Source organism: Dipodomys spectabilis, unplaced genomic scaffold (genome assembly GCF_019054845.1).
Source record: "Dipodomys spectabilis isolate Male_0828 unplaced genomic scaffold, ASM1905484v1 ptg000333l, whole genome shotgun sequence".
NCBI classification, from domain to species: Eukaryota; Metazoa; Chordata; class Mammalia; order Rodentia; family Heteromyidae; genus Dipodomys; species Dipodomys spectabilis.
In genome coordinates, this window is record NW_024871010.1 from 2,236,636 (window position 1) to 2,308,724 (window position 72,089).

The following is a 72,089-nucleotide window of genomic DNA, read 5'->3' on the forward strand; positions in this document are numbered from 1 at the left end:
CCGGAACTCTCCTGTAAGGTGTTTTTCTTTTTAATCAAAACTAATTCTACTGGAAATAACATTTAAACTGAGATCTGAGAATCATGGTTTCATGGTTTCATAGCCTGAAGCCAGTCTGGTTAGGAATGTGTGTCAGACTGTTATTTTCACTAAACCAAAAAAGGCTGAAAGTGGAGCTATTCTCAAGTGGTAGAGGACTAGCCTTGAGAAAACTCTGGGTCAGTGCCCAGGCCTTGAGTTCATTTTCCAGGACTGGCATAAAAAATCCAGTTTGCTATCTTCTCACAGATCTAAGGAAGTCTCTCTACTTTTGGAAATTTCTGACAATGCAAAGCACTTTATTTTACATTTGAAAAATAACCCACAGTTTTCCAAGGCTAGCTATCTTTAGGAATGCACAAAACAGTTAATTTTTGCTGGATCATTATGGTAGGTTAAACAATGGTCTCCCAAGAAATAGTTACATTCTAATCCTTAGTAGCTGTGCATGTTTGTGGTAGAGACGGAGAAGATTTAATTAAGAATCTTGAGACTGTGTTTCTTTGGGCCTGGCTTACTTCACTTAATATAATTTTTTAAGTTTTTCCATTGCCTAAGAAATGGGGCGATGTCATTCTTTCTGATGGAGGCATAGAATTCCATTGTGTATATGTACCACATTTTCTTGATCCATTCATCTACTGAAGGGCATCTGGTGGATCATTCAAATAGATCCCTCATGGATACAATCATGACTGTCCTCAAACTAAACACAGAGAAATATAGTTTCAATATTTCCTTCATTTGTGGTAGCTACAATTTGCCTATAATTTTCTGGAGCATAAGCAGTGGGTGAGACATGGGTTACAAATGAATTAACTGAAGTTTATTAGACTCTATGATAGAGACTGCAAATAAAATAATTCTTAAAAAAAAACTCTAAAGGTTTTTAAAAAGTCAAAGTCCAACAAAATAAGTGCCTGGAAATGTATTCTTGTAAGAGGGGCAATTGTAGTCAAGTGGAGGAGTAAAAGAATGGAGAGGGAAGGGATAGAATACAGGCAAGTATTAATTGTATATACCACAGAATTGAGAATTGAAAAGGAAGGAGTGGGCCAAAGGTGTTGATGATGTTGAAGTGATGACACAGATTAAGATGCATTGTACACATAAACTGCTGGGTTAAATGCAAACAAATTTAGTACATAACGTAAAAATAAGATAAATGAGGGAAAAGGTGTGTTGGGAGTATTTTTACAAAAGAGTTTCCATTCACCAAAGCAAAGGTATATTTCATTCAAGAGGGGGTGATGTAATAAAAGCAGGTGATGTGATGAAAGCAGTTATGGTGATATGCTTTAGTGATAGAATATACCACAAAGAAAGAAATTTTAATAGTCACTAGAAGCTGGAAAAAATAAGCTAACAATTTTCATTCAGCCTCCAGAAAGAACCTGTTCGACGTTTTCTAGTTATTTTGGAGATGGAATCTCATAGACTTTTCTGCTCAGATTGGCTTCAAACTGCCATGCTGTAAATCCTGTATAGGAAGGATTACAAATATGAGCTACTGATACCTGGTTTACCAGGGTTTTTGTTTGGTTTTGTTCTGTTTTTACATCAAATTGCTACTTGGCCCATTATTTCGAGCCTCCTTCACTTTTTATCATTTTCCATCATTCTTGTTTTATATCACTGGTACGAGTTTATATGGCTCAATTTTAGAGAGCTCTTCAAGTAAAAGTTACTACTTTTCTAAGAAATTCGATAAGCTTCATTATACTGCTTTCTGTTGGAAAGCTTTAAATAATCCTTGCCCAATAAAATTTTTGTTATCCAGGACAATAGATTATTACATGCAAAATAAAAATTTTGGGATAGTACTCCAAAAATAGGGCATTTTATTTTGAAATAAATGATCTATTACATGCTCTCAGAGTGTATTGCAAGGACTAAAAGAAATCTCTAGGGAAGGAGTTAAACAGAGACCTTAGTAGTGTTTTGAGCAGCAGTATTATTTTGATTCTATTTTATTTTTTCTTTGAATATGGTCAGTTTCCAACTCTACAGCTTACCTAAGTATGGTCAATTTCCTGTGTTCAGTTTTTATTGTAGTTTACCCCTTAACTGAGTATACTGACTATTTCATTTTAGCACTCTTAAATACAGTTTATTTTTTTTATTCTTGACTTTGCATTATATTCACAAATAGCATTGTTGAAAGGGCAACTCCTTTGTACTACTAAAAGATTAAAATAAAATTTAAAATAAAATCCCAAAGTTCAATGAGTTTCTAAGTTGTTAAACCCTTGGTTGGCAGAAAAGTGGCACATCTGGAGAAAATATGGAATATCTGAATTCCTGAGTGATGTCCTATTATAATACTTAATGTAGGAGTAAACTTTTTCTGAGGATTGTGAACCATTCTAGAAAATGTTCTAACAATGAAGGGATGATGACTGACATCTGAAGGTGGACAACCTTCTAAGTTTCATCCCTTAAGTGGTTGGACTTGATGATTTACCAATGTGTATCAGATGACTGTATTACATATTTTTGAGAAAAATTCCCACAGATGTCCAAAAGAGTTAAGTTTGAGAATAAAATTGTCTTTTCCCTATAGTTGGGCAAAAAATGTAATGGGGAACAGTATTTAAGAAGCTAAGAGGAGTTGCAAATGTGAAGTCCAATGACCAGTAAATAGTTAACGCAAATCTGAACTTTTTGTGATTCCTAGTCCAATTTGCGTTCTTTTTAGATGGCTTTTTTCTAAGTTTCAGTAGCAGTTTCTGGATATAGTGAAATTTGTTGACCATATATAAGGTAAAGTTCCCAAAGTTCCTCCTTTTCTTCAAGGACCTGATCTGGAAACAGTAGAGGAGGAGATCATCTGTCCCAATTTAAGGTCTCCCCTTCCAAGGAAAATTCCCCAAATCTGAACACTTTTATTTGAGTGGGGTAGGGTCACAAGGTTACTCATTGGAGGCCATGTGAATCAAAATATCTACTATCCTGGTAGATATTGGTTTTTCAGTTAAATTAATTTTGCAGCAAGAAATGAACTTGACAAATGGTTAATTATTAAGGGTGATATGGGTTCTCAGATCCAAGTTGGAGAGTGGATATCATTGTTAAAAAAAATAGACAATTGGGTTTTCAGTATTCCTTTAGGGGAGCTCTGGATGTTTGGATCACCATACTTTTATTATCATTATTATTGTGAAAATATCGTACAGAGGGGTTACAATTTCTTATCCAGCATTATTGCCTCCTCCTTTGTTTTCCCATACCATCCCTTCCCCTCTCTACCCATCCACCCGCACAACCTGTACCACCCCCTCACCCCACACCCCACCCCACCAACATTGTAAAGTTTATTTTTCAACGTAACATCTTGTATATCTCATTGTAGTAATGGGTACACTTGTAACCCTATTTAAACAGTTTGTTTTTCCCTTTCCCCTCTACCAATTATATCAACATCAAACAGTGAAAGCAGGGATCATACCCTGGGGAAGGTATATAAAAAGCAACAAAGGAATCATCTTATAAGTATGTTGCAAACAATCACAATAAAGAAAAAAAATTTGAATCCTTATCTTGGGGTTCATTTAGCTTAACATCAACGTATCTGATAGTTTTTGTTTGTCTCAGACATATACTAGTTATTGCAAATAAGGGAAACCATGGGACGTATATTTATTTAGGCCTGGTTTACTTCACTTAATATGTTTTTTTCCAAGTCTTTCCATTTCCTAACAAATGGGGCAATGTCATTTTTCTTTCTGATGGAGGCATGGAATTACATTGTGTATATATAACACATTTTCTTGTGGATCACCATACTTCTTGATGACATCTGAAAACAGCTACCAAATGTGATGACAGGTCAGATTTATAGCTAAAAGCATTGGATATGTTGCAACTCGACAGGTTACAAGTGACAATTTCTGAAAGGGAATTTATGGTCTGGCTGGCATGGATTATGATGATGAGTCACTCTATGATTTCAAAATTATCATGATGACCTATAACCAAGAAGTGTAAGTATTTGTTGAAGCTAGTGGCATTTGTTGATGACATTGGTGAAGTTAAATTTCTCAGTGTTCACATTCTTCAGAAACACTGAAATACCAGAGAAGGGACACAAATGATCATCTTTTTGGCTTCCCTCTTTAAGCCCATCCTCCTCCTCGTGAAGACATCAGAGAACTACACAAATAGTTCCAGGGTCACCCCTTTGATGTTGGTGGAAGATGAGGAGGGGTTTTACATTGATGACAAGCTTCTCAGTCTCAGATATGATTGTGCCACCCATGGGCTCAAACTGGAACATATAGTCTATGTAGTTGTTCAGAAAGGTCACATTAATGACCATCGTATGCACTTTGTCAGAGTTAAGGCATGTCTGTTTACCAGGTACCCAATAATATCCCAATATATTTGCTTTGACCTTCACTGTTGCGTCTTGAAGACTTGGTAGAACTTTATGCAGAGGAGTAGAGGATCTACCAATTTTGAAATTCCATTAGGTATTAATTTCTTTGCACACAATGGGTCCTATTTGTTTATACAGAAATCCTATTACTTTGTGTCATTTCATTTGATAAAATATATCAAATGTCATCACTCTCTATGATTGTGAGCATGAGGAAATGAGTAAATCTACCTTGTTTGTAAAATGACTTGGATCTGTTCCCAGTTCATACAAATTTCTTCTTACCATCAACTTTTGAATATGATACTTCTGCTTTGTTGATCTCATTAAGCACCTTTGGAAACAAAGAACTTGATGGAGAGTACCTAGAAGGGTCATCACCACTCTTGAAACGTCAAAGGAATCTGGCAATGAAGGAGCAAGCATCACAGTTAACCAGTGTTCCCCATAAATTTATTTTGGTACATCATACAACATGAGGGAGGGAATGGTAGTTTTAGACTACTTTGTCATAACAATGATAATCTCCCCTTTATTAAAGGAAGGGAAGAATCAAGCTTGAATTTTTACTGGGAAACCTCATCTAGCTAGTTTTATTTTTTAAAAGATGCTCTGTTTTGTATATGAAATTGTAGCTTATTCCAATCCCCTGAATTACAAATAAGTGTTCAAAATAAAGACCTAGTCATGCTGTCTCCTCTACTAACCTCCCTAAAATGAAAGGCCCTTTCTCTTTGTTTTTGTTATCTCTAAAAATTTCTTTGGTGTCAACAGGCTGTTCTGATGAAATTCAGTTGACACCTGTTTTTATTGTATTCAGGCCACCGTTTCCGCAGGTGTCTTCATTTGGTTGTCAAAAGGCATTTCAACCATCCAACCTGTGTAAAAGTAAACTCAACTGAAATATACATGTTTATAACTGAGACAAGTTTATTGATGAAAAACATAAGTTTAAATGATTTTGTAGTAATAAGTTCTGCACATTTAACCTAGTTAAATCCAGATGATTTATTATCTAATATCTGTAGGTGCAATGGCTAGAGTTAAATGAGAATGTAGTCAGTTGATTGCATTAAGGTTTATTAAATGCCAATTATTTAACAGTCACTATGTTTAACATTGAAAAAGTCAAGTAAATTAAATATATTAATAGCTTTAATTTATGTAAACTTTTAATTCATGATACTAGTTTTACAATATCCATCTAAATTTTATCAATACATAAGGTTTCAAGAGTTAGGTAATATATTCAATGGCATAAAGAAGTCAGGCCCAGAGTTGAAATATACCCAAGACTAATCCTTGTGTTCTTCATGCTACCTTATTTTACCTCTCAGAATCTCAAAATCTAAACTTTTACAACTTTATCAAAGACATTCACTTAGTATTTGCAGTCTAAGTTGCTATTTTTATAACTTTACACATGGCCATGTTTCATAACTGAATGGAAGGTAAATAGTTTGGAGTAGTCACACTTCTTTGAATCCTATATTTTATCAATTGAATAAGAAGTAGGTTTCAAAGAAGTTTAGATGGTTTGGAAGATGCTCAAGGCAGGTAAATGCAGATGCACAAAAAAAGATGAGAAGAGAAAAACTAGGAAATGACAGACTCTTGATGATTAGATGAGGGTATATATTGTTTAGCAGAGGGAGAAGAAAAGAAAGATTAAAACTTTAAATGAAGTTGACTCACTAAAGATCTTAAATAGGAGGACTATGTCAAGAACTGTGTTTTAAAATCCATCTGACAAGAATGAACAGGATGAATCAAGAGGTAGAGGAATAGAAGAGTATGGAAACTATGTCTGAGCACATGTAAATAACTTCATGGTGGTGAAGGCATGGACTGAGAGACAGTCATGGAGTCAAAAAGAGAAGACACTTCCAACTACTTACTAACTGTCCTGAGATTATATATCTGCAGAGCTGCCAGGCACTCGTCTCCTCTCTAGAAAAAAGATGACAACAGAGTGTTGGAGAGATGAGCAGAAGACCTGCCCCAATGTGTGAACACCAAAGGAAATGTTCTAAAGTATCAGGGCAAGTGAGATACCAAAGTACATGATAGGAAACAGTTGTACCTCAAGGAACTACCAGTAGGGACAGAGAAAACAATCAGAATCAGATAAGCCCCTATAAGCCAAGATAGGCATGCTTCAGGAAAACAGCAATTATTCTGTTTTTTATTTCCTGGAGATCTTGATGAAATTACGACTATAGAAAAATATTTCACACCTTTGAAATACTACCTCTACAAGGTGAGGTGACATAAATCAGGGAAAGAGGGATGGGAACAAGCATCATGGAATTCAGAGGCACTTTATTAGTAATTCTATTACAAGCACAAAAGCTTTATCTTTAAGGCCTACCTTCTATTATAAGCTGCAGTATTAGTTAAAAGAAAAAGAATAAAGGAAAAGTGTAGATCTCTTCCTCTGACTTAGCCTGCTTGTCCAATATAAAGAGTGATCTGAAAATTGAACAACAATATCTTAAAGAGACTCATCCTGTTATAAGATGTTTCACATTATATTAGTAAAGTGAATGAGCATGGTTTATGTCTTGTCTTTAAATAGGGATACAGGTGGACCCATTGCAACAATGGGATTACAAGGTACTATGTCAAAAAACGAACTTTACAACTTTGGCGCGGGGGTGGGATGGGGTGGGTAGGTGTGGGAAGACATGGATGGTAAGGGGAAACAAAGGAGAAGGAAACAATGCTTGATTAGAAATATACTCATTTCCAGGCTGGGAAGGTGGCTCAGAGGTAGAGCGCTTGCGTTGCATGCATGAGGTCCTGGGTTCGATTCTTCAGCACCACATAAGCAAAAAGAAAAAGCTTGAAGTGGCACTGTGGCTCAAGTGGTAGCTCACTAGCCTTGAGGTGAAGAGCTGAGGGAGAGCGCCCAGACCCAGAGTTCAGGCCCCATGACCGAACCCCTCCCCCCCCAAAAAGAAATATACTCATTACCTTGCTCATAATAATTTTAACCCCTGTGTATGGTATTTTCACAATTAAAAAACAGAGACATCCTGGAAAAAACAAACACTTGAGAAAAATAACTTTTCTTGATAAGAACTTTACAACTTTGAACAGGGGTGGGAGGTGGGATGTGGATGTGGGAGGGAAGGGAGGAATATGGGAAGGGTTTGCAAGGGGAAACAAAGGAGGAAGCAACAATGCTTGATAAGAAATGTACTCATTATCTTTCCCAAGTAATTGTAACTCCTCTGTATGGTATTTTCATAATAAAAATACTTCTAAAAATTAAAAAAAAAAACGTGTTTAAAAGTTTTATTTATCTTATGGTAAACCTTGGACTATGTGGCAAAATTCATCTTTTTTTTTTTAATTGTGAAAATACTGTACAGAGGGGTTACAATTACATGGGCAAGATAATGAGTACATTTCTTATCAAGCATTGTAGCCTCCTCCTTTCTTTCCCCTTCCCATCCCTGCCCATCCTCTCCCTGCCCCCTCCACCCAATGCCCCTCAATTGATGAATGGATCAAGAAAATGTGGTATATATACACAATGGAATTCTATGCCTCCATCAGAAAGAATGGCACTGCCCCATTTGTTAGGAAATGGAAAGGCTTGGAAAAAATTATATTAAGTGAAGTAAGCCAGACCCAAAGAAATATAGGTACCATGGTTTCCCTTATTTGCAATATCTGGTATATGCCTGAGTCAACAGAAAAGGTCAGATAAGTTGATGTTAGGGAAATGAACCCTAAGATAGGTATTCATCCTTTCTTTTAAGGGCTTACCAGACATCAATGACGAAAATTGAACAAATAGTTCAGTCTAGAAGCCTCTCAGCCTAATTGATGAAAGTGTACCTTATGTGATTAACTCTGTTCTCAGATTTGGTACATTTGATCACTCTCAACCTCCCTTTGAGCACAGGTATGCTGAATGCTTTAACATCATGAAGTGTTTATGGTCAGATATTCCCATACACATGTCTGTGTTGCGCACTATCTTTTCATCTTTGCTTCACTCTGCTTCACTAATAAACGTTCTTGGCCTTTATTTTGTATCCTCAAATTCTTTTCCGAGACAACATAAGGAACTCAGTATGCAGGCAGATGAGTCTTCCCTTTTGGAGACCTCCTCTCTGGGACATCAGGGATCAGGAATCCTGTAACAGTGGTATTATCTTCATTGTGCTCTTGCTGTGGGTTGCTTGCTAGAAAATTACTGTGCCATTTGAAAATGGCTGCCTAAGCAGGGTTAGGTGTCTCAGACTTGAATTCCTAGCTACTCAGGTGGCTGAGATCTAAGGATTGCAGTTTGTAACCAGTCTGAAGAAGCAAACACTGTGAGATTCTTATCTCCAATTAACCACTAAACCCCCCAGAACTGGACCTGTGATTCAAATGTTAGAATGCTAACCTTGAGTAAAAAAATTTCAGGACACAGTCCAGGACCTGAATTCAAGCCTTAGAACAGGCACAGAAAAAGGCTCCGTTTCTACATTCTAATTTACAGTCATACATATTTTCTATTTTCCTTATTTGACTCTCCATTTATGAAATATAATTAGGATCTAGTAAGGTATAAAAAAAGGTAGAGGTATACTTGTAGATTCTTTCATGTGACGGATTACACTTGGCACAAACTGTACAGTTGCATGAGTTTCTTAAATAAAAGGTGCATAATGATCTTTCCATCTGTCATATTTGCATAAATAAAGGCATCAGTAGTGCATAGAATAAGCACTTCATTTTTTTTCGGCAGGTTAGGACAGTATCCATCATCAGTTTGACAGATGGAATTGTATTTTGTTTCTTTTTTTGTTCTTCAATTTGTTCTCAATTCTACAGCTACACAGTCCCTTTTCAGGGCACCATGGAAGATAAAAAGTCATGAGCCCAGGATAATTGTCTGTAGGCATTCACGGTTACCTTGCTTCATTATTTGTCACCAGAAACTCTTAACTATGTGCCATTAAAGACCAATCTGCCAAGTCTGATCTAGGAAAGAACTATTAACGAGCACAGAAGGATACTTTGCATTCTCTAGCTGCAAATATAAAAGATGACATCTTTGTTTGGTGGAAAAATTTTTCTGAGAATCTCTATGTACTTAGTTCTAGGTGTTACTACAAGAATTATAGATGGTTTGTGCTTGCATCTGTACATTTTAGCTTTAGTTATCCTTTTAATCATAATTACTAGAGGTGTTGACATGTCACAGGCTCTGTCCTCTCATGTTAAAGCTGAAAAAACTTGAGAGCTAAAATCACATGCTTAGTAACAGAATCATAGTATATAGAACAACCTATATAAGTAGATACATGTAGCTTAGTAGTAGGCAAAATATTTTATTTTGTTTTCAGATATGTAAGAAATTCCATAAGGAAGATAGAGCAGAAAAATAATCAACCGTAGATTGAAGTATAGGCAATATTCAAATCAGAGGGAGAGTTCTAAAACTATGTGCTATTAGACATTTATCCATGGAATGGTATGAAAATATGGCCATTTTGGGTCGGTTGTGGGGCCTGAATTCTGGGCCTGGGCATGGCATGTCAGCTCTTCAGCTCAAGGATAGTGTTCTATGAACCCTAGGAGTCCTAAGAGTCCTGCAAGTCTTAACACTGTACTTCCCTAGTGATGTATAGTATTTCCAGCCTTCTTGGACTAGTATTGTTTTCTACATCATTTTCTAGCACCTGGCCAAAATTATGATACATAGTTACAGAATGAAAATGTAATGCCATCTTAAGAAATTCTTTTAGGGCTCTGGGAATGTGGCTTCATGGTACACTGATTGCCTAGCATGCACGAAACCCTGGGTTCAATTCCTCAGTACCACATAAACAGAAAAAGAAACACTGGAAGTGGTTCTGTGCCTCAAGTGGTAAAGCATTAGTCTTGAGAAAAAATATGCCCAGGAATAATTCCTTAGTCCTGAGTTTAAGCCCCAGGACTCACAAAAAATATTAGTGAATGCACAATAAAGAACCCATACTTAGAACATATAATTGCTCCTTCCATACTGATACCTGACAATAGTCTCTAATACATGTACTTTACCTATATTAGGATACTGTGTTGAAAAAAAAACGTTTTGTTCATTAGGTCACGGAAATTAATGCCAGGAATGTGCTTAGATATCAGGTGAAGATTAATACTGGAAATTCAAAGATTCCATGCATTTGAATGGTCATTGCTAATCACAAGAGAAGTGCAGTCCAAGTAAGATTTGGAATTTGTTTTGCTCAGTCGTGGCACCAAAAAGGCAGAGGCTAATTAACAGTTGTGGCAGAAGAGAAGGAATAACTCCAGATGGAAGGAATAAATTATAGTAACTAAGAAGTTGCAGAGCATCTGCATGGCAAAGGATAGCTAGCAAGATCAATAGAAAGCCCACGGAATGGGAGAAGATCTTCACTAGCCATACAACGGACAAGGGTCTCATATCTAAAATATACTTGGAACTCAATAAATTAAATCCCCCAACAACAAATCCTCAAAGAAACAACTGCCCAATAAATAAGTGGGCTAAAGACTTGAAGAGAAACTTCTCTGAAGAAGAAAGAAGGATGGCCAATAGACACATGAAGAAATGCTCAACCTCCCTAGCTATAAAAGAAATGCAAATCAAAACAACATTGAGATACCACCTCACCCCAGGTAGAATGGCAAAAATCAAGAACTCTAATAACAACAGATGCTGGAGGGGATGTTGACAGATGGGAACCTTACTTCATTGTTGGTGGGAGTGTAAACTTTTTCAGCCACTTTGGAAAGCAGTAAGGAGGTTCCTGAAAAGACTTCATATAGAACTCCCCTATGACCCAGCAATCCCACTTTTGGGCCTTTACCCAAATGTTTACAAACAAGGCCACACTAAAGCTACCAGCACAACTATGTTTATTGCAGCATTATTTACCATAGCTAAGATCTGAAACCAACCCAGATGTCCCTCAGTAGATGAATGAATCAAGAAATTGTGGTATATATACACAATGGAATTCTATGCCTCCATCAGAAAGAATGACATTGCCCCATTTGTTAGGAAATGGAAAGGCTTTGAAAAAATTATATTAAGTGAAGTAAGCCAAGCCCAAAGAAACATAGGTCAAATGGTTTCCCTTATTTGCAATATCTAGTATATGTATGAGTCAAGCAAAAAAGGTCAGATAATGTGATGTTAGGAAAATGAACCCTTAGATATGTATTTCAATTTTTTTATTTCATGCGTTTGTTTCTAACGCATTTATAAGATTATCTCTTTGTTGCTTTGTATGTCCTCCCCCACAGTATCACCCCTGCTTTCAGTATATTTGATGTCGGTATAATTTGTGGAAGGGAAGGGGAAAAACAAGTTGTTTAAGGATACAGATGGACCCGTTGCAACAATGAGAAGTACAAGTTGTCATGTCTAAAATGAATTTAACAACTTTGTTCGTGGTGGGGAGAATTGGGTGGAGGGGCGGGGTGAGGCTGGAAAGGGATGTGAAGGTTAAACAAAGAAGGAGGCTGCAATGCTTGATAAGAAATGTACTCATTATCTTCTCCATGTAATTGTAACCCCTCTGTACAGTATGTTCACAATTTAAAAAAAAGTTGTTTGAAAAGCTATAAAAGATAAGTCCTTACCTAATTTGACTAAAAGGAAAGAAAAATCCAAATAAATAAAAGTAGTGATAAAAACATACACAACACAAAAATACCAATGAAATTAATACAATCATGAAGGAATTCTTTGAAAAATCGATATTCAAGCAAATTGGAAAACCTAAAATATGGGTACATTTCTAGATACATTGACCTACCAAAATTGAGCCAATAGGAAGTAACCACTTAAATAGACTTAAAACAAATGATTAATTTAAAGCCTTAATAAGCAGTCTAACAAAGAAAAGCCCAAGAACTGATGGATTTACTGCCAAAATCTACCAGACTTCTAAAGAATTACCATTAGTACTCCTGTACCTACTGGTGAAATAGATGAAAAAAGAAAAACTACCAAACTCATTCTATGGAACCCATATTATACTAATTCCAAAGCCAGATAGGGTGACTAGAAGAAATAAACTTATAGACCACTTTCTGTACTGAAGCTAGGTCCAAATATTCTAAACAAATACTTACAAACAGAACTCATCAACATATTAATAGATCAGTTGAGTATCAGGAGCTCACAGTTATAATTCTGCCACTCAGGAAGCTGAGATCTAAGGATCATAGTTTAAAGCTAGGCAGAAGAGTAAGATTTTACCTCCAATTAACCAGCAACCAAGCTGAACTAGCAGTGTGAGTCCAGTGGTGGAAGGTCATCCAGGAACGAAAAAGCTGAGTGAGAGCAAAAGGCGAGTTCAAGTTCCAGTCCTGGAAAAATAAAAAACAAAAACAAAACGCAAACAAAAAATATACAAAAACAAAAATTCTCTCACTTTTGGATCAAGTTGGCTTCATTCCAGGAGTGCAAGCATGGTTTGAATTGTAATTTATCATATGTAATTTTAATTGTAATTTACCATCTAAACAGAATCAAAACTCAAATCCTATGATCATTTCAGTTGTTACAGAAAAAAAAAAAAGCCTTTGACAAAATTTAGTGTACTCTTATGATTAAAAAAAGCTCTGAAGAATGTAGGAATACAATCTTTAGGATATCTATGACTTCATACATTGATCCTATTTTTGGTGGTGAGAACATTCTTTCTTGTGGAGGTTGCTAAATATTCAATAAAGAGTTTCCTCTGTTTTCAGTTTAAAAAAAAAAGAAAATTCCTTTATTGCCAATAAAATTCAGGATAGTTAAAGAAATACGAAAATTTCCTAAGGTAAAGCAAATTGCTATATGTTTGCTGGGATAAAATGTCCAGCAGCAAACTTAAGGGGAAAAAAAATCAAATAACAATGGTGAATTCAAACACCACCTTCTGTTATTCAAATCACTTAGTAGACAAAGAACCATTTAACATAATATATATTGAATATTCTTTCATCTCTCAATACATTACCACCTTCATGAAATAGAGCATTCCCAGTTTAACTACTTTGATGACTGAGTTGAAATTAGATGAAAGGGGTGGGGCTGTAATTGACAGATGATTCTGGTTTAGGGGCTGAAAGATGCTCTGGAAATTATTCCCACTTGTCCAACCATTCTTTGATTTGTTGTGGTTCCGGGTCTCTATTAAGAATATTTCGACCTGCGCCAAGGAGACCTAGGGTTTCTCCTATTCCAGCCTGTAATGTTTTCAGAGTGTCTGCTTTGACTCTGAGGTCTTTGATCCATTTGGAGTTGATTGTGGTGCAGGGTGACATATAAGGGTCTAGCTTTAGTTTTCTACATGTAGTTAACCAATTTTTCCAGCATCATTTACTGAAGAGGCTGTCTTTCTTCCATTCTATATTTTTAGCTCCCTTATCAAAGATTAGATGGCTATAGGTCAGTAGGTTCATTTCTGGGTTTTCAATTTATTCCATTGGTCCTGAGGTCTGTTCTTGTGCCGGTACCAAGCTGTTTTGATTACTATGGCTTTATAGTAGAGTTTGAAATTTGGTATTGATATTCCTCCCGCAGAGTTCTTTCCGTTAAGGAGTGTTTTTGCTATTCGGGGTCTTTTATTGTTCCATATGAAGTTTGGATTGCCTCTTCTTTTTCCTTGAAGAATGAGGTTGGAATTTTGATAGGTATCACATTGAATTTGTAGATAGCCTTGGGAAGTATTGCCATTTTCACGATGTTAATCTTTCCAATCCAGGAGCATGGGAGGTTTTGCCATTTTCTAAGTTCTGTTTGTTTTCCTTTTTCAAGTTTTAATAGTTTTCATCATAGAAGTCCTTCATTTCTTTGGTTAAGCTAATTCGTAGGTATTTTATTTTTTTGTTTTGTTTTGTTTTTTTTGTCAGTCAAGGTATTTTATTTTTTGTGGGGCTATTACAAATGGAGTTGCTCTCCTAATTTCAGCCACACTTTTCTCATTGTTGGCATACAGAAAAGCCATTGATTTTGGGGGTTAATTTTATACCCTGCTAATTTGCCAAAGTTTTGAATCAGCTTGAGAAATTTGGGAGTAAAGTCTATGGGATCCTTTAAATACAAGATCATGCCATCTGCAAAGAGGGAGAATTTTATTTCTTCTTTCCCTATTTGGATCTCCTTTTTATTTGCATCTTGTCTTATTGCTGTAGCTAGGCATCCTAATACTAGATTGAAGAGAAGTGGAGAGAGTGGACATCCTTGTCTTGTTCCTGAGTTAAGAGGAAATGGCTTTAGTTTATCACCATTAAGTATAATGCCGGCTGTACGTTTTTAATATACAGACTTTATTGTATTGAGGAATGTTCTATGGATTGCTAATTTTTCCAAAACATTCATCATAAAGGGGTGTTGGATCTTGTTGAATGCTTTTTGTGCATCTATTGAGATAACCATGTGGTTCTTATCCTTGCTCCTCTTGATGTGATGAATAATATTCATTGATTTGCGTATATTGAACCAGCTTTGCATCCCCTATGATCACCCCTGTTTGATCATGGTGTATGATTTTTTGGATGAATTGTTGAAGTCGATTGGCCAAATTTCGTGGAGAAGTTTTGCATCAACGTTCATCAAAGAAATAGGTCTATAGTTCTCTTTCTTTGATGAGTCTCTGCCTGGTTTTGGGATGAGGGTTATGATGGCTTCATAGAATGTTTTCGGTAGTGATCTTTCTCTTGTGATTTCATTGAAGAGTTGGAGAAGTATTGGCGTGAGATCTGCTTTGAAGGCCCTGTAGAATTCCGCTGTAAAACAATCTGGTCCTGGACTTTTCTTAGATGGAAGGGCTCTTATTGCTGTTTCTATTTCAATGCTTGATATGGGCCTGTTAAGATGGTTTAACTCATCTTAGTTTAGTTTTGGCATGTCAATATTTGCTAGAAAAAGGTCCAATTCTGCCAAGTTCTCAAACTTATTAGCATAAAGTTTTGAGAAGTATTCCCTTATAATGTTCTGAATCTTGGTTGTTTCCGTGGTGATGTTTCCCTTCTCATATCTGAGTTTATTTATTTGTGTGTGTTCTCTTCTTTTTCTGATGAGATTTGCTAAGGGTCTGTCAATTTTGTTAAGTTTTTCGAAGAACCAACTCTTTGTTTTGTTGATTCTTTCTATAGTTTTTTGGAATGTAATTCATTTAATTCTGATTTAATTGTAATTATTTCTTTCCGTCTACTGGATTGGGGTTTATTTTGCTGCTCTTTTTCAAGGAGGTTTAGATGTGTCATTAAATTGTTGGTTTCAAATCTCTCCAATTTGTTGATGTAGGAGCTCAGAGCTATAAACTTGCCTCTGAGTACTGCCTTTGCTGTGTCCCAGAGGAGCTAGTAATTTGTGTGTTCATTTTTGTTGAATAGCATGAACATTTGAATTTCCTTTCTAATCTCTTCCATGACCCATTCGTGATTCAGCAGTGTGTTGTTCAGCCTCCATATGTTACCGGAATTTCCTTGGTGGCTTTTGGTGTTGAGATCTAATTTTATTCCCTTGTGGTCAGAGGGAATGCAAGGTATAACTTCAATGTTTCTGTATTTGGAAAAGCTTGCTTTGTGGCCTGAAATGTGGTCTATTTTAGAAAATGTTGCATGTGCTGCTGAGAAGTACGTGTATTCTGATGCTATTGGGTCAAATGTTTGGTAGATGTTTGTTAAATCTAGTTGATCTATGCAGCTGTTTAGATCTGCGGTTTCTCTGTTGAGTTTTTGCCGTGTTGATTTATCAGGTGGGAGAGTGTTGTGTTAAAATCCCCAACAATTCATGTCTTTGGGTGTGTGAGGGATTTGAGGGAAAGTAGTGTTTCTTGGATAAATTTGTGTGCTCCGTTGTTTGCCGAATGGATATTTAGAATTGTAATATCCTCCTGAAGGAGAGAGCCCTTAATTAGTATGTAGAGACCTTCTTTATCTCTTCTCACAAATTTTAATTTGAAGTCAATTTTATGTGATATTAAGATTGCAACTCCCGCCTGTTTATGGGGGCCGTTTGCTTCGTAGATTTTGTTCCAGCCTTTCACCTTGAAAATGTGTTTGTTTTACGGCAAGATGTGACTCCTGAAAGCAGCAGATAGAAGGATTTTTTTTTAATCCAACTAGACAGTCTATGTCACTTAATTGGAGAGTTAAGTCCGTTAATGTTAACAGATGGGGCTGAGAGGTATTTGTGAGTTCCTGCCATGTTATACACCTTCTTGGTGGCTGTGATAACTGGGTTCTTCCTATGGTTCTTGGATTCACAGTTTGAGTGCAGTTTCTTGGCCTTTATTGTGGTCTTCTTGGTTTTCTATGTGTAGGACATCTTTAAGTATCTTTTGTAGGGCTGGTTTGGTGGAGATGTACTTTTTCAATTTTTCTTTGCTATGGAAGGTTTTTATTTGGCCTCCAGTTATGAAGGAGAGTTTAGCTGGTTACAGTATTCTTGGTTGATAGTTGTTTGTTTTTAAGGCATGGCATACATCATTCCAGGCTCTTCTTGTTTGATTGTCTCTGCTGAGAAATCTGAGGTGATTCTAATTGTTTTCCCTTTATAGGTGATTAATCTTTTCTCCTTGACAGCTTTAAGGATCTTTTCCTTGGTCTTAGTTGTCTCTGTGTGGATTTTAATGTGATGGTGGGATGTCCTGTTCGGGTCTGGTCTATCTGGAGTTCTAAAAGCTTCTTGTATGTGAATAGGCCTATCTTTTTGCATATTTGGGACGTTTTCTGATAGGATGCTGTTAAACAAATTGTCTAGCCCATTAACTTCTGTTTCTAAGTCCTCCTCTACACGATTATCCGTAGATTAGGCCTTCTGAGACTTCCAAGTTTTGGATAGATCTATCATATTAATTGGACTAGTCTTGGATGGTTGTATGTTCTTTCTCTATAATATCGAGAGTGTCTTCAATTCCCGAGATTCGTTCTTCTGCATGGATTAACCTGCTGTCAAGACTCTCTACTTTGTTTTTTGTTCTTTTCCTTCTAATTTGTCAGCTTTGATGGCTTCAAATAATTTGTTGAAGCTTTGTTTTAGATCTTGTATGAACTTCTTTACTTCCTTAATTTGGTGCTCAGTGTTTATTCTCAAATCACTTAGTTGATTGGTTATGTTTTCCTTGGACTCCCATTCCTTCTGTTGGGTTCCATTCAGCATTCCCTTTGTGGTCTCCCTGACTTCCTTCAGCTCTTTGTTAATGGATCCCATGAATGCCTTTAGTGATATTTGTGCATTCTCATCCTGCTCTCTCAATTCCTGTATTTCTCTTTGCTTAGCTTCCTCCCATTCATGCCATTCCTGTAGTTTTCTTTGAGTGTTTTCAGCATGTTCATGTATTCCTGCCTTTCTCTTTGAGTATTCTCAAGCTGCTCACACAAGTCCTGTATCAGTTTTTGAGTAGTTTCCTCACACTCATGATATTCCTGTATAAACCTGTGGATTTCCCCTTCTCTCTCCCTCTCATGCTCATACAGAGTCCTATGTAGGTTTTCAATCTTTTCCTGCATTGACCTTTTGTTTGCCTCATCTCTCTCCCTATCACAATCATACAGAGTCCTTTGTATGTTTTCAATCTTTTTATTTATCATGTTTTCCAACAGTGTTTGTAGAGTTTTTGGGAACTCTTCTCTGGATTATTCATTATGTGTTCTGTCCCCTGATAATCATGAGTGGGAATTGTGATACCCGGAGTTGCCATTTTTCTTGTGTTTTCACGGCTTACTCTGCCCATTTGGGATGAAAATAACACCAGTTTTGTGCTAGAACACTAACTTAAGGCAAGCATCAACCAAAATCTGAATTTGCACAATCAATAATCTGCAGATACAGTCTAGTTCAACAGATACATCTATTCAACATCAAACAACTATATATTAATGGGCTCCGAACCTCAAAGAAGAATTTGGAAAACCAGAAATTATTAGGGTTAGGGAGAGATGTGGGTAAAAAATAGGAAGAGAATGCTGTCGGAAGGCACAGGGAGAATTAACTAAGTCCTAATCTCAAAGCAGGAAATAGGTTGGATAGGATGAAAGCAGAGAGAGAGAAAAGAAGAAGAAAGAGAAAGGGAAAAAAATAGAGACCAGAAAAAATAGAAAGGTAAAAATTAAAAATATTATGCAGAAAAGAAAACAAACTATGCAGAGAAGAATGTGAATATAATGAGAGAAGGGAGGGGGATATAAAGAGATTTGAAAAATTTAAAAATAAAAATACTTAAAATATTATATCAGTATAAGGAGGTAGTGCTGCTATTAAGAAATTTTAGTCTCAGAGGATTTGAATTGAGTAATAAATTTATGGATTAAGTGTATACACCCTGGTGGATAGGGTCTAATAGTCAACTATGTGTTTATCTGAGGATGTGCGGAACAAAAATTAAGTCACATAAAGAAGAATGCAAGAGAAGAAAAGGTGAAAAGGGTAAGAAAGAAAGAAAAAAAGATCAGAAGTTAAGTAGAGCTTAACAAAAAACCAAAAGAATTTTTTTAAAAAAAAGAAAGAAAAAAAAGGAAAGAAAAACGCACACACATACGTACCCCTAAAATAACAATTATAAGAAGAAAAAAAAAAGTTGCTAGAAAATATTTTTTTTCAAAAATGGTAAAAATTTAAAATTAAAAAAAGTTTTAGAAAAGAAAAAAAATTTTTTATAAAAGGTACAAAAAAAAAAGAAGAAGAAAAATTCTTTGATTTTTAAGGGAGCGTTCAGAAAAGTCCTGTATCTCCCTTGTGGCCGTCAACAGCCTCTTGTTGGAGTCTCTGGTCTGCTTATGGTCCTGTGGCTTGGTTGGTTTCTTAAGTCAGTTTGTTCGAACAGGCAGAAAACATGCTCTGCTTTACCCAGGATTTTGCTATCCTCCTCCCAGGTTAGTTCAATGGGAGGTAGATCTGTTTTGAGTAACATAATAGAGGGAGATGGCTTTTTCCTCAAGTTTGGAGATGCTGTGATGAGATTAGGTTCTGGGTAGAATTGAAGCCTTTCAGCAAACAGTAGCTTTTCCCAGGGGCTAGTTTGTGAGAAACTCACAGAGTCAAGCCTGGAGCCATTCTCAGGGTTTCTGTTTACTGAATTTCAATTGATTGTCAAGGCTGCTAAAGGGAGGGGCAGCCTCTGGCTCTGATTACCCAGTGAAGAAAGCCAGTCCTAGGGCTGGTGCCCGAGCTGGTTGAGATTTTCCTGGGTGGAGCTGAGTCTGGCAGGTCAGTTTAGGTTCTTGTGACCTGCTAAATGACTCTAGTTTACTTCCAAGGCCTGAGTTGGAGCTAGCAGCTCCGCTGAGCTTTGTCAGTATCCAAGATGGAGATCTCCGGTACTGGGGGTGGAGGGGTGGCCTTCTCTCCTCTGCTCCCTGAGAAAGAGTGAGGACGTCAGGCTTCTACTCCCACAGAGTCTTGGTTCCTGGGTCGTCTCTGGTCTGTGAATTGCAGGATGAAGATGTCTACTCCTTGTCGGTTCTTGCTTGTATAGAGTGGAATCTGCTCGCCCTCTGTATCTAACTCCTTCGTCCGGGACTCTGTGTGATTCAGGTATGGCGGGTTCGGCCACCACTGCCACTGCTGCCTCTGGGTGGCAGCGGCTTCTGGCAAGAGCTCAGATCTGTCTCCTTGCCTGGATTTTCCCTCTCTGGCCTAACTCTCTGTCCTGTGATGGCACACTTGGTGTGATTCTCTGGCTTAGGACTGTTCACTGGAACTCTAAAACTGCTTTCTATGTGAGAGCTTCTTTAGCCTCCAGCTTCTCCTCTGCCATCTTGACCTCAAATCCAATAAAGCAATTTTCAAAAAAGGAGCAAGGTGGAACTATCATATTAATCAGTTTTCTAATTCTCCAGGTTCATTTCCTATTCTGACCTATAAAAGACAATTGATGTTTTCCTATTGATATTGATATTACATGAGCAAGGTAATGAGAGTATATTCTTGTCAAGCATTGTTGCCTCCTCCTTTGTTGCCCCTTAAAATTCCTGCCCTCCCATTCCCCCCAAAATTGTAAAGTACATTTTTTATAACGTCTCGTACATCTCATTGAGTGCTCATTTTAAACAGTAATCAATAAATATTTATTAACAAATATTTATTGAGGTGCTGCTATATGTTAACTTTGGTCTTAAGATCTAGATGACAATCAAGAGAAGCCATAAATTCTATGTTAAGAAGCTTACATTCTAAGATGGAGAAAGGCAGTAAGATGTAAAAATACAGAGAAGGAGGTAATTGTGGGAAATTAAAACTTTGAACTATGGCTGGGCACTTGTGGCTAATGCCTGTAATCCTAGCTATTCAAAAGGCTGAGATCTGAGGATCATGGTTTGAAGCCAACCTAGGCAAGAAAGTCCATGGAACGCCTATCTCCAATTGAACACCAAAAAACTGGAAGTGGCACTGTAGCTCAAGTGGTAGCAAGGTAGTTTGGAGTACAAATGCTCCCAGGCCATGAGTTCTAATCCAAAGACCCATAAAAAATAAGATAAACTACTGTAAATTCACAGCTTGGTGAAGACCCAGAGAAAGAGTGGTCCAAGCAGGAAAACTACAATTGCAAAGACTGAGGGTTTTGTTTGTTGGTAGTATGTCACAGAGGTGAATATGACCAAAACAAGGTGAGGGAATGGACAGGTGAAACAATAAGGTTAGACAAGTCAATAGAGAGCACAGAAAGATAACATAGAAAGGCCTAGTTGTAAGCATGTTGCTCACCTTTTGTTCTCAGCTCCACCCAGACCTGAGCTCCTCCCAGCCCTGGAGTTCCCGCCATACAGCTGGCCCCTCCCTCTCTCTCTCTTCCAGGACCCACCTGATCTCCCACCTACCTCACTTCCTGCCCCAGAACCTCCTGCTACCTGCATTTGGACAGGTGCCATGTGTTCCCTCTTGGAGGAAATATGGCTCATCTAATGAACTTTGTAATAACCTTTCTGCTGTGCCTGCTTGCCTCCACGTGGTCCTCTGAGGCAGATGTGAAGATCTTTCATTGGTGGCCTTTCAATAGTGAGACTAATAAATGCTTTGGCACCTTAAAAGTCAAGAGGAACAAAGTCTAGGTGGACAGATGAGGAGTGGTGTTAAAAGCCACTCGGAATCAAGGTATATTTGAAGGTAGAAGTTAAAGGGTAGAGGTTAAAATGTGAAATCTAGGGCAACTCCAAGCAGCTAGAGTAGTATGGTATCATTTGCTGTATTAGAAATGATTTGATGATATTTATTCATTCAAACATTTATTTAGTGATTATTTTGTATCAGATACTATAACCCTCCAAAGCATTCTAATCTAAGCAAGGCATTCTGAGGGCTGGCATTAGGCAGAAAAAGAAGGATGTAGAGGAAATGACAATTTTAAGAAGTATGTGGGAGTCGGAGTTGGTAGGATGTGGTGCCTCATGTTGAAAGTGAGAACGATTCTGGGAGCATTTTAAACTTTCTGATGCAAGTGATAGATGGAATTGCTATTAACAAAGACATGGAATGTGTAAGAGGAAATTAGTTTGTGGTGAGATATTAGTATAGACCTGTAGATTTGGGTGATGTCAGTGCCATCATTTTACCAACTTTAAAGTTTCCTCATAAACCTCTCTCTTAATGGCATATGCAAATCTCAAAGATGGTGACCAGAGACATTATTTCATTTGGGATTAATAAATGGTGAGTTTCTAATTTTTAAAAAGTAAGAAAAGAAATTGGTTTGTGTCATCAACATTGACAGATCCTGAGTGAGTATTTTCTGCTTTCAGTGTAATAGGCACTCCTCTTACTGCTTAACATAAACAACCTCATTTCATAATTAAAACATTTATGTTGATGGCATTGTTATTGTTCCTGTTCTTGCGTGAGCATTGCCTGGAACTTGGAGAAGTAATTTATTCAATGTCAACATAGTCAGGGATTAGGAGTGCTAGGACTTGGATATTTTCCTTATGCCAATGTTTGTAGCAGTTGGGTTTCAGAAGTTTTGTAAATTTGGACTCTGAAGCTGAGATACAAGCTGGAGACAAATAGTTGAAAATCATCAGCATCAGCCCTGACCGCATACCCTCAATGGCTGCCTTCTTCATATCTCACTGTTGTGCCACTCCTGTTGTATGACCCAGGATCATTTTCCATTTAAGCTATTTGCATTTGAATCCATGTCCCAGAGTCTGCTTCTGAGGAGCCAGACAGCAGATAGAAACTGATGAAGAGGTAATAGAGGACAAGGAATAAAGGACACTAAATCTTCTCTTAGGGACTTAGTTAAGAAAGTAGGGAAATAAACAAGAAAGTAATATCCCAAGAGAATTCAGGACAACTTTTTAAGAAGGGAAAGAATTAACAGAAAGGGAAACACAGAAGAGGTCCTGGAAAAGAATTTTCTCAATAGTTAAGCAAACCAAAAGCAGCAGAAGAAAACAAAAATAGCACTAACATAGAGGAGGAAAATCTAAGAGTACAGGAAAGGAAAATAGTGACCAGAAAGGCATGAACAGGTTAGACAGTCTTAATTCCTCTAAGGTTTTGCTGACCTGATCAAAGATCACTTGAATAAGATTAGACTTCTTAACTATCTCTGCTTTACCTTTTCAAATTCTCTACACTTAATTTGATCCACCACTACTTTAATCTTGAGACTTCACCAATAACCTTTTTATATTCCTTTTCATTAAAATTAAGGAAATTGTGGAGTTCCTCACTTGAAGAATCTTTACAAGTAGAAATGTTTTTTATACAAAGAAACTGAATCCCTGATAAGATGTCAGTTTTCATGTTTGTGAAATCAAGTGGTAGGAAACCAAAAGATGGTCTTTTCTACTACTTTAGGAACAAGAAAAAGCAAAGAAGTTATGTGTGAAAAGAAAGCGTGTGGAGTTTTCCAGTAAGCAATTTGCATTTCTAATATCATGTAGGTCTGAATTCTTCTCTGCTGATTACATCCTTGTAACCTAGCTCTTCAGGAGGCTGAGATCTGAGGATCATGACTCAAAGCCAGCATAGGTAGGAAAGTCCATGAGATTGGTATCTACAGTTAACCACCAAAGAGTCACAAATGGAGTTGTGTATTGCACGGCAAAGCATTATTCTTGAACAAAAACACTAAAGGGCAGTGTTCAGGAACTAAGTTCAAACCCCAGTACTGGTACAAAAAATAAAGATTAAAGGGCAGAAAAGTGCTTGAAGCAGATAGAACATAAGAAAAACCGAGAAGAGACTCCTATGAGCTGGGATTTTCTTTTATTGGGTCCTCCACTGGGATCATGAGTGGGAATGGGTCCTTCCATGACCATGGATGGGGAGACAAGTGCTTCACTCCAGCACATGTCAGGGGAGTGCGCTAAGTCATCTGAGCCCAGTTACTGATGGAACAGGAGGGACATTCTGCACAGTATCATAGTTCTTGTCGTGTTGCCATTCATTCCAGCTGCCTTTTTATGTCCCTAACTACCTAGCCAGGGCAATTAGCTATCCCTTATTACTTTTGTCTTCCTTTTTGCAAAGTATTTTATTTTCATGTTTTCCTATTTTGCTTTCCATCAGCAACCAAGTATAATGATCTAACCTTCTCTTGGGACCATAATCTCCTTGTCTTTCAAAGAATGTCCTTCCCTCAGTTTCAACAAGAAGAGAGGAGGTGGATGAGATCATGGGGTTCAGATGAAGAGTGTGGCCTCCACAACAGGAGGACTCCTGCCTGTCCCTCAAGGAAGCACCTCTGCATCCAGCTCTTCCCCAAAAGAGGCAGAAATAAAGAGGTCCACTAGGCCAATTAACTATGATCTCTCCCTTTGGCCATAAAATTCATTAATCATGGAGGCTCCACATGGTCACTGATCTTTTAATGATGATGATAATTTGCACACTAAGCAAACAGTCTCAAGAATGTTGTTTTTAGTAGAATTTGAGAGCCATGCTTAGGCAGGTTATTCCAAAGTAAATTACATTTTAATACTTTGTTTGATAAGTTGCTCTTTTCATCTTGACAACTTTATTCTATGAATATCATTATTTGGGGTGTTATTTTCTTTTTTTTGGGGGGGGGGTCCGGTCGTGGGGCCTGAACTCTGGGCCTAGGCACTGTCCCTCAGCTCTTCAACTCAAGGCTACCACTCTACCACTAGAGACACAGCGCCACTTCCAGCATTTTTCTTTTTGCTAATGAGGTGCTGAGGAATCGAACCCAGGGCCTCGAGCATGCAAGGCAAGCGCTCTACCACTGAGCCACCTTCCCAGCCCCTGGGGTGTTATTTTCATGGTGCTGGGGAAGTTAATCACAGCCAAGTATTTAGTAACTTAATAAAAGAAAAAAAACCCTAGGAAACACACTTTTAAAGTAATTGCTGGGTATTAGTCGCTCCCACCTGTAATCCTAACTACTCAAGAGGCTGAGCTCTTATGAATACATTACAAAGCAAGCCCAGACAGAAAAGTCTGTGAGACTCTGATCTGCAGTTAACCACTAAAAAGCAAGAAGTGGAGCTAAGGCCCAAGTTGTAGGGGCCAGTGCCTAGGCCTTGAGTTAAAGACCTAGAATCAGCATACAGAACAATTATAATAATTTAAAATAGTCTAGATTTTAAAACTAGAATGAATCTTAAATCTTTAAATAATATTTATTCTGAGTGATTCGCAAATAAAATTAAACCCAAAGACATTATGTGACTTTCCAGCAGTCATAAATATCAGAAGTTGTTGAGCTGGATCAAAAGTCTGGTATTTTCCCCTCATCTTATTTATGAAATTAAATACATTAATGTAACATAGCATTCCAAAAATGAAGTTCTTCCATAATCAATTAAATCATACATAGTTGAATGTTCCTGCATTCCAAATTATACAGATTGCCTCACAAGTGTTCCTGCTGTCAAAAGTTATGTCATGTTTAGATAATTTTCTTAATTTAAAAAGCAAAATCCTTTTACTTGTTTTTCTTAAAGTAATAATACTTTTCATGAGGTGATATGGCCACCAAAAACTGGAATCATGATAAAAAAAACAATTAATTACATGCAGAATGATGTTTAATGAAACAGTCAAATCTCCATGATGTTAGAGGATAACATATAGGAAATAAAGAGTCTGTCTTCATAATAAAAGGCAAGACATTACAAGTGATTAAACTTTCCCATGTGATTTCACATTTGCCTTCATATAATCCTTATTCAGTGATTGTCACTGTCTGGACTCTGTTATTCAGTGCTGAAATCAAGTTCGAGGTCTCAGACAAGATAAGTCAGTGCTCGGCCCCTGAACTACAACCCAAGCTCTTTTACTGTCTTTGATTACTTTAGATAGAGGGTTGATATAAGAGTTATAGTACTAGTGTTAAGCAGGAATCATTCCTCACCTCTCCATCTCTTAGCTGTAAATTCTGGATTTCTTCCACATGACATGTTTGTTATGGAGCATGGGTGATATGGTCATTCTGTGCTAGTATTAAATTTTTAAATGGCTGGCTGCTCAAGTGGTGAGAGTAGAGGAGAGCCTAAACTAGGACTGGGTCAGGATGAATTGTCTTCTTCTCATGGATCCTCTGCAGTGTGCATGCACCCTGTGCAGACTCTGGTTTACTCAACCTCCTTGCCTGCCTGCCACAGGACCACATCCAGTAGACAATACGACATCATCTTTAAAAGTGTCCTTCCTTCACCTACTGGATAACATTTTCATAGTTGAGAACATGGGTGCTTAAGAGGTGTGGAAGGAGGAATAAATCATTCTGAAAATAGCTACCTAACATTAAAAGATGAGAGAGGGAAAGGAACCACAAAGATGTGCAGACCATGAAAGCCCCAACTTGAGAATTTCTTGAATAAGGAAGGAGTGAAGCAAGGCAAGGGTTTACACTCCAGTAGTGGCACAGGCCTGTGGCTTGGGACATTCCCCATCACACTCCTGTATATCACAGCAGGCAACGTCTTCAACATCTGCTCGGATTCTCCATCCCAAGCACTCAGGAGAAGGGAGCTTACTTCAAATCTTTGATGCTCTGGTCAACTGAGGCTAATTCTAACTCTCTCAAACTGTGCCACCTACCCTGTAGATCTCTACTCTCTCTATATACTAAAAAATTCTCTAACATAACCTTTTCACTAAAAGGGCTGCTTCTGTTATAGCTAAACCAAATCAGCTAATTCAATTAGGGTAATCTTTGCAATATTGAGCTCTATTTTTGAGGAGTTTGCTTCCTCTCAGCCATATACTTCATTGTTTTCCCTTACAATTATCAGGAAAATCCTCTCTCACCTTCACAGTGTTTCTCTTTGAAACAACAAAATTGTGTGGTTATACTTCGTAAAGTATATTTGCAATGTATGGAGATCTTCCTACCTATAAAAAATATCGTAGAAACTATAAGGTCTGTTAAAGTAAAAAAAAATCTCATTTCAATTTTGTCAGAATGAAAATAAACAGTGAAAAGAATAAATATATGGCACATAGAAATATCACTTATAAGAGAAATTTCAATACTGTGCTGTGGTACATGAGGAAGAGAGATAATCTGGGAAGTTTTAATGAAGGCTAAGATTTGAGCAAGCATTACAATTAATAAGAGAAAATAATAACTGTGACAATAAAATTGGAAGCCAGATGTTGCTGGTGGCTTAAACCTGTAATTCTAGCTACTCAGGAGGTTGAGATCTAAGACTCACAGATTGAAGCCAGTCCAGGCAGACAAGTCTATGAGATGCTTATCTCCAATTAACCAACAAAAAGCTGAAGTGGAGCTCTGGTATAAGTGGTAAAGCACAGCCTTAAGCAAAAACCAATGGGACATTTCTGTGGCACTGATTTCAAAGCCCAGAACACACACACACACACACACACACACACACACACACACACACATATACACACACACACACACACACACACACACACACACACACAGAGGCACACATACATCTAGTAGAATGCAGAGTGCATTAATGAATCTTTCAGAAACTACACAAGATGCTTTCAATTCATATACCTAACAAATTTAATTGAATTTATATTTGTATTAAGTCAGCTAGATGACTGATGTTAGAATCAAGAAAAGCATATATCTGAAAAGATTTTAAGGTATCTTACTATGAAGATCCAGGAAATGTAGGTAAGTGGTTAAGATTAAGATTTCAATCTTCAGGCAAAAAAAAATAAAAAGACTTTAAGCTAAGGATAGATGATAACAAGGAGATAGGGACCTGTTCAGTGGCTATTGTAATGGTCCAGCTAAAACAAGGAATTGAAGCAAAGAAGAAATGTGAGACCAATAAAGTGCCCAATCAAATTAACCTAACCTATCCATTTGGTAATAGACGCCATTCTGTCTGACAGGAAAGCTGTTTGTTTTGTAGAAAGTGTCCTGAAAACAAGCAGAGCCCTAAATGCTCTAGAGGAGGTCTCATCAGAGGAAATGTGCTGACAGAGAAATACTGAAGCCCAGATGAAATGTAGTGATGATCAAGTGCATGAAATAGGACAGATAAGATGCAAATATAAGAATCCCCCTCTCAAGCTGTTCCCCATGTCCAAAATTTGAACATGGTCCAAGAAAGAGCCAGCCAGTCAATAGGAATACAAATAAGGAGCTAGCCATTCAAAGATAACCTAGCCAAAAATACAAACTTCACTTGCAAGATTTATAAAATTTGATTTCAAACTATTGTCTATGTTTAAGAGCTGAAGTTTATGTAAAATTTGTGAAGTTTAGAATCAGAAGCCAACAAGATGCAAATATTTGCCTTTCAACAGTTTGTAAGGACAAACCGTGGAAAATATATATACCCTCCTCCTCTACAACCCCAAACATTGCTCACTTTCCTATGAACAAACAAAAAGTATGATTTCAATTTTATATTTATTATAATCTCCAGCCAATTTATTGAATTCTTAACATATAATAGGGTTGCAATGTATATTTTATGTAAGTTATTTCATTTTTTCTCACTATAGGCATTTTATTTTCCAAATTTATTGACTTGCTAAAGTAAGAAAAGTTTGTTCATTAAAGGAACTTTTTATACATTTCTTCACCCAAAAAACTTAGAATATGAGCTGGGTGCAGGTAGCTCACACCTAGCTACTTAGAAGGCTGGGATCTGGTTCAAGGTCAACCCACGCAGGAAAGTCCTTGAGACTCTTATCTCTAATTAATCACCAAAAAGCAGAAGTGGAGCTTTGGCTCAAGTGATAGAGCACTATCCTTGAGCAAAACAGCTCAGAGACAACTTCTAAGCCCTTAGTTCAAGCCCTGAGTCTGAACACAAAACCTGGTAAGATGGTAAGTGCCTTAGGTCAGGCCTAAGCAAAGTCAAAGACAATGGAAAGGGAAAAGGTGGTGTTGTGATTCACTTTTAGGCAAACCTGTGAAGAAAATGTTTCTTCTTTACCAGAGAAGACGGGTGACCAACCTGATAGAACAGCTTGAGTACTTGAATTATTTTTGTAAAAGGCTGCACTCCAGCCAGGAACACATACAACGGATGAGTATATAATATTTCATAAACTACTAAGCTTTCAAATTTTGGAATTTATTTGTTAAAGTGCTAGAGTTACCTAACTAGGTATTCATTTGGAAACAAAAATTAGGAAAAATAATCGTGCAAACCACACCCAATGAATTTCTTAAATCTGTGAAAGTACCTAAGAAAAATAATTTGATTCAAAACTTAGTGCCTTTTTGGTTTGATCTCAAGTTCTTAAGTTTGCTAAGACTAGCACTTTACCACTTGAGCCGCAACTTCAGTTCTCAAAGTTATGTGTCTATTGATCAGTAAGAATGTTACCTCTGCACAGATCTTACTGTTTGTGAAAGATAATGGTAGACAGGGCATGAATATGTTTTTTATTTATTTATTTATTTTTTATTGTGAGAATACTGTACAGAGGAGCTACAATTTCATGGGCAAGATAATGAGTACATTTCTTATCAAGCATTGTTGTCTCCTCTGTTTCCCCTTCCCATCGCTTCCCATACTCCTCCCTCCCCCCACCCGATCCTCCCCTCCACCAAAGTTGTAAAGTTCATTTTTTGACATAACGACTTGTATGTCTCATTGTTTCAATGGGTCCACCAGTAGTTTTTGTCAAAAAGTATTTGCTGTACATCTTTAGGGACATAGATTCTAATTTTAACTTTTAAAAGGCTTGTATTTTAGTCTGATCTCAAGTATCAAGTGCAGATTATTTATTATTTTGATACATGCTAATTAACATACACTATTATGGTGCTGAAATAGTTTTAATTATTTATTTTCCCATCAAGAGTAATTCATTTTTATATTATTTTCTTGCTAGGAAAACTTCAGGACTCTATTGTGAAGCTATGATGTATTACAAAAATCTTCCATGGTGCTTCTTCAAAGACCCAATCACATCCACGTGACAGATGCACAGATACACAGAGACATGATAAATTATACAGGACTGTAGGCATTCACACAGAGACCAAAGACAGATATTCAAAGGCACAGTAGCTGTGTTGGGGTGTTTTTATACATTTCCATAGCTTGTGGCACTCCTCAGCATTAGTCTTTTCTTCTGTTTCTCATACACTCTTTGGTCTGTGAGGTAAGGGATCCCGTATTATTATTTATTGAGATTATTAATTATTAAGGGATCTCCTTCTACAGAAATACCAAATGCGTACTCTAAGCCATATTTTAAATATACAATACTCAAAATGCATTTATTGATTGACAAATGATAACGTGAAAGGAATTCTGGAAAAATACATTTTACAGGCATTTTTTTCTCCCTGAAGTTGTGGGGTTTGAACACAGGGCCTGGGTGCTGTCCCTGAGCATTTTTGCTCAAGGCTAGTGCTTTGAGTGCTTTGAGCCATAGCTCCATTTCTGTGTTGTTAAGTGGTTACTTAGAGATAAGAGATTCACTGGAACTTTCCTAAAAGGGCTGGCTTTGAACCACAACCCTCAAATGTCAGCCTCCTGAGAAGCTAGGATTATAAGTGTGAGCCATGAACCGTTCCTAGGTAAATGTGTGTGTGTGTGTGTGTGTGTGTGTGTGTGTGGTCTTAGGGTTTGAACTCAGGGACTGGGCACTGTCCATGAGCATTTTTGCTCGGGAATAGTTTTCTACCATTTTTGCCACAGCTCCAGTTCTGACATTTTTGGTAGTTAATTGTAGATAAGTAAGTTTCGTAGGTCTGGGCTCTGATGGCTTAAACCTGTTATCCTAGCTATTCAGGAGGCTGAGATCTGAGAATTGTGATTCAAAGCCAGCCAGGAGAGGAAAGGCCATTAGACTTGTATCTCCATTTAACTACCTGAAAATGACAAATGGAACTAAGTCTCAAAGTGGTAGAGCACTAGCCTTGTGCAAAAAAGCTCAGGGACAGCTCCCAGGTCCTGAATTCCAGACTTATAATCTACAAAAAATGTCTCATAGGCTTTCCTGTCTAGGCTGGCTTCAAATTGTGATCCTCAGATCTAAGACTCCTGAGTTGCTTGGATTAAAGGTATAATCCACTAACATCTGGTGAATTTTAAATTCTTTGTAAATGATTTTATTTTTAACGATTTCAAATATCCTCCTTAACATTCTACCCAAACTTCTCTGAAAACACCCTAATAGAAAAGTGACTGAGTTTTATTTTACCATTTTTAGTAGATGAAAGCACATTAAATTCTTTTCCACTAATTTCAAATTTTGTGAAAATTTAGACAAGGACTGAACTCGATTGGCAAATATGTCTTCAAAATTATTACAATTTAACTTTTAGATAACTATGTTTAAATTATTCAGGGACTAATAATCTCAGTAAAATTATATAGTAATTATCATTCAACTTAATATATACATTAATTTATAAACATAAATAGATAAAATAGATAGAATAAAGCCTTCTGTTAATACTTTTTTCAGTTCTTTTTTTTTTAATTTTATTTTATTTTATTTGAGAACATACTGTACAGAGGGGTTACAATTACATGGTCAGGATAATGCATACATTTCTTACCAAGCATTGCAGCCTCCTCCTTTGTTTACCCTTCACCTCCCTTCCCAGCCTCCCCCCTCTCCCCCACCCAATCATACCCCCCCTCACCCCCCTCCGACATTGTAAAGCTGGTTTTGAAATGACATTTTGTACTTCTCATTGTTGCAACAGGTCCACCTGAATCCTTAAACGACTTGTTTGTCCCCATCTCCTCCACATGTTATACTGACATCAAATATAGTGAAAGCAGGGGTTACACTGTGGGGAAGGGACATACAAAGCAACCAAGAAATAATCTTATAAATGCGGTAGAAACACATGCATGAAAGAAACAAAAACATTAAAATACATATTTGAGGGTTCGTTTTCCTAACATCACATTCTCTGACATTTTCCGCTTGACTCATACCTATACTAGATATTGCAAATAAGGGAAACCATGGGACCTATGTTTCTTTGGGCCTGGCTTACTTCACTTAATATAATTTTTTCCAAGCCTTTCCATTTCCTAACAAATGGGGCAATGTCATTCTTTCTGATGGAGGCATAGAATTCCATTGTGTATATATACCAAATTTTCTTGATCCATTCATCTATTGAGGGGCATCTGGGTTGGTTCCATATCTTAGCTATGGTAAATAATGCTGCAATAAACATAGTTGTGCTGGTAGCTTTAGTGTGGCCTTGTTTGTAAACATTAGGGTAAATGCCCAAAAGTGGGATTGCTGGGTCATAGGGGAGTTCTATGTGAAGTCTTTTGAGGAACCTCCATACTGCTTTCCAAAGTGGTAGAACAAGTTTACATTCCCACCAACAATGAAGTAAGGTTCCTTTCTGTCCACATCCCCTCCAGCATCTGTTGTTGTTAGAGTTCTTGATTTTTGCTGTTCTAACTGGAGTGAGGTGATATCTCAATGTTGTTTTGATTTGCATTTCTTTTATGGCTAGGGATGTTGAACATTTCTTCATGTGTCTATTGGCCATCCTTCGTTCTTCTTCAGAGAAGCTTCTCTTTAAGTCTTTCGCCCACTTACTTATTGGGCAGTTGTTTCTTTGAGGATTTGTTGTTGGGTGGTTTAATTTTTTGAGTTCCAAGTATATTTTAGATATCAGACCCTTGTCCGTTGTATGGCTAGTAAAAATCTTCTCCCAGTCCATGGGCTTTCTATTGATCTTGCTAGCTATGTCATTTGCCCTGAGAAGCTCTGCAACCTTATACAATCCCATTTGTCCAACCTTTCTTTGATTTGTTGTGTTTCCGGGTCTCTATTCAGAAAATTTCGGCCTGAGCCAAGGAGACCCAGGGTTTCTCCTATTCCATCCTGTAATGTTTTCACAGTGTCTGCTTTGAGTTCAAGGTATTTGATCCATTTGGAGTTGATTCTGGTGCAGGGTGATATATAAGGATCTAGCTTTAGTTTTCTACATGTAGTTAACCAGTTTTGCCAGCACCATTTACTGAAGAGGCTGTCTGTCTTCCATTCTATTGTTTTAGCTCCCTTATCGAAGATTAGATGGCTATAGGTCTGTAGGTTCATTTCTGGGTTTTCAATTCTATATCCATTGGTCCTGAGGTCTGTTCTTATGCCAATACCAAGCTGTTTTGATTACTATGGCTTTTAGTAGAGTTTGAAATTTGGTATTGATATTCCTCCAGCCGTGTTCTTTCCGTTGAGGAGCGTTTTTGCTATTTGGGGTCTTTTATTGTTCCATATGAATTTTTGGATTGCCTCTTCTATTTCCTTGAAGAATGAGGGTGGAATTTTGATAGGTATTGCGTTGAATTTGTAGATAGCCTTGGGAAGTATTGCCATTTTCAAGATGTTCATCTTTCCAATCCAGGAGCATGGGAGGTTTTGCCATTTTTTAAGTTCTGTGTTGATTTCCTTTTTCAAGATTTTAAAGTTTTCATCATAGAGGTCCTCCACTTCTTTGGTTAAGTTAATTCCTAGGTATTTTAATTTTTGTGGGGCTATTACAAATGGAGTTGCTTTCTTAATTTCAGCCACACTTTTCTCATTGTTGGCATACAGAAAAGTCATTGATTTTTGGGGGTTAATTTTATAACCTGCTACTTTGCCAAAGTTTTGAATCAGCTTGAGTAATTTGGGAGTGGAGTCTATGGGATTCTTTAAATACAAGATCATGTCATCTGCAAAGAGGGAGAGTTTTATTTCTTCTTTCCCTATTTGGATCCCCTTTATGTCTGCATCTTGTCTTATTGCTGTAGCTAGGCATTCTAATAATAGATTGAAGAGAAGTGGAGAGAGTGGGCATCCTTGTCTTGTTCCTGAGTTAAGAGGAAATGGCTTTAGTTTTTCACCATTGAGTATAATGCTGGCTGTAGGTTTGTCATATACAGCCTTTATTGTATTGAGGAATGTTCCATGGATTCCTAATTTTTCCAACACCTTCATCATAAAGGGGTGTTGGATCTTGTCGAATGCTTTTTCTGCGTCTATTGAGATAACCATGTGGTTCTTATTCTTGCTCCTGTTGATGTGATGAATAATATTAATTGATTTGCGTATATTGAACCAGCTTTGCATCCCTGAAATGAATCCTGTTTGATCGTGGTGTATGATTTTTTGGATGAATTGTTGAAGTCGATTGGCCAAAATTTTGTTGAGAAGTTTTGCATCAATGTTCATCAAAGAAATGGGTCTATAGTTCTCTTTCTTTGATGAGTCCCTGCCTGGTTTTGGGATGAGGGTTATGATGGCTTCATAGAATGAGTTCGGTAGTGAGCTTTCTCTTCCAAATTCATTGAAGAGTTGGAGGAGAATTGGTGTGAGCTCTGCTTTGAAGGCCTTGTAAAATTCCGCTGTAAAACCATCTGGTCCTGGACTTTTCTTAGCTGGGAGGTCTCTTATTGCTGTTTCTAGTTCAATGCGTGATATGGGCCTGTTAAAATAGTTTAACTCATCTTGGTTTAGTTTTGGCATGTCAATATTTGCTAGGAAGAGGTCCATTTCTGTCAAGTTCTCAAACGTATTAGCATAAAGTTTTGAGAAGTATTCCCTTATATTGTTCTGAATCTTGGTTGTTTCCGTGGTGATGTTTCCATTCTCATCTCTGAGTTTATTAATTTGGGTGTGTTCTCTTCTTTTTCTGATAAGATTTGATAAGGGTCTGTCAATTTTGTTAAGTTTTTCGAAGAACCACTCTTTGTTTTGTTGATTATTTCTATAGTTTTTTTGGATTCTAATTCATTTAATTCTGATTTAATTTTGATTATTTCTTTCCGTCTACTGGATTGGGGTTTATCTTGCTGCTCTTTTTCAAGGAAGTTTAGATGTGTCATTAAATTGTTAGTTTCAGATCTCTCCAATTTGTTGATGTAGGAGCTCAGAGCTATAAACTTGCCTCTGAGTACTGCCTTTGCTGTGTCCCAGAGGAGCTGGTATTTTGTGTGTTCATTTTTGTTGAATAGCATGAACATTTGAATTTCCTTTCTAATCTCTTCCATGACCCACTCATGATTCAGCAGTGTGTTGTTCAGCCTCCATGTGATACCGGACTTTCTATGGTGGCTTTTGGTGTTGAGTTCTTATTTTATTCCCTTGTGGTCAGAGTGAATGCAAGGTATAACTTCAATGTTTCTGAATTTAGACAAGTTTGCTTTGTGGCCTAAAATGTGGTCTATTTTAGAAAACGTTCCATGTGCTGCTGAGAAAAACGTGTATTCTGATGCTGCTGGGTGAAATGTTCTGTAGATGTCTGTTAAGTCGAGTTGATCTATGCAGGTGTTTAGATCTGCGGTTTCTCTGTTGAGTTTTTGCCGAGTTGATCTATCTAATGGGGAGAGTGGTGTGTTAAAATCCCCAACAATTAATGTCTTTGGATCTATATGGGATTTGAGGGAAAGTAGTGTTTCTTTGATAAATTTGGGTGCTCCATTGTTTGGCGAATAGATATTTAGAATTGTAATATCCTCCTGAAGGAGAGATCCTTTAATTAGTATGTAGCGACCTTCTTTATCTCTTTTCACGAATTTTAATTTGAAGTCTATTTTATCTGATATTAGGATTGCAACTCCCGCCTGTTTACACGTTCCGTTTGTTTGGTAGATTTTGTTCCAGCCTATAACATTGAAAATGTGTTTGTTTTTACGGGCAAGATGTGACTCCTGCATTCAGCAGATAGATGGGTCTTGTTTTTTAATCCAACTAGACAGTCTATGTCGCTTAATTGGAGAGTTCAGTCCGTGAACGTTAAGAGATAGGACTGAGAGGTATTTGGGAGTTCCTGCCATGTTATCTACCTTCTTGGGGGCTGCGAAAACTGGGTTCTTCCTATGGTTCTTGGATTCTCAGTTTGGGTGCAGTTTCTTGGCCTTTATTGCGGTCTTGTTGGTTTTCTATGTGTAGGACATCTTTAAGAATCTTTTGTAGGGCTGGTTTGGTGGAGATGTATTGTTTCAATTTTTCTTTGCTATGGAAGGTTTTTATTTGGCCTTCAGTTATGAAGGAGAGTTTAGCTGGGTACAGTATTCTTGGTTGATAGTTTTTTGTTTTTAGGGTATGGCATACATCATTCCAGGCTCTTCTTGCTTTGATTGTCTCTGCTGAGAAATCTGAGGTGATTCTAATTGGTTTCCCTTTATAAGTGATTACCCTTTTCTCTCTGACAGCTTTAAGGATCTTTTCCTTGGTCTGAGTTGATCCTGTGTGGATTATAATGTGGCGGTGGGATGTCCTATTCTGGTCTGGTCTATTTGGGGTTCTAAAGGCTTCTTGTATCTGGACAGGCCTATCTTTTTGCATGTTTGGGAAGTTCTCTGCTAGGATCCTGTTAAACAAATTTCCTAGACCATTAACTTCTGTTTCTAGGTGCTCCTCTACACGAATTATCCTTAGATTAGGCCTTCTGATGGTGTCTTCCAGGTGTTGGATAGATCTATCATATTTCTTGGACTTGTCTTGGATGTTTGTATGTTCTTTCTCTATAATATCTAGGCTGTCTTCAATCCCTGAGATTCGATCTTCTGCATGGTCTAACCTGCTGTCAAGACTCTCTACTTTGTTTTTTATCTCTTTTCCTTCTAGTTGGTCAGCTTTGATGTCTTCAAGTTCTTTGTTGAAGCTCTGTTTTAGGTCTTGTATGAATTTGTTTACTTCCTTAATTTGATGTTCAGTGTTTGTCCTCAAATCGCTTAGTTGATTGGTTATGGTTTCTTTGGGCTCCCATTCCTTCTGTTGGGTTCCATTCAGCATTCCCTTTGTGGTCTCCCTGACTTCCTTCAGCTCTTTGTTAATGGATTCCATGAATGCCTTTAGTGATCTTTGTGTGTTCTCTACCTGGTCTCTCAATTCCTGTATTACTCTTTGATTAGCTTCCTCCCCTTCGTGGGATTCCTGCAGATCTCTTTGAGTGTTCTCAGCCTGCTCACGCCATTCCTCCCTTTCTCTTTGAGTATTCTCAAGTTGTTCACGCAAATCCTCTATCAGTTTTTGAGTAGCTTCCTCACGCTTATGATATTCCTGTATAAACTTCTGGGATGCCTCCTCTCTCTCCCTATCACGCTCATACAGAGTCCTTTGTACGTTGTCAAACTTTTCATTTATCATGTTTGCCAGCAGTGTTTGTAGAGCTGTTTGGGAACTCTCCTCTGGATTATTCATTATCTGTTCTAACCCCTGATTATCAAGATTGGGAATTGAGATACCCGAATTTGCCATTTTTCTTGTGTTTTTCCGGCTTACTCTGCCCATTTGAGATGAAGATAGCACCAGTTTTGTGCTAGAACACTATCTTAAGGCAACCATCAACCAAAGTTTGCATTTGTACAGTCAATAGTCTACAGATACAATCTAGTTCAACAGATACATCTATTCGACATCAAACAACTATATGTTAAAGGGCTTCGAACCGCAGAGAAGAATTTGGAAAACCAGAAATTATTAGGGTTAGGGAGAGATGTGGGTAAAAAATAGGAATAGATTGGTGTGGGGAGGCACAGGGAGAGTTAACTATGTCCTAATCACAATGCAGGAAATAGGTTGGGTAGGATGCAAGTAGAGAGAGAGAGAAAAAGAAGAAAGGGAAAGGGGAATGAAAAGAGACCAGAAAAAAAAAAAGAAACGTAAAAATTAATGTTATTTTAGAGATTAAAGGACCATCTATTTATAGAGGAATATGAACATGTTGAGAGAAAGGGAGGGACATAGAGGAGATGTGAAAAACTTTAAAAAAATGCTTAAAATATTATATAGGTATAAAGAGGTAGTATTGCTATTAATGAATTTAAGTCTCAGAGGTTTTGAATTGAGTAATAAGTTTGTGGATTAAGTGTGTACACAATGGGGGATAGGGTCTACTGGTTAACTACAGGTTTATCTGAGGATGTGCAGGACAAGAGTTAAGTCATATAAAGAAGAACAAAGAGGAAGAGATGGAAAGGATAGGAGAGTGAGAAAAAAAGATCAGAAATTCAGTAGAGCTAGACAAAAGACAAAAAGATAATTAAGAATGAAAGAAAAAGAGAAAGAAGACAAGAAAAGAAAGGAAAACACACATTCACGTATTCTTAAAATAAAAATTATAAGAGGAGAAAGAAAAAAAAAAGTTAATGGAAAACAATTATTTTTTCAGAAGAGGCAAAAATTAAAGATTAATAAAAGTTTTAGAAAAGCAAAAAAAAATTTTTTTTATATATATAAGGTAACAAAAGACGAAAAAAAAACAAAACAAAAAAAGAAAAAAGAAAAGAAGAAGAAGAAGAAAAAAAAAAGTTCTTTGATTTTTTTATTTTGGGAGGGGTGGGAAGAGTCCTGTATCTCCCTTTTGTCTGTAACCAGAGTCTGGTTGGAGTCTCTGGTCAGCTTGAGGTCCTGTGGCTTGATTGGTTTCTTAAGTCAGTTTGTTGGAACAGGCAGAAAAATGCTCTGCTTTACCCAAGATTTTGAGATCCCCCTCCCAGGTTAGTTTACTGGGAGTGTGATCTGCTTTGAGAATCACAAAAGAGGGGGATGCAGTGATGAGACTAGGTTCTGGGTAGAGTTGAGGCCTTTCAACAAACAGTAGCTTTTCCCTGGGTGTATTTTGTGAAAAAATCTCACAGCACCCAGCCTGGAGCCATTCTCAGGGTTTCTGTTTTTCAATTGATTTTGGTGGCTGCTAGAGGGAGGGGCAGCCTCTGGCTCTGGTTACCCAGTGAGGAGAGCCACTCCAATGGCTGGCGCCTGAGCTGGGTGACTTTTCCCTGGATGGAACTGAGTCTGTGAGGTCACTTCGCCGTTAAGTTCTTGTGACCTGCTAAATGACTCGTTTTATTCCAAGGCCTGAGCTGGAGCTAGCCGCTCCTCCGAGCTTTGTCGGTGTCCAAGATGGAGATCACCCGTGCTGGGGGGGGAGGGGTGGCCTTCCCTCCTCTGCTCCCAGAGAAGGAGTGAGGAAGTCAGGCTTCTACTCACGCCGAGTCTTGGATCCTGGGTCGTCTCTGGTCTGCAAAGTGCAGTATGAAGTTGTCCGCTCCTTGTCGGTTCTTGCTGGTGTTGAGTAGAATCCGCTCGTCTGCTGCGTCTGGCTCCTTCGTCCCGGACTGTGTCTCAGGTGTGCCCCCGCGGCGGCGGTGGTCGCTGCCGCGACCCTGCCGCCGCAGCAGCAGCTGCTGCCAGGCGCTCAGATGTGTCTGCTTGGCTTCCCCTCTCTTGACTAACTCTCTGTCCTGTGATGGCACACTTGGTGTGATTCTCTGGCTTGGGACTGTTCACTGGAACTCTGAAACTGTTTTCTATGCAAGAGCTTGTTCAGATTCCAGCTTCTCCTCCGCCATCTTCCCGGAGCCCCCTTTTTTTCAGTTCTTAAGAGGTATCTTTGGAAACAATAGGGCTAATTCAGAATGCTTTATAACATCTCAGACAAGATCACATAACATGGCAATGAATATAACACAAAGAAAGTCCTGCTAGTACTTAGCTAAATGACTTAAAAAAACTTACCCTCTAAGTCTCAATACATTCATTTGAAAATGTAATTTACCTGAAGACTTATTTTAAGAATGTAATTAGTGTTATTCCGGGCCAATCATTCAGTGTTAACTAGATATTACTACTATTATTATAATCTGATCTAGAATCATGAGGGCCTTTTACATCTGCTAAGTATCCCTAGTAGTTCCTGATATGATTAAAATTATATTCTTTTTAAGGTAAGGAAATACAAATATAGTTTTCTAATTTTAAGTGTTGGATTCCATTAAGTACAACTTGTCTTTTGAACAGATATCTGTTTGTGTACTATTATGTTTTTATCAATAGGTAAGTGCCCTTTCCTTTGGGAAATTTCTCCTTTTCCTTTGGTTTATATGGGCTCAACTATATTTTTATTCAGTGGTTTAGGTGGGCTCAACTTTATTTGTATTCATTGTCATGATGTCAAGATCCAAATTCACTCAAGAAGAATAAAATATTTCCATATTTAGTGGTTTGGTGATTGATTCTGAGCTAATCCAGACAGATCCAATCAGATTCTTTCCTTTTATGTGCTACAGGGATATTAAGAATAGAAGTCTTTTCTTCTTGGGTCCAGATGTATGAGGATACCATGAATTAGAGCTGTTAATGGATGGAAAGATTCATCTGAAGAAGGATAAAATGAAGTCAAAACACATATAAGACAGAGATAAGAGACAGATGCATAGAAATAAACCCTGTTTCCATTTATGTGGGTAATATTTTTTAAATTTTTACTGTAAAATGGTGTATAGAGGGTTTACAGTTACATGTCAGGTAACAAGTACATTTCCTTTTCAACAATATTACCCCTTCCCTCCCTCTCTTCCAGTTTTTCCCTCCTGTCCCCACTTGCAAGTTATATACTTCATTTTCTAAATAATCTCTAGTGAGAAGAGATGACATTGATCATTATTCATCGTACTCATAGTCTGACTTTTGTATTGAAATCCATTTGCACAACTACTTAAAAATAAAGGAATAACCAGGTAAGTTTTGATGAATGAAACCAGGAAGGATAAATATAACCAGAAGTTGATCATGTTACCAGAAATTTAGGGTAGCTAAATTGACCTTGGGTCTTTGTATCTGGCAAGAAAAGAGGTCAGGCAAAAGTTGAACATAAGCAATATGAGAGAACATATAGAATAGCTATGCTAGGAGAAGACAGTACTTCAGCTCATCTTCACCCATCTTCAGGGATAGAGATATTAGCCTCAGGGAGAATAGGGAGAACTACAGACCTCCATATTAGTGAGGTTCCTTCTTTTCTCTGTCAAGTTATGGCACCAATGATTTAATATCCTAGCTTTAGTTTTTCATTCTTTTTTTTTTCTTACTTAACAAACGTCTTCCTTCCTTATTCTTCTGTAGCCCTTGTCCTCAGGCAAGTTATCATTAGGCAAGTTTTGGTTTATCAGCTTATTCTGTCATCTGCAAGTTGTATCAGCTTCAATTTCCTGACCAGTTTTCTACTAACTCCTGTCAATAGATGGAATGGAGATATAATGTTTCTAAGCACAAGTGGAAGAAGCCACTTCAGTCACCACATTGAGACTGGAAAAGCACATCAAGGAGGAGTGGAGGGGCAAGAGGTACTTAGATGCTTAGAAAGAGTTCGGTATAATTAAGGATGGAATGTATATAAGAGATAATTGGTATTTATGAAAGAGAAGCATTTGTGTTCTATTTTGCCACTTGCCAATAGAAGATTATGTTGTCCAAAAATGCAGTTAACAGCAAGACACTTGCCTCAAGAGTCAGAATTCCAAGAGCAATTAAAGTCCATAGAAAGAGGGAGACTAGTTATGTGAGAAGGTGGCAAAAGGTTGTACTTGAAGAGAGGAAATGGCTGAAAAGTAAGTGAAGAATGCTATATTAATGGGAATGAGAAGTGCATGTAATAGTTAAGTATTCTGGCCAATAATTCTAAATAGTTCCTTGACGAATTCTTCTTTGGTTAAAAAAAAATCTCAGGCTCATATAGCCTCTTTTAATTGATAAAAGGCATGCAGGATGTACATACTTGATCACCAATATGAAGAATGACACCCAAAGACAATCAGATTGGCTTATAGCATCACATTTCCATCAGAGGAATTCTGTAGAAATGCAGAATTATGTTAAACTCTGGCCTATTGTTCCTATACCCTTAAAAGGCCATTAATAACAATCTCCAGAGAAGAAGGGAAGCATTTTACGTTTCTTCATTATATTTAGGGGAACACAGCGCTAATGCTCTCTTAATATAAATACAACTTTCAAAAATAATCTTTATTGCTTATGGGAGATTTTCAGAAGAACTGTAATTCTTTAAAATTATGGTCATACTTCATAATGAGCAGATTTGATCTTATGAGAATTTGATTGATATAGGAGTGTCTAACATTTAAAAAAGGAAGAAAATACATGGAAAGGGTCTGAAATGCAAGCATTTCTAGATATGTTTCAATTCCATTCAGGTGACTTGCTCTGAAACATTGAAGCCAAACAATGGATCATCAAGACCACTTTCTTCTGGGATTGGCCCAGATTATCTTGTAGTTCTTCACCAAATTTCCTAATCTTTCAACTCAAAGCTGTCTTTCTCTATGACACAAGTAGATATGCACTCCTCCCAGGAAGTACTTGTCTTTTGGGGGTGAGATTTCTGCAAATATCTCACCTTTACCAATGCTGGCAAAAGGGTAAAAGGTAAATGAATTATTTATCATCCCCCTCCTCCTCCTCCTCCTCCTTTGCCTCCTCCTCCACCTCTCCCTCCTCCCCTTCTCCCTCCTCCACCTTCTTCTTCTTTCTTCTCCTCTTTCTTGCCTTCCCCTTTCCTTATTGTTGTTGTTGTTCTTCTTTTTCTCCTCCGTCTCCTCCAGCCCCTCCTCCTCCAGCCCATTCTCCTCCTCCTCTTCCTCCTCCTCTTCCTCCTCCTCCTCCTCCTCCTCCTCCTCCTCCTCCTCCTCCTCCTCCTCCTCCTCCTCCTCCTCCTCCTCCTCCTCCTCCTCCTCCTCCTCCTTCTTCTTCTTCTTCTTCTTCTTCTTCTTCTTCTTCTTCTTCTTGTTCTTGTTCTTCTTCTTCTTCTTCTTCTTCTACTGTGTGTGTGCATGTGTATATGCGCATGCACATGCATGTGCTGGAACTGGTGCTTGAACTCTTGCTTAGTGTTTTCACTCAAAGCTGCATGCTGGAATTGGTGCTTTTACTCTTGCTTAGTGTTTTTACTCAAACTGATGGATCTACCATTTGAGCCACACCTCTATTTCTTGCTTTTTATTAGTTAACTGGAGATAAGAATCTCTCCAATTTTTCTATCCTAGGCTGGCTTCAAACCTCAATCCTCAGATCTGTGCCTCCTAAGAGCTAGAATTACAGGTATAAGCCACAAGGGCCTGGTGAATGATACTTTCTTAGTAAGCCACCCTCCTTTTCTGTACCGCTCTTCCTCAAGAGAAAGATTATACAATCTATATGGACCAAAGGTCCTGAATTTCCCATAATACAGATTGAGAATAAGCCTCATCAGGCAAATGACAGTATATAATCCCTAGCTCTGAAAAAGATCCAACTCAGAAATGCTATCCCTTAATCCATCTGAGCATGTGCAGTCCCAAGTGTCTCAGTACCCTCAAAGTGCTTTCTCCATGTTAATGCAAAGAAATTAAGTAAACTTTCTGAATAAAAGCAATTTTGTTCAGCATTGCCTTTCCATGGCTAGAAGGAGAAAATAGGTCTAGCCAAGGACAATAAAGGGGAGGATTAACACAAACAGAGATTAAGCAGGTGACATTAATATTAAGTGGTTGTTAATCAAATGAAGTAAGTAAAAAGGACAAACACAGCTAGGGATATAGTTTAATGGCAGAACACTTTTCTCACATACGTGATACTTTGATGAGACAAACTCATGTTGAAGAAATACTTATAAACATTTTATTAGGAATGTAATAGTACCCAAAATATAGGAAATACTTTCAAAAATTAAATAAGTAAAAAATGAGTAAATAAAAACTTAGGTTAGCTAGGTGCCCATGGTTCACACCGGTAATCCTAACTACTCAGGAGGCTGAGATCTGAGGGTTGCAGTTCAAAGCCAGCCCAGGCAGGAAAGTCCATGAGACACTTATCTCCAATAAACCACCAGAAAACTGGAAGTGGCACTGTGGCTCAATTGGTAGAGTGCTTGCCTTGAGCTGAAGACTTGAGAGCCAGCACCCAGGCCCAGAGATCAAGGCCCATGACCTACAACAACAAAAACAAAAACAACTTCGGTTAGAGACTAGTGTCTATCAGAATAGACACTTTACTAAAAATGTATAAAGAGTCAATAAAGTATGAAATGATTCTTCACTTAATTAGGATCAGAAAACTGTAAGTTAAAACCAAGTGCTGACCTGAGGAATAATGGAATAGAATTCATACCCAGAAATGATCCCGCAGATCTCTCCTTGATAAGGGAGTCAAAATTCTAAGATGGAAGAAAGACAGCCTCTTTAAAAAATGGTGCTGGCAGAATTGGCTACATGTGCAGAAAACTGATGTTAGATCCTTATGTATCACTCTGTACCAGAATCAACTCCAAATAGACCAAAGACCTCAATGAAAGACCAGATACCCTGAAAATATTGCAGGACGGGATAGGGGATATACCAGGGATCATTGGCACAGGTAGAAACTTCATAAAGATCCAGAAACACAACAAATCAGAGAAAGACTGGATTGATGGGACTACATTTAACTGTAAAGCTTCTGCATGGCAAAGGACATATCTAGCAAGATAAATAAAAAGCCCATAGATTGGGAGAATATCTTCACTAGCTATACAACAGACAAGGGCTTCATATCAAAAATATACCTAAAGCTCAGGGGCTGGGAATTTTGGCCTAGTGGTAGAGTGCTTGCCTAGCATGTCTGAAGCCTTGAGTTCAATTCCTCAGTACCACATACACAGAAAAAGCCTGAAGCAGTGATGTGGCTCAAGTAGTAGAGTTCTAGCCTTGAGCAAATGAATCTCAAGGACAGTGTCCAGGCCTAAAGTTCCAGCCATAGGGTTGGCCAAAAATACTTCAAAAAAAAATTTAGCCCCCCAAACAAATCCTCAAAAAAAACCCCATCTCACAGCCAAAGATAAAAACAAACTCCAAGTGAAGGGATAGAGGAAGATCCACCATGCAAATGCTCCCTGCAAGAAGGTAGGAGTTGCCATCCTGATATCTGACAAAATAAACTTTTCATTAAAATCAACACAAAAAGACAAAGAAGGACACTTTATATTAATACAGAGAACAATCCAAGAAGAGGGTATCACCATTATCAGTTTAAACTCTCCAAACATTGGTGCATCCATATGTTAAGTAAATATTCTCAAAATAGATCCTAATACTCCGCTCTTACCAAAGGACAGGTCTACCAACCAGAGGATTAGTAAAGAAGCCACTGAATTCAATGATACAATATCTCAGTTTTCAACCCAACAACAACCCAGTACACATTCTTTTCAGCAGCCCATGGAACTTTCTCCAAAGTAGCATCATATTTTGTACAAAGAATATAAGCAAATACAAGAAGATCGACTAATTCCTTGTATTCTATCCGACCACAGTGGAATCAAGCTAGTTCTCAGTAACAAGGCATACCATAGAAATTACTAAATACATGGAAATTGGACAACACACTTCTGAGAAACACCTGGGTCACAGAAGAAATTAAATAAGAAATTTTAAAGTTCCTACAATTTAATGAATTTAAAGAAATATATGGGTCACTACAAAAGCGGTCCCGAGGGGCAATTTTATCACTGTCAGTGCACACATCAAGAAAATAGAGACAGGGGTTGGGAAGATGGCTCAGTGGTAGAGCACTTGCCTTGCATGAGGCCCTGGGTTTGATTCCTCAGCACCACATAAGCAAAAGGGAAAAAGCCAGAAATGGCGCCGGGGCTCAAGTGATAGAGCGCTAGCCTTGATCTGAAGGGCTGAGGGACAGCGCCCAAGTCCAGAGTTCAGGCACCACGATCGGCCCCCCCCCCAAAATAAAAGAAAGAAAGAAAATAGAGAAAGACCAAGTAAGTAATCTCATGATGCAACTAAAACTGCTAGAAAAGCCAGAAAAAATTCAACCTAAAAATAATACATGGGACAAGTTAACCAAAATAAGAGCTGATATTAATGAGGTAGAGATTAAGAAAACTATAAATAAAATTAACAAGAAACTTTTTTCAAGACATTAATAAAATTGATGGACCTCTGTCAAGCTTAAGGAAAAAAGAGAGGAGACCCAAATCAATAAGATCAGGGATGCCACAGGAAAAATTACAACAAACATCCAAGACATCCAAACACTCAGAAAGAACTATTTCCAGAATCTATACTCTCTAAGGTAGGGAAACCTAGCAGAAATGGGTGAAGTTTTAGAGTAATACAAATTGCCCAAACTGAACCAAGAAGATATCAATCAAATAAGCCAAGATCTTACAATGAGAAAGAGGAAGCAATCAGAAGTCTTCAAATAAGGAAAAGCCCAGGTACAGATTGATTCACTAAGGAATTTTATAAGACCTTCAGAAAGGAACTAATACCCATACTCCTCAAGCTCTTCCATGAAATAGAAGTAGAGGGAGACAACCCAAACTCATTCTAGGAAGCCAATATCACAATTATCCCCAAACCAGGCAAAGATACAGCAAAAATAGAACTACAGACCAATTTGTTTGATGAACACAGATTCAAAGGTCCTCAATAAAATATTAGCAAACAGAATCCATCAACATATCAAAAAATGAAACACTATGAGCAATTAGGCTTCATCCTAGAGATGCAGGGATAGATTAACATATATAAATCAATAAATGTAATCCATTACATCAACATATACAAGGTAAGAACTACATGATTATCTCCATTGATGCAGAAAAGACCTTGGATAAGATACAATATTCATTCATGCTAAAAGCTATGGAGAAAATAGGAACAGAAGGAACATTCCTTAAAACAATAAAAGCCATATACAACAGAACAATGGCCAATATTATACTCAATGGGGAAAACACAACCAATTCTCCAAAAATCAGGAACAAGGCAAGGATGCCCACTCTCACCACTCCTCTTCAATATAGTTCTGAAATCCTTAGCCATAACAATAAGGCAAGAAAAGAACATTAAAGGGATCTCCATAGGGATGGAAAAAGTTAAGCTATCCCTTTCTGCAGATGATATGATATTATACCGTAGCAACACCAAAAACTCCACTCCCAAACTCCTAGAACTTATGAATCATTTCAGCAAAGTAGCAGGATACAAAATTAACCCAAAAAATCAGTTGCCTTTCTGTACACCAACAATGTACAAGCAGAAAGGGAAATCAGGGAAACAACTCCATTCACAATAATCACATAAAGTAAAATATTTAGGAATTAATCTAACCAAAGATGTAAAGTACCTATTTAGTGAAAAGTATAAAAGCCTAAAGAAAGAAATCAAAGAGAGCACCAGGAAATGGAAAAACCTTCCGTGTTCTTGGAGAGGCAGAATCAATATTGTGAAAATGGCCATACTGCCAAAGTTGATATACAAATTCAATGCAGTTCCCATCAAAATCCCAATGATGTTCTTTACCAAAAATAGAAAAAAAAAACAATCCAAAAATTCATATGAAACAACAAACGACCTAGAATAACCAAAACAATTCTAGGCAAAAGAGACAACATGGGAGGGACCTCGATTCCAGATTTCAAACTGTACTATAAAGCCATAATAACAAAAGTTGCTTGCTATTGGCACAAAATGGACCTGAAGACCAATGAAATAGATTAGAAGATCCCGAAATATAATCACATATCTATAGTCAGCTGATAATTGACAAAGGACCCAAAGACACACAGTGATAGGAACATAGCCTCTTCAACTATTGGTGCTGGGAAAACTGGGTGGTCACATGCAGAAAACTGAAAATGGATCCTAGCCTGTCACTGTGCACTAACACCAACTCAAAATGGACTAAAGACCTAAACATCAAATCTGAGTAAGAGAGACGCATGAACTTATAGGCACAGGAAGGAACTTCCTGAACAAAGTCCCAGGGTCACAATAAATTGGAGAAAGACTCAACAAATGGGAATCCCTTAAAATAAAAATTTTCTGCACAGCTAAAGATATAGCTACCAAACTAGAAAGACAGCCAACAAAATTGGGAAAAGATATTTATTAGCACTATATCAGACAAAGACTTAATATCCAAAATAAAAAAGGAATTCAATAAACCAATCCATCTCAAATCCAACAAACCAATCATTAAATGGGCAAGAGAACTAAAGAGACATTTCTCAGAAGGAGAGATAAAAATGTCAAAGAAGGGCTGGGAAGTAGCTCAGTGGTAGAGTGCTTGCCTTGGATGCATGAGCTCCTGGATTTGATTCCTCAGAACCACATAAGCAGAAAAACCTGGAAGTGGAGTTGTGGTAGAGTGCTAGACTTGAGCTGCAGAGCTAAGGGACAGTGCCCAGGCCCAGAGTTCAGGCCCCACAACTGACAAATAAAAAAAAGAAAAAAGTGGCAAAGAAACACATGAGGTAATGTTCACCATCCCTGTCCATAAAGAAAATGTAAATAGAAACAATCCTGAGATACCACCTTACCTCTGTCAGAATGGCCTATATCCAAAATTCAGCCAACAGCAAATGCTGGTGGGGATGCAGAGGAAGAGAAACCCTACTTCATTGCTGATGGGAATGTATACTAATACAACCATTCTGCAAAGCAGTCTGGAGGTACCTCAGAAAGCTAAATATAGACCTCCCCTATGACCCAGTCATACCACTCCCAACGCATCTACCCTGAGCAACAGGAACCAGGATACAAGGACACATGCACCTCCATGTTTATTGCTGCGCTATTCACAATAGCCAAGATATGAAAACAACCAAGATGCTCCACTACAGATGAATGGATCCAAGAATTGTGGTATCTGTATACAATGGAATATTATGCAGCCATTAGAAAGGACAAAATAATGACATTCACAGGGAAATGGATGGAACTAGAACAAATCATGTTAAGCGAGGTAAACCAAGATCAGAGAGACAAACGACACATGATCTCCCTGATATGTGTATGTTAATCCAAAATGAAAGGAGATATGACAATGTAAACACGACACAAGAATCAAAGGACCACTACTGAATTTGTCATATCATTTCTAAATGACTTCATGTTCTTGACCTCATATATGGTATATACATGTGCACATCTGAGGGAAGCTAAGAGGAGGACATAGAATTAGGGGAAAATATACAACAGAGGGGCCCATCAGCTGCACTGGACATTGATGAAAATGAGCTAAGCAACTCAAGGGCAGAGATGGGAGGGAGGGAATGAGAGGGAAAGAGGGAACAGCTGACACTAAGAAAAAGTAAAGAAATGTACATATCACCCGATTTGGAAGACATAGTTGTATTGCCAAAGCTTATAAAATTCACAAACTTTATACACCATGATAAAGGCAAGTTGCCTTGTGAAGGTTAAAATGTGTTTGTGACTATAACTATGTATCACAATTCCACAGTACTGTGAAATTTTTGTAATCACAACTTCAATAAAAATTATTTTTTAAAAAAGAAACAACCACCCCATTAAAAATGGGCTAAGGAATAAAAAGATTTCTCTGGAGAGGAAATAAGAATGGCCAATAGACACATGAAGAAATGTTCAACATCTCTGGCCATAAAAGAAATGCAAATCAAAACAACATTGAGATTCCACCTCACCCAGTGCGAATGTCTATAGTCAAGAAGTCTAATAACAACAGATGCTGGAGGGGATGTGGCCAAAGGGAACCCTACTGCACTGTTGGTGGAAATGTAAACTTGTTCAACCACTTTGGAAAGCATTATGGAGGTTCCTTAAAAGAAACCACATAGATCTCCTAATGATCCAGTAATCCCACTCCAGGGCATTTACCCAAACATTTGCAAACAAAGCCACATTAAAGCTACCAGCACAACTATGTTCTTTGTAGCAACCAAACCAGATGCCCTTCAGTAGATGAATGGATGAAGAAAATGTGGCATATATACACAATAGAATTCTATGCTTCCATCAGGAAGAATACCATCACCTCATTCATAAGGAAATGGAAAGATTGGGAAAAATCATATCAAATGAAGTAATCGAGGACTAAAGAAATATAGGCTCCATGGTTTCCCTTATTTGTAATAATTAGCATATGTCTATGATAGTCCTAGCAGAGGATCGCAGTAGCTCAATGTACATATGACCAAACATACATATGACCATATAAGATGATGCTAATTGAAATGAACTCCATGGAAATGAGGGGTTTTGTTTGTTTTTAATTTTTATGTTCTGTGTGAAATTCTTTTTTCTTTCATTTTCCCTCTTGTAGTTTATTCCCTATTGTCACTGTTCTTCATTTTGGTACCCCATGTCTTGTGTATGTATTTATGTGATTTGGGGAATGGAAAGGGGCTAACAAAATGGTGAGACAAAGGACAAAGAACCAATGCAACAGCAATACTCACAAGACACAATGTTGGAAATGAACTTTACAACTTGGTCGGGGAGGGAAAGTGACAGAGGAGGTAACAATGTTCGACAAGAAATGTACTCGTAGCCTTACTTGTGTAATTGTAACCCCTCTGTACATCACTCTTACAATTAAATTAAATTAAAAAAAAACCAACCAAGTGCTGTACCAGTGTACTTTGAAGAAGGCCAAAAATGGAAAGAAATGTGAATGCAAGCAGAATGCACTGCAGCTGCAGACATTGAAGGTTAAATCCAATTGTGGAACACTACCTTGTAACATTGATGCTTAAGGATAACTATTAATTCATTATAGGGTCTGGCATCTCACTCGTAGAAATGCATGTGTGTGTGTGTGTGCATGTATGTGTATGTGTCCAACTGAAATACATAGGTATACATAAAAAGAAACCATGAAGAAAATAAGTAGCATTATTATATAATAGACTAAATCTGAAAACACTGTGGTATGTTGGGTTAATATGTTGGACTAACACTACATTGTGGTACATTTACAAAACAACTACATTGTGATGTATTTGCATTACAAAAGAAATAAATTAGACCTTGTGTTGTCTGGTATTTCTTGAAGATTGTCATTCCATACGATATTTTAGAATGTAGAGAATATTTTTAAACAATCAATGATTCTTACTAAGAGACACCAAAGAAACACCCAGACTCCCTTTCCCAGACTACATATACACCAGAGGGGTACTTAGCTTGAGATTTTGGGGGACAAAAAAATAGATGTCTTATTCTCAGACAAACCTGCCTCTGGGGACTTGAAGGCTAAATTGTTTAGATGGCAATTCCAAGAATATGTGAGGTGTTGAAGAAGGAATATTCGTTGTTGTCATTCAGTATATTGATAGGGTTTTTCTTTGATCTTCAAGTTGTAAGTAAAGACCGAAGATTTCCACAGAGTGCAAGTTGATGGTGGGGGTGAGGCTTGTCATCAGTGATGTTTACAAGCATTTTCAATTTTCCCTCACTCTGGATACATGGAGTAATTGGGCTTCTTATGACCCAAAAACTATTAAGTAGTTCAGGCCAGTGAACTTAGAGTGGAAATAGTATGTTACTACTGGAAGGTACCAAATGGCCGGTGGGGGGAAAAATAGACAACTAGGTTGAGGAGCACCAGACATCAAACAATATTATAATTATCCAGAATGGATACAAAGAAGGTAATCTATGATGATAAAAGTTAGGATAGGGCTGGGAAGGTGGCTCAGTGGTAGAGCGCTTGCCTTGCATGCATGAGGTCCTGGGTTCGATTCCTCAGCAACACATAAGCAAAAAAAGAAAAAAGCTGGAAGTTGCGCTGTGGCTCAAATAGTAGAGCACTAGCCTTGAGCTGAAGAGCTGAGGGACAGCGCCCAGTCCCAGAGTTCAGGCCCCACGACCGGACACCCTCCAAAAAAATGTTAGGATAGAAATTGGGGTGAAGGGGCAGATATAGGCAGGTAACTTTTATTTCCAATTTAATTTTGTGACCTGAAAGGTGGATATAAGGGAAGCTTCATTTGTGATAATTCTTCTAGCTATTTAGTTATTTATATGTTATGTATCATATAAAGGTTTATTTTTTTTAAATCATAGAAATAACTAGATGTCAGTTGTTACTTAAATTAGTCTATGCCATCCAAATCTCCTATACCAAATATAGCTCCAGTTTTTACTGGGACAGAACAAATACAAGAGAGGTATATTTATATAGTTTAGCCTGAGGCTATTTGGGACTCCTTGACCTCCAAGGGACAAGGTGATGAAATGAGTATCTATAATGGAAATATGGTTTTATTCCCTCCTAAATCTAATGATATGCAATGGCTGGATAAAGACATGGATGTTGTATCTATGTAGGATGAAAACTGCTTCACTGATTTGACTGTGACATAAAAAAAATCACTGTGTTCCAGAACTAAGTAGATAAATGATGTGTGTGATGCTGGGGAAATAAAATTGGGTCCTACTGGGATTCAGCTATGGATAAGGCAATTATTCTTCTTCCTAAAATAATGCCCGCCTCCAATATAACCAGCACATAATCAGTATTGAGTTTCTTTGAGAATGCCAAATTACTAAATGCCAATTATTAAACAGAAGATTCTGGCCTACAGATGAGACATTCAAAAAACTCAAATTGCCATCTACTTATTTAGCTATGTGGTCATAAATTAGACTTCAGGGGCTACGTATCTCCTTCAGGATCAAGTCAGTGAAGTGTACTACGTCCATCACCATTCAGTCCTTTTAAGTTCCATTTTTCCACCTTCATGTCTTCTAATTCCATCTCCCCTTAACCTATTTTATAGTTCAGCAGTTGCTAGCTTTTGTAAATTTCTGTATATTTGTTCTTCCAGGCTTCCAGCCTTTGCTCATATATAGTATTCACTTTCTGCTCTGAAAAACTTCTGTTGATTATCTCCCTGGAAAATTCCTACTCATTCTTCAAAAGATTGTCACTCTCAAAGATGAATAACTTTTCTTCAGCCTACCTACAAGCCATTCAAGGTTCCCATTGCTGATCCTGTGACACTGTACTCTTCTCTTTACTTTATATTTAGAGCTCCTTGAATACAGAATTCATATTTTATGCATCTCTACATATCAAACTTCTTTTCCAATGAATACATCATAAATTATGTTCAAGAAATATTTTCAGGTACTCAGGAGGCAGGAGGATCATGAGTTGAAAGCCAGCTTGAACAAAGATAGAAGTGGGACCCTGTTTCCAAAACAACAGAACTTGAGGAAAGAAAAATAAAAAAAAAAAAACAGGATAAAGGCATATGTAGACTCCAGTAGTAAAATATCCTGGGCTAATATAGCAACTCTAGGTTCAATCCCAGAAAATAAAAGAAAGATTCTTTTCTCCTTCACAAATAATTTGTCAAAGAAGAAACTCATATTCAAATGGCTACCAAGCATATTTTTAAAACTCCTCAATCTCACAACTCTATGATATTGACTATTTAGGAGGCTGAGACCAGCAGGATTGCAGCTTTAAACCAGTCAGGTAGAAAAATCAATATGAATCCATGAATATAACTAGCAAATTATGTGTTGGTGGCATGACCCAAGTGGTGGAACACCAGCCAAGAAAGCTGAGTACGGTCAACAGCCTTGAGTTCAAATTTCAATACCAGCAAAAACAAAACAAAACAAAAAAAAACTTTCAACACTGGTAAAAATAAATAAAAGCTGATATAATACACATTACTTTATTGATTAGAGATAAATATTTTTAAAGGCTTATATTTTATGCATTTAATTTTGATGCTTAGTGTATAAGGAAACAACCAAGCAGTATAAGCAAATATGAATACACCAAGATAGCTATATTGTTATTTATAGTAAAACTAATGCTATTTTTATCAAAGGGCCCAACAGTGAAGCAATATTTCTATAATTAAGAAATATTATAACATTATGAGCATTGCACCTCTGCATGTTTACTGACATAAGAAAATCCTTAAAATGCAAAATTAACCAAAAGGCAGGATAGTAATATGCATAGTGAACATAGTACAAATTTAATATTTATAAATAGCCCATTAACTGTCTAAAGGAAGCCAGATATTGGTGGTCCATGCCTTTAATCCTCACAACTTGGGAGGCTGAGATTTTTGGGATAGTGGCTCAAGGCCAGCCCAGATACAAAGAAATTAATGAAACCTCTTTTTAATGGAGCCCTGGATGTCGTGACATAGATATGCTACACTCACTACCAGCAAGCCTCATGTAAGTGGATCATGCCCAGGGATGAACGCAGGCAGAAAGTGAGAGCCTAACTCAAAAGTAATGATCAAACATAAAGACTAAATGCACGGCTCCACAGTTAAAGAGGGTCTACTCAGCCTCCAGCACAACTTTATTTCCTGAAAGGGAAAAAAATAAGCACAGAAAAAAATATGCCAATAATTTTGCAGTGGTACTATTCAGGAATCAAGCTAAGAAAAATAATTTCTGCTTCCTTACAATATTCTCATAATAATCTGGTCGTCAGGAGAAAACGATCTCATTCCATCTGCCGCACCCCAACTCATTGTGATTTTGGAGATAAATATAAGAAACACTAGAAAAATTCCTTTCTAATTCAAGTAAACTCACAACAGGGTAATAAGGCATAGTTTGTTAAACATAATTTTGTAGGGCTGAGGGCATACATCAAGTAGCAGTCTACTTGTCTAGTAAGCACAGGTCCTGAGTTCAAACCCCAATATTGAAAAAAAGTACTGTCATCAAATAATTTTTTTCTTTTTTTATTGTGAAAATATTGTACAGAGGGGTTACAATTACGTGGGGCAAAATAATGAGTACATTTCTTTTCAAGCATTGTAGCCTCCTCCATTGTTTCCCCTTCACATCCCCTCTGCTCCCCACTCCTCAGCCAACCCTCCTCCCCACCACCCCACCAAAGTTGTAAAGTTCGTTTTCAACATAACGATTTTTACGTCTCATTGTTGCAATGGGTCCACCTGTATCCCTATTTAAACGGTTTGTTCTTTTCCCTTCCCCTCCAAAAATTATAACAACAACAAATAGAGTGAAAGCAGGGGTTATACCGTGGAGGAGGGACATACAAAACAACAAAGAAATAATCTTATAAATGTGTTAGAAACAATCGCATGAAAGAAAAAAAACATTTGAATACATGCCTTAGGGTTCATTTCCCTAACCCCAACTTATCTGACTTTTTCTGGTTGACTCAGACATATACTAGATATTGCAAATAAGGGAAACCATGGGACCTAAGTTTCTTTGGGCCTGGCTTACTTCACTTAATATAATTTTTTCCAAGCCTTTCCATTTCCTAACAAATGGGGCAATGTCATTCTTTCTGAAGGAGGCATACAATTTCATTGTGTATATATACCACATATTCTTGATCCATTCATGTATTGAGGGGCATCTGGGTTGGTTCCATATCTTAGCTTTGGAAAATAATGCTGCAATAAACATAGTCGTGCTGATAGCTTTAGTGTGCCAAAAATTCATATGGAACAATAAAAGACCCCGAATAGAAAAACGATCCTCAACAGAAAGAACAGTGCTGGAGGAATATCAATACCAATTTTCAAACTCTACTCTAAAGCCATAGTAATCAAAACAGCTTGGTACTGGCACAAGAACAGACCTCAGGACAAATGGAATAGAATTGAAAATCCAGAAATCAACCCACAGACCTATAGCCATGTAATCTTTGATAAGGGAGCTAAAAAATAGAATGGAAGAAAGACAGCCTCTTCAGTAAATGGTGCTGGCAAAATTGGTGAACTACTTATAGATAACGAACCTGGATCTTTATATATCACCCTGCGCCAGAATCAATTCCAAGTGGATCAAAGACCTCGGAGTCAAAGCAGACACTCTGAAAACATTACAGGATGGAATAAGAGAAACCCTAGGTCTCTTTTGTGCAGGCCGAAATTTTCGTAATAGAGACCCGGAAACACAACAAATCAAAGAAAAGTTGGACAAATGGGATTGCATGAAGTTGCAGAGCTTTTGCATGGCAAAGGACATAGCTAACAAGATCAATAGAAAGCCCACTGATTGGGATAAGATCTTCACTAGCCACACAACAGACAAAGGTCTCATATCTAAAATATACTTGGAACTCAAAAAATTAAATCCCCCCACAACAAATCCTCAAAGAAACAACTGCCCAATAAACAAGTGGGCTAAAGACTTAAAGAGCACCTTCTCTGAAGAGGAAAGAAGGATGGCCAATAGATATTTGAAGAAATGCTCAACCTCTCTAGCCATAAAAGAAATGCAAATCAAAACAACATTGAGATACCACGTCACCCCAGTTAGAATGGCTATAATCAAGAACTCTAATAACAACAGCTGCTGGAAGGGTTGTGGAGAGAAGGGAACCTTACTGCATTGTTGGTTGGAGTGTAAACTTGTTCAATCAAAAGCAGTATGGATGTTCCTCAGAAGACTCCACATAGGGCTCCCCTATGATCCAGCAATCCCAGTTTGGGGCATTTACCCAAATGTTCGGCAAATAATTTTGAAGTGCAGAAAACTTAGAGTAACATTTATTACTCTCCAGTAATTGTAACAATAATTCGATGCTCCGAGATGGAGTATGTCCACATGAATTAGTCTCATGTTACTTGTGAATGTAGAACCAGGCAGCAGACCAAGCCCTCTTAGGTGATCCTTAGGTACTCACTATGGAAATACAAGAGTCAATATTATTGTCCACAAGCTGGTGATTTTCCCCAAACCATTCCGCTAGTAAATGACAAAGTCCTATATTGTTCCAGAACAAGCTGTTGAAAATCCTTATTATTTCCATTAAAATTAAATGTCTCTTTAAACAAAGTAAGAGTTTTATGCAGCTAACTTTAATCAAGTGATATATATATATATATATATATATATATATATATATATATATATATATATATATATATATAATGTTACATATGTAGATATAGATGGAAGTCAGTTGCCAGTGGCTCATCCTGGCCAGGAATTAAGATTTAAGGATCACTATTCAAAGTCAGCCTAGGCAGGAAAGATCATAAGATTCTTATCTCCAGTTAAACACAAAGAAAACTGTTAATGGAGCTCTGGCTCAAATGGTAGAGCACTAGACTTGAGCATAATAGCTCAGGGACAGCGCTCAAGATTCTGAGTTCAAGCCCCAGGACCAGCACACACAGAAAAGAATTACAGTGATCCATAAAATTTGCCTATTATTTATTTGTTTATTTATTATCAAATAGATTTATTTCATTTGCTCCCTAAATCACAATTTGCACAAAGAACAAGAAACAAAGTCCTTGAAAGTAGAGACAGTATGAGAGATATGATGCATTTTCACCCTGGGCTCAGCTCTAGGTCATGTGCAGCTGTAGGTGGTGGGCAGGAACTGGCTGAGTTTAATTAATTAGATCCTCTTGCAGGAACCTAAATCTTTCCCAGACCAAGTTTTCCTTCTAAATTCAAATTAGGTCAAACTAACTAACTAACTAACTAAAGTTATATTGCCTTTTCTCAGATATATTTTTTCTGAGAACTCTTTTAACCTTGAAAGCAGATTTTACTGTTAAGAAACATGCCTCTCCGAAAAATTTGGTGCAGCCACTAAAGGCTCTCTATTTGTAGATTTATGAAAAATTATGTTTCTATCTTACCAGCAAGGATTAGCTGCTACTGACTTGTCTTTCATAACACTTTTACATTGATCTTTGTGAGCATTCTTACAAGCAGTACCTTGTCAGGGACCTCTAGCACAAATGTGAGCTTTAAGTATTTGCTTCTTTGAGGAAGTTTTAGGTTCTGCTGATGTTTTTGATCAAATATCCAAAATGAAAGCACTGCCAAAAAAGATTTTGTGGAGAAGTTCACTTTAGAATCATTAGCCGCTTCACCTCTCTAGGAAAACCAATGCTTAAAAAGGAATAGATCTATGTCCAGACACTATGCATATATATTAATGCATTTAGAATTATGAAAACCCTAGGGAGTAAATGTCCATTATAGATGAAAAAGTAGACTCTGTCAGTGCAGTATTTCAAGTATTGTTGATAAGAATTTGAATATGGTGTCTTGAGTGTGTCTTTGCTCTCAGATGTATCCTCTGCCCTCTTCTTGCCCACCCCTTGTCCTCCACTCTTTGGCAGGAGCTCTTGCACACAGCTACTTTTGAATGGCTTCCATGGAGTGGGATGGTTAGGACCAGTAGATATTCGGAGATAAGAGGACTCAAGATTGAATACCTCCCCTGTTTTGCTGTGCTTGAAATAACCTTTCTAGAAGCAGCTCCAGCTCAAAAAACTACAACTAGACCCACTGTACCTGAAAGTAAGTTTTGAATTCCGATGGAACCTTAGTTCCACTGGGGGAATCTAACTAAAGTTTTAGCTTCATTACATGGCCTCCACTTTGAAGCTCTGGTAAATCAACTGCTACCCTGAGTTGTAGCCTATTACTTGTCATTGCTTCTGTGCACACTGATCTTTGAATTGCCCACCCTACCTTTTCCTGTCATCTATGTAAGCAATTCCTTGCTCCATAGAATTGCAAATACATAAATAGTCAAATAGATAAATGAATAAATAACATTTCTCTGCTGCTGACTGCTCTTGACTAATATAAGGTCAAATATAAGTCTGAGCCAGGCCTGATAGCTCTCAACTGTAATCCTCACTATTCAGGAGGCTGAGATCTGAGGATTGTGGTTTGAAGCCAGCCTGGGGAGGAAAATCAGAGAGACTCTTATCTATAGTACACTGTTCAGAAAAGGCCTGAAGTGGCACTGTGGCTCAAGTGTTAGAGTGCTAGCCTTGAGCCAAAGAAGCTCAAGCACAGCGCCCAGGCCCTGAGTACAACCATAGAACTGGAGTAATATATCTATACCTGTAGCTCTATATCTATAGATATAAGTATCTATATCTATAGATATAGAAATATAGATATTAATATATGTGTATATATATAAACATACATAAACAGACATATAAACACACACAAATATGTGTATGTGTGTGTGTCTCTCTTTGATACCATTTCTTTTTTGCAATTTTTAAATTGTGATTAAGTGATTGCATAAATTTCACAAATTTCACTGTATTGTGGGATAGTTAAGTCACAAACACATTCTAAGATTCATGGGGCAATTGTCTTTATCATGGTCTATAAAGTTTATGAGTTCTATGAGGTTTGACAACACAGTTATTTTTTTAATATCAGGTGATATGTATATTTCTTTCCTTTTGCTTAATGTCAGCTGTTCCCTCTTTCCCACTCATTCCTTCCCTCCCATCACTGCCATTGAGTTGCTTATTTCGTTTTGATTAATATCCAGTGCAGCTGATGGGTCCCATTGTTATATGTTTTCCCCTCTTTCCCTCTATTTCTGTGTCCTCCTCCAATGTGCACATATATGCCATATATGTCGTCAGCAGCATGCGGTCATTTAGTAATGATTTGACCAGATGAGTGGAGGTCCTTTGTTTCTCAAGTCTTATTTACTTTTTCTTTTCTCTTTACATTTTGTATTTAACATCCACCTATCAGGGAGACCATGTGCCATTTGTCTCTTTGCTCTTGGTTTACCTAACTCAACATTGTTTCTTCTAGTTCCATCCATTTCCCTGTGAATGCCATTATTTTGTCCTTCCTAATGGCTGCATAATATTCCATTGTATATTGGTACCACAATTTCTGTATCCATTCACCTGTAGTGGAGCATCTGGGTTGTTTGCATATTCTGGCTATTGTAAACAGTGGTACAATAAACATGGAGATGCATGTGTCCTTGAATCCTGGTTCCTGTTGCTCAGGATAGATGCCTAGGAATGGTATGAATGGGTCATAGGGGAGGTTTATATTTAGCTTTCTGAGATGCCTCCAGATGCTTTCCAGAGTGGTTGTATAAGTGTACATTCCCACCAGCAGTGTAATAGGGCTCTTCTTTCTCTGCATCCCCACCAGCATTTGTCACTGGCAGAATTTAGATTGTGGGCCATTCTGACTGGGATAAGGTGGTATCTCTGGGTTGTCTTTATTTGCATTTCCTTTACAACCAGAAAAGGTGAACATTTCCTCATGGGGTTTTTTTTTTTTTTGCCATTTTTATCTCTTCTTCTGAGAAGTCTTTCTTTAGTTCCCTTTCCCATTTGTATTTGGTTTGTTGGGTTTGGGAGGAATTATTTTCTTGAGTTCCTGCATATACTGGATATTAGCTCCTTGTCTGATATATTGCTGGTAAGTATTTTTTTCCCAGTTGTTGGCTGTCTTTCTAGGGTGATTGCTATGCCTTTAGCTGTGTAGAAGCTTGTTATTTTAAGGTAGTCCCATTTGTCGAGTCTCTCTCCAATTTGTTGGACCTCTGCTCAGGAAGTTCTTGCCTGTGCCTATTATAAGTTCAAGTGTCTCTCCTACTCTGTTCTGCAGTAGTTTCAGTTTCAAGTTTGATGTTATGGTCTTCAATCCATTTTGAGTTAACGTTACTGCATGGTGACAGGCTGTGGTCCACTTTTAGTTTTCTTCAGGTGGCCACCCAGTTTTCCCAGCACCAGTAGTTGAAGAGACTGTGCTTCTTCCACTGTGTGACTTTGGCCGCTTTGTCAAATATCAGCTGATGTATGTGTGTGGTTTTATTTCTGAATCTTCTATTCTATTCCATTGGTCTTTGGGTCTGTTTTTGTGCCAATACCAAGCTGTCTTTGTTATTACGGCTCTATAGTAGAGTTTGAAGTCTGGCATCAAGATCCCTCCAGTGTTGTCTGTTTTGCCTAGAATAATTTTGGGTATTCTAGGTCCCTTTTTGTTCCAGATGAATTTTTATATTTGTTTTCTCTATTTCAGTAATGAACGGTCATTGGGATTTAAATGGGAACTGCACTGAATTTGTATATCAATTTTGGCAGTATGGCCATTTTTCACTATATTAAGTCTGCCTATCCAAGAACATGGAAGGTCTTTCGATTTCTTAGTATCCTCTATAATATCTTTAAGTTTTTATAGGCTTCATTAAATAGTTCTTTTACATCTTTAGTTAAGTTAATTTCTAAATTTTTTTGAGGTTATTGTGAATGGGGTTGTTTCCCTGATTTCCCTTTCTGCTTGTATATTGTTGGTGTACAGAAAGGCAACTGATTTTTGTGAGTTAATTTTGTATACTGCTACTTTGTAGAAGTGACTTATAAGTTCTAGGAGTTTGGGGTTGGATTTTTTTGGATCGTGGAGGTATATGTACCATGTCATCTGCAGAAAGAGGTAATTTAAATACTTCCTTCCCTATGGAGATCCCTTTAATGCCTTTTCCTGCCTTATTGCACTGGCTAAGGATTCCAGAACTATATTGAAGAGGAGTGGTGAAAGTGGGCATCCTTGCCTTGTTCCTGATTTTTGGAGAATTGGTTGTAGTTTTCCCTAATGAGTATAATATTGGCTATTGTCCTGTTGTATATGGCTTTTATTGTTTTAAAGAATGTTCCTTCTATTCCTATTTTCTCCATAGCTTTTAGCATGATTGAATGTTGTATCTTATCCAAAGCCTTTTCTGCATCAATGGAGATAATCATGTAGTTCTTGACCTTGGATTTGTTGATGCGATGGATTGCATTTATTGATTTATGCATGTTAAACCATCTCTGCATCTCTGGAATGAAGCCTACTTGGTCGTAATGTATGATTTTTTTAATGTGTTTCTGGATTCTCTTGGCTAGAATTCGGTTAAGATCTGTGTTTATCAAGGAGATTGTTCTGTAGTTCTCTTTTTTTGTTGGGTCTTTGCCTGGTTTGGGGATGAGTATGATATTGGAATCATACAATGAGTTTGGGATATCTCCCTCTGTTTCTCTTTCTCGGAAGCATCTGAGGAGTATGAGTATTAGTTCATCTTTAAAGGTCTTATAGAGTTCTGTAGTGAATCCATCTGGTCCTGGGCTTTTCCTTCTTAGGAGACTTCTGATTGATTCCTATTTCTCATTGTAAGATCTTGGCTTATTTAATTGTTCGGTTTGTACAATTTGTACTTCTCTAAAACTTCATCCATTTCTGCTAGGTTTTCTTTCCTTAGTATAGTTTCTGGAAATAATTCTTTATAATTGTTTGGGTGTCTTTGGTATTTGTTGTAACTTTTCCCGTGGCATCCCTGATCTTATTGATTTGGGTTCTTCTCTTTTTTTTTGTTTATCTTGCTAAAGTTCTATCAATTTTATTATTTTTTTAAAACAGCCTTTTGTTTTATTAATTTTATTTATGGTTTTCTTAGTTTCTCTCTCATTGATCTCAGCTCTTATTTTGATTACCTTGCTCCATCTAGTAACCTTAGGTTCATTTATTTTCCCATGCTTTTCCAGCAGTTTCAGCCACAACATGAGATTATTTACTTGGTCTATGTCTATTTTCTTCATGTGGGCACTGAAAGCTATAAATTTACCCCTCAGGATTGCTTTTGTCCTGTCCCACAGGTTTCTTTGTGATGTGTATTCCTTGTCATTGAATTGTAGGAACTTTTAAATTTCTTCTTTAATTTCTTGTTACCCAGGTATTGCTCAAAAGTGTGCTGTTCAATTTCCATGTATTTGAGCAATTTCTACAGTGTCCTTTGTTATTGAAAACTAGCTTGGTTCCATTGTGGTCAGACAGGATTCAAGGGATTATGTCAGTCTCCTTGTATTTGTTTAAATTCCTTGTATGAAGTTTGATATGATCTATTTTTGAGAAAGTTCCATGAGATTATTAGAAGAATAAGCACTGTGTCATTTTAGGGTTGCAAACTCAGTAAATGTCAATTAATTCCACTTGAAATATGGCCTCACTTAACTCTGTGGCTTCTCTGCCAATCTTCTGGTTGGTAGACCTGTCTTTTGGTGAGATTGGGGTACTAAACTCTCCTAGTATTGAAAGGTTATGAGGCAGTGACCATTTGTTGCTTGTTTCACCTAGCAGAGCAACACATGGTGGTACACCTGGTTGTGAGACTTTATAAGCCCTGCAAATCCTTAGCTCGGGACTCTCCTCCAAGGCTCTGATGTGTCAGAGTGTAGGAGGAGGCCTGAGCTGCAGTCCATCTAAATAAAACCTTAAAAAAGATGTAATGTCTGACTCTCAGTGGTCTTCTTGGTGGGGGTCCTGAAACCTGGACACAACATATTAGTGGGGACTCATTCAAGATCCCCCCAAAGACCCCTGAGACCTCAGACTCCAAAGGTAAAACAGCACTGTCTTTGTTAATTTGTCTTGTCCTGTTGTTGTCTGTTTGTACTTTCATTTTCCTTTGTGAGGACAAACGCTCCGATTCATATTGTGTAAAGGGTTGTTGAAATAGACACGCTGGCACAACAAACCTGGAGGAACTGGGAGAAGTCCCAGATCCTCTTGTGGGGGGGGGGGTTCTTGGAACCCCACCGTGAGAATTGTGGGGTATGGGTTTGTTTGGTGTTGGGCCAGAACTGACCAAGAGGGCCTCCTAACCAAGGCCCAATTCGCCCACTGTGGATCTGCTGCTGTGAGGCGTGGGGTGTTGTGGAACCCTGCAGTGACAGGAGTCAGCGGACCAATTTGGGAGATCTCCACTTCGTAATTGTCAGGACTGCATGTGTTTTGTTTGTATTATTTATTGTTTTTTTGGACTGTACGACTGACGGAACTGGAAACCATGGGCAACCCTCCCTCTAGCTCCCTAGACTTACAAAAAGAAACTAAGAAAGAGGAAAAGAAATTGTACCCCCCGCTTTTTCAGGGAGATGATTTGGAAGAAGAAATGTTCCTCCCCCATACTCCTCTTCCCAGGTTCCTTCTGTGGAGCCTGAGAATATTTAAGAGGAGGAGGCAGCTATAGAACCAGCAGCCAAACACTCGGCACCTGCCCTTAAAATTTCTGAGGGGCCAGTTACTCGACGACGCCATCTAATGCAGCTGTTTTTCTCTTATGCACTTTTTTGTAGATCCTGTGGATGCGGATGGTCGACAGCAATTCCAAAAATGGCCATTTTCTACCATTTTGGTTTGCCCAAAATGCCCCCTTTTCTGAGAAACCCCAGAATTTAATTCGTTTACTTGAAACTATTCTCTTTACTCATCAGCCCACTTGGGATGATTGTAGTCAGCTTTTGCAGGTACTTTTTATCAGTGAAGAGACAGACCGTATCCGAGTGACATCCTGGAAACATATCCCTGGGCCCACAGGAGCGCCCATCACAGATCCTGCCCTGATTGCTGCCTATTTTCCTGAGATCTGACCAACATGGTACTACAATACTGTTGAAGTTAGGAAGTGACTCCTCCTCTATCGCCAGGCTCTGTTGGCAGGTCTCAAGTTGCCGGCTCACTGACCTACTAACATGGCCAAAGTTTATGATGTTAGGGAGGAAGTGAACGTCTGGCAGCATATCTTGAGAGGCTCATGGAAGTTTTTAGTCAAAACCTTGAGACCCAGGAGTCAACTCAGATGATTATGTTTGCCTATATAAATCAAGCTGCACCAGACATAAAGCGAAAGTTGCAGGCTCTAGACAGACTTGGTGAAAAGTTTATTAGGGATCTAGTAGCCATGGTGGAAAAGGTTTACAATATGAGAGAGACAAAGGAGCAAAGACAGGAAAGGAAGGACAGAGAACATGAAATTGAGCGTGAAAAGAGAGACTTGGCCAAAGAAAAGAGGCCAGACTTGTTGGACTTGCCACTATGGCATACCGAACATACCTGGTTCACAGACGGCAGCAGTTTCATTCAAGATGGAAAAAGGTACGCGGGCACAGCAGTCACCACAGACACTGAGATAGTGTGGGCAGAAGCACTCCCTAAGGGAATGTCTGCATAAAGAGCAGAACTAGTGGCGCTAACAAAATCCCTAGAGATGGGAAAAGGGAAGAGACTAAACATTTACACAGACAGTCTGTATGTTTTTGCCACCATGCATGTCCATGGAGCCATTTACCAAGAGAGGGGACTACTGACAGCTGAGGGAAAGGCTATTAAAAACAAACAAGAAATTTTAAGCCTCATCCCGGCCTTATGGGAACCAGCAAATATTGCCATTATGCACTGCCGAGCCATCAAAAGGGAACTGATTTTTTTTTTTTTTTTGGTCGGTCCTGGGGCTTGAACTCTGGGCCTGGGCACTGTCCTTCAGCTCTTCACCTCAATGCGAGTGCTCTAACATTTGAGCTACAGCGCCACTTCCGGTTTTCTGGTGGTTTATTGGAGATAGGATTCTCACGGTCTCTCCTGCCCGGGCTGGCTTTGAACTGCGATCCTCAGATTTCAGCCTCCTGAGTAGCTAGGATTACAGGCGAGAGCAACCAGCACCCGGCAAAAGGGAACTGATTCTATAACCAAAGGACATAACTTGGCCGATCAGGCAGCTAAGGAGGTGGCCCTCCAGCCCAGAGCTGAAGTACTGACTCTAGTAGATCCAGGGCCATGAGCTTTGCCTCATGACCCTCAGTACTCCCAAGAAGATTGGAGTGGATAAAGAAAATTCCCATGGCCTATAAAACCCGGGCTGGTGAAAAACTGGTGAGGGGAAACTTATCTTGCCACAAAGGTTAGGAAAGGGGATACTTAAGAAAATCCATTGGACCTCTCACATGGAAACCCGAAGAATGCAGGACTTGCTCTGACACTCAGAAGTAAAAATTAGGCAAGGAAATCAACTCATTGAGGACATTGTTAAAAACTGTAAATCCTGTCAGCTCACCAATGCCCCCACTCAACTGGTTACAAAAGAAGCTTGCCTCCATGGAGATAGGCCAGGTGTGTATTGGGAAGTAGACTTCACAGAAAATAAAACTGGAAAATTTGGATATAAATATTTGCTAGTTTTTGTTGGGTTGAAGCTTACCCAACAAAGCATGAGACCGTGAATGTCATGGCTAAGAAGATCCTGGAAGAAATCCTACCCAGGTATGGCTTTCCATCCACTATCGGGTAGGATAATGGACCGGCCTTCATCTCAAAAGTAAGTCAGGGAATAGCCGCAGCACTGGAGATGGATTGGAAATTGCACTGTGCTTATAGACCCCAGAGTTCAGGGCAGGTAGAAAGAATGAATCAGACTCTAAAAGAGACCTTAACTAAATTGGCTTTGGAGACTGGTGTAGACTGGGTATCGCTCCTTCCTTTTGCCCTGTTTAGAGTAAGAAATTCACCCTATCAGCTTGGCTTTACTCCTTTTGAAATAATGTATGGACACCCTCCACCCATTATCCCTAGACTTCAGACTGAATTGCTTGCTGATTTGAGTGATACTCAATTTCTATGTAAACTTGACTATCTACAGCTTGTCCACAAAAGTGTGTGGCCCCAGTTTAGAGCATTATATGATTCTGCCTCTATTCCTACCCCCCATTCGTTTAAACCAGGGGACTGGGTGCTTGTTCAAAGACACAACCTGAGATCTCTGGAACCACAGTGGAAAGGACCTTACATGGTGCTACTGGCTACTCCTCCTGCCCTTAAGGTAGATGGCATTGCTGCTTGGATCCACTGCTCCCATTCCAGACCAGCTGACCTCTTTGCCCTGGATGACCAGGGGAAACATGGGAAGTCTCCAAGCATCCTAACCAACCATTTCGCATATGCTTCAAGAAAAGAAAAATGGACTGATTGTTATTGGTATTGTTGTTTATGGCTATTGTCAGAGAGGGACTAGAAATATAAGAACTCATTCAAGATCGAGAACTGTTGGAGTTAATTTTGGGCCGGAGCCACAAGATTGTGTCTCAGGACCATAAGTCAAGCGGGGTGGGGCGGGGCGAGGAATGAATGGTTATGAGGCAGTGACCATTTGTTGCTTGTTTCAGCTAGTAGGGCAACACGTGGTGGTACATCGGGTTGTGAGCCTTTATAAGCCCTGCAAATCCTTATCTCAGGGCTCTCCTCCTAGTCTCCGTTGTGTTGGAGTGTAGGAAGAGGCCCGAGCTGCAGCCCATCTAAATTAAAACTTAAAACAGCTGTAAAGTCTGACCCTCGTGTTCTTTTTGGTGGGGGTCCTGCGATCTGGGCACAACAGTATTATAGTATTTGGATCTATTTTATTCTTTCAGTTTGAGAGTATTTGCTTAACATATTTGGGTGCACCAGTATTTGGGTAATATAAACTAATCATGGTAATATATTCTTCTTGGATTGTTCCTTGTATTGATTTTGATGAAAAATTTATTTTGTCAGATATCATGATAGCTACTCCTGCTTTCTTGCTGGGAACATTTGCATGGTAGATCTTACTCCAACCCTTCACTCGGAGTTTGTTTTTATGTTTGTCTGTGAGGTGGGTCTCCTGAAGGCAACAGGTGTATAGGTCTTGTTTTCTGATCCAATCTTCAGTTCTTTTTCTCTTTATTGATGAATTGAGCCCATTAATATTTATGATTATTATAGAGAGATGCATTGTGTTTCCGGTCAATTTCCTGCTTTCCTAACTTTTTCTTCTTTCCTTTCTTCCTGAGCTTATTAAATCAGACTTCTAGTGATATCTGTTGATGTGAATTTCTGTTCATGATTGCTTTCTTCAGGTTGTGTTCCCCATATTAATATTCTTTGTAATGATAGCTTATTGTTTATGAATCCATTTATTTTTTTCTTTGTTATTAAAAATTTTAGTTTCTCCATTGGATGTGATTGCTAGCTTTCCTGGTTAAATCAGTCTGCGCTGGCAGTTATTGGTTCTCAAAGCTCAGATCATACTTTCCGAGGCCTTTGTTGCATTCAGTGTGGAGAGATCTGTAGTGATTCTGATTTTTTTCCCATTATAGTATAGTGGTACTCTACACAATCAGCAGAGTTTCTCTAGTAACAAACTATAAAAATGATCGCTGAAAGTAGTCTTAATGCCATCTCTTTATTTACATGTAATAGCACACTTCCAACAAATATAATCGTTTTTTAACTTAAATTAATAATCACATTTTAGTGCATAACAATTCCTTTTGTATATTTTTATTAGCACCAATTAGTTGTAGAGGAACAATTTGACATGTCCATACTTATACCATGCACTTCCATTAGACTCAATCCCTCCTCACTCTCCCTCTTTTCCCTTCCACCTTTCCCAAACCAATCACAACAAGCTTCATTAACCATTATTCATACCTGAGCATAGAGTAGTTTGATCTTATTGACTCTCCTTTTCCTTCTCCCTTCCCCTTGCCACTAGTACCTATACCCTGGATAAGACCTGTTTTTCCTGATTGTCATTCGCTTGTTTCAGTGTATGGTTATTATTCAAACGGGTTTAACCATGCCCTTTTACATGTGTGTAATTTACTCTATTGCTATCCTCTTTTGCTCTAATTTTCTCCTATCTCCAGTACTACCTATTACTCAAATGCTTTCATTGAATTTCATTCTGGTCTCTTCACAGGTGCACTGTATTTCTATATTGTTCATCAGCTAACATTTGTTTTTCCTTTCCATTATATCATTCCTCAACCATCCCCTAAATTACAAACATTCTTTATGTGTTTATGTATATGTTAACTTTTTAGGTCTAGCATTAACATATGAGAGAAAACATTTGACCTTTGTCCTTCTGAACATGGCTTACTTCAATTAATGTGTTTCCAGTTCCAACCATTTCTTCTTTCTTCTATTTAGAAATAAAATACATTTTCTTTCTTAAAAATTCTATTGTAAAGGTGATGTACACAGGGGTAGCATGATTCAGGTAATGAGTACATTTTCTTTCGAACAGGGTCACCCCATCCGTCATTCTCTCCCAGTTTTCCACCTTCTGACTTCTCTCCCCCCAAAAGTTGTATAGTTCATATCGAACTGCCGATTGGTTTTCCTATTGTCCCACTATTTCTGTGTTCCCCCTCCCCAAATCAGATGAGCTTATATACAAGATGAAGGTTGCAGAAATCTTATACCACAACGGAAGGGAATAAAAGAAAGAAGACTGGCATCAATATTCATCAAAGAAATGTGTCTATAGTCCTCTTTCTTTGATGAGTCCCCACCTGGTTTTGGTCTGAGGGTTATGATGGCTTGACAGAATGTGTTCGGTAGTGAGCTTTCTCTTTCAATTTCATTGAAGAGTTGGCGGAGTATTGGTGTGAGCTCTGCTTTGAAGGCCTTGTAGAATTCTGCTATAAAACCATCTGGGCCTGGACTTTTCTTACATGGGAGGCCTCTTATTGCTGTTTCTATTCCAGTGCTTGATGTGGGCCTGTTGAGATGACTTAACTCATCTTGGTTTAGTTTTGGCATGTCAATATTTGTTAGGAAAAGGTCCATTTTTGCCAAATTCTGAAACTTATTAGCATAAAGTTTTGAGAAGTATTCCCTTATAATGTTCTGAATCTTGGTTGTTTCTGTGGTGGTGTTTCCATTCTCATCTCTGAGTTTATTTATTTAGGTGTGTTCTCTTCTTTTTCTGATAAGATTTGCTAAGGATCTGTCAATTTTGTTAATTTTTTTGAAGAACCAACTCTTTGTTTTGTTGATTCTTTCTATAGTTTTTTTGGATTCTAATTCATTTAATTCAGATTTAATTTTAATTATTTCTTTCTGTCTACTGGATTGGGGTTTATCTTACTGCTTTTTTTCAAGGAGGTTCAGATGTGTCATTAAATTGTTGGTTTCAGATCTCTCCAATTTGTTGATGTAGGAACTCAGAGCTATAAACTTGAATTTGAGTACTGCCTTTACTGTGTCCCAGAGGAGCTAGTAATTTGTGTGCTCATTTTTGTTAAATAACATGAACATTTGAATTTCCTTTCTAATCTCTTCCATGAACCACTCGTGATTCAGCAGTGTTGTTCAGCCTCCATGTGTTACCGGACTTCATTTGGTGGCTTTTGGTGTTGAGTTCTAATTTTATTCCCTTGTGGTCTGAGAGAATGCAAAGTATAACTTCCTTTGTGGCCTAAAATGTGGTCTACTTTAGAAAATGTTCCATGTGCTGCTGAGAAAAACGTGTATTCTGATGCTGCTGGGTGAAATATTCGGTAGATGTCTGTTAAATCTAGTTATCTATGCAGTTGTTTAGATCTGCAGGTTCTCTTTTGAGTTTTTGCCGAGTTGATGTATCTAGTGGGGAGAGTGGTGTGTTAAAATCCCCAACAATTAATGTCTTTGGATCTATGTGGGATTTGAGGGAAAGAAGTGTTTCTTGGATAAATTTGTGTGCTCCGTAGTTCGGCGAATAGATAATTAGAATTGTAATATCTTCCTGATGGAGAGATCCATTCATTAATCTGTAGAGACCTTCTTTATCTCTTCTCACAAATTTAATTTGAAGTCTATTTTATCTGGTATTAGGATTGCAATTCCCGTCTGTTCATGGGGGCCGTTTGCTTGGTAGATTTTGTTCTAGCCTTTCACATTGAAAATGTGTTTGTTTTTATGTGACTCCTGAAGGCAGCAGATAGAAGGATCTTGTTTTTTAATCCAACTAGACAGTCTATGTCGCTTAATTGGAAAGTTAAGTCCGTTAATATTGATAGAAAGGACTGAGAGGTATTTGGGAGTTCCTGCCATGTTATCCACCTTCTCTGGGGTTGCGAAACCTGGGTTCTTCCTATGGTTCTTGGATTCTCAGTTTGGGTGCAGTTTCTTGGCCTTTATTGTGGTCTTGTTGGTTTTCTATGTGTAGGACATTTTTAAGAATCTTTTGTAGGACTGGTTTGGTGGAGATATATTGTTTCATTTTTTTCTTTGCTATGGAAGGTTTTTATTTGTCCTTCAGTTATGAAGGAGAGTTTAGCTGGGTACAGTATTCTTGGTTGATAGTTGTTTGTTTTTAGGGCATGGCATACATCATTTCAGGCTCTTCTTGCTCTGATTGTCTCTGCTGAGAAATCTGAGGTGATTCTAATTGGTTTTCTTTTATAGGTGATTAATCTTTTCTCCTTGACAGCTTTAAGGATCTTTTCCTTGGTCTGAGTTGATCCTGTGTGGATTATAATGTGGCGGTGGGATGTCCTTTTCTCGTCTTGTCTGTTTGGGGTTCTAAAAGTTTCTTGTATCTGAATAGGCCTATCTTTTTGCATGTTTGGGAAGTTCTTTGCTAGGATCCTGTTAAACAAATTTCCTGGACCATTAACTTCTATTTCTAGGTGCTCCTCTACACACATTATCCTCAGATTATTCCTTTTGCTTGTGTTTTCCAAGTGTTGGATAGATCTATCATATTTCTTGGAATTGTCTTGGATGGTTGTATGTTCTTTCTCTATAATATCTAGGCTGTCTTCAATCCCCGAGATTAGATTTTCTGCATGGCCTAACCTGCTGTCAAGACTTTCTACTTTGATTTTTATTTCTTTTCCTTCTAATTGGTCAGCTTTGATGGCTTCAAATTCTTTGTTGAAGCTTTGTTTTAGATCTTGTATGAACTTCTTTACTTCCTTAATTTGGTGTTCAGTGTTTATTCTCAAATCACTTAGTTGATTGGTTATGGTTTCCTTGGACTTCCATTCCTTCTGTTGGGTTCTATTCAGCATTCCCTTTACCTGACTTCCTTCAGCTCTTTGTTAATGGATTCCATGCATGCTTTTAGTGATCTTTGTGTATTCTCATCCTGCTCTCGCAATTCCTGTATTACTCTTTGCTTAGCTTCCTCACGTTCACGCCATTCCTGTAGTTCTCTTTGAGTGTTCTTAGCCTTCCTACGCCATTCCTGCCTTTCTCTTTGAGAATTCTCAAGCTGCTCATGCAAGTCGTGTATTAGTTTTTGAGTATCTTCCTCACACTCATGCTATTCCTGTATAAACCTTTGGTTTGCCTCCTCTCTCTCACTATCACGCTCATACAGAGTCCTTTGTAGGTTTTCAATCTTTTCATTTATCATGTTGGCCAGCAGTGTTTATAGAGCTATTTGGGAACTCTATTCTGGATTATTCATTATCTATTCTGTCCCTGATTATCATGAGTGGGAGTGAGATACCGGGACTTGCCATTTTCCTTGTGTTTTTTCCACCTTACTCTGCCCATTTGGGATGAAAATAACACCAGTTTTGTGCTAGAACACTATCTTAAGGCAAGCATCAACCAAAGTCTGTATTTGCACAGTCAATAGTCTGCAGATACAATCTAAGTCAACAGGTACATCAACAATTCATAAAAACATCATACACCATTATAAAACAGGATTCATTTCAGGGATGCAAAGCTTCTTCAATATATGCAAATCAATTCATATAATTAATCACATCAACAGGAGCAAAGATAAGACCCACATGGTTATCTCAATAGATGTTGAAAAAGCATTTGACAAGATCAATCGCCCCTTTATGATGAAGGTTTTTGAAAAATTAGGAATCCATGCAACATTCCTCAATACAATAAAACCTGTATATGACATACCTACAGGCAGCATAATATTAATGGTGAAAAACTAAAGTTATTTCGTCTTAACTCAGGAAGAAGACAAGGATATCCACTCTTTCCACTTCTCTTCAATCTATTATTACAATGCCTAGCTACAGAAATAAGACAAGATTCAAACATAAAGAGGATCCAAATAAGAAAAGAAGTAAAACTCTCTCTGTTTGCAGATGACAGGATCTTGTATTTAAAGCAACCCATAGACTCTACTCCCAAATCACTCAAGCTGATTCAAAACTTTGGCAAAATAGCAGCGTATAAAATTAAACCCCCAAGATCAATGACTTTTCTGTATGCCAACAATGAGAAAAGTGTGGCTGTAATTAGGAAAGCAACTCCATTTGTAATAACCCCACAAAAATAAAATACCTAGAAATAAGCTTAACGAAAGAAGTGAAGGACTCTATGATGAAAATTTTAAAAACATGAAAAAAGGATATCAAAGCAGAACTTAGAAAATGGCAAAATCTCCCATGCT